At 39.0% G+C, this 72,089-nt stretch overlaps 2 long non-coding RNA genes across 3 annotated transcripts; both read left to right on the forward strand.

Moving 5' to 3' along the window:
- Positions 1–10,803: 10,803 nt before the first annotated feature.
- Positions 10,804–31,162, forward strand: LOC149804692 (uncharacterized). 2 transcript variants are annotated; one of them, XR_016414123.1, is made up of 3 exons: positions 10,804–10,917; positions 30,072–30,267; positions 31,024–31,162. It is a non-coding gene; the product is annotated as an uncharacterized LOC149804692 (long non-coding RNA). The 2 variants fall into 2 exon arrangements; XR_016414118.1 differs by lacking the exon at positions 10,804–10,917 and adding an exon at positions 29,085–29,243.
- A 19,258-nt stretch (positions 31,163–50,420) lies between these two features.
- On the forward strand, positions 50,421–51,884 carry LOC149804693 (uncharacterized). Its single transcript, XR_016414130.1, has 2 exons — positions 50,421–50,646; positions 51,753–51,884. It is a non-coding gene; the product is annotated as an uncharacterized LOC149804693 (long non-coding RNA).
- Positions 51,885–72,089: the final 20,205 nt, after the last annotated feature.

Consider the following 72,089-nt stretch of genomic DNA (forward strand, 5'->3'; position numbering starts at 1 on the left):
CGATTTATTCCCATGTTAATTCCCCTTGTACGTATAGTATCCCACGATTTATTCCCATGTTAATTCCCCTTGTACGTAAAGTGTCCCACGATTTTTCTCCATGTTAAATTTCCATTGTACGTAAAGTGTCCCAAGGGGGTCTGTAATGCTAATTTCCATTGTACGTAAAGTGTCCCCCTTCACTACTAACATAATTTATGAAAATATTGTATCTTTTGTATACTTTATGACATACATTAAATATAACAATTGTGTTTTATTGGCTTGAGGCCAATAAGTTATGTACATGTTATCCACAATGAGAAAAAGGCATGTACGAGTATAGAGCTATAAATAACTAAAGAATCCTGTTGCTATAATAGATTTAACACCGACGCTATGATAGATTTAACATCAACGTTATAATGGATTTAACGTCAAAATGTGCACCTTATGACGCCATATGATAAAGTTCCACCATTTAAGCCAACAGCTTTAGTAAACATGTTTATCCAACATTTCACGTTGTTCCCGATGGAAAATGCATACATAAATATACAGCACAACAATGATTTAGTGAAGAACACATTCCAGGTCTATAAACAAACAAACAAGTTATTTACAAAGAAATGTTAAACGATAAAAGCATGCACATCTACAAACTATTCATGTACTCTGACCTCGTTCCAAAATAAGAGCTGACCACAACTCGACATATGTTTCTATTTTTTAAGGTTATTCGAAGTGAAATATATTGCATGGTACTTGATAAGACAGCATATGTAAGTAACAGCTTATCAGCACACCATTTACTGTGTCACGTTTACTCATTATGAAGTGACTCTGTACTAATTGGTATCATACAATAGTGAATGTTTGTATGCCTCTATCCAACAATAGTATGTGCTACTCAGAAATACACGGACACACCCTACGGCTGCCTATACACTTCACTATTGGAATACATTTTAAAAAAGGCCCTATTATTTTTTATGGACTTGATATATTCATTAGTAATGTCCAGTGTTTACTACATTTACAGTGAGGGCTTTGTCACATTATTTATTCGGGCTAAAATTAATACAGACTTTAATCAACAAATGAACTTACTTAAGTGCAGATTTACTATCGTGATATCTGAAACGTTACTACTAACAGCAGATCTCGGCCTATAACGGAGTCAGTCCATAACTGAGTTGGACCAAAGCAAATTTGGTCCATATTCGGCACACACCAATTGGATTAATATATAAAGTTCAGCCCATTTCGTAGGTCTTGTACAAACGAACGTATTATTACAAGCCATGGTTCATGTCTAAACATTTCTACAGGCTTGAGTTAATTTCTTACGCATGGTTACCGTGATCAGAAATCTTGAATCGGCATAGGCGTTAGATCGCGCGACTTCCCATGTATTTGGTACAGCTTAGTTTTAAGAACAGAGGAACCCACGAGGGGGGACCGGGGCGTGTTCTAAATCCGTTTCAACGTGAACAGACAGCGAGAAGGACATTGTCAGCTAATTTTGATTGCATTTTGTCAAAGCGACACCCAGTAGGAATTGAGGTAGAGGGGTAAAGACAATATCGATCCGAATTATAACTTCTAACTAGGAAGCGAAAATTTAATCTGGTCTAGGAAGATTGCTGAGGAATATAGGGTTATTTCGAGAAAGCTACTCGCAATTTGGCGGTAAAACGTAAAGAGGAGATTCTAAGGAAAGACAAAGCTTCGTAAAGGAAGGTTTTTGGGGACAGACCTTCCAGTTCATTTGAGCCCCGAGTCTCTAAGAGGGGAGACAGAAGTGAGACTAGTAGAACAGTCGGAGACGACAAGTCTAGTCGGGGGAGAAAGTCAAGGACGAGGAGGAAGAAAAGGAGTCGAGGAGGAGAAAGTGGAGAAGGTAGAGGAATATAGAGAAGTCGAGGAGGAAAAGGAATTTGGGGAAAGTCGAGAGGGAGAGGAGAAGGAATAGGATGAATAGGATAGAAGAAAACACAGCTGAGTAGAATACAAGGACAGGTGGAAAGCTTTCTCACACTACTAATCAAATGATGCAATAGGCTATCACAGGGTTGAGCGGAAGGAAAGTACTTGGGAAATTCGAAGCACTTGACTATTGAATTGTTATTTGTTGAATTTAACTTTTTTGTATATTCAGCCATTTAACCGTCGACATTGCTGACTGAGGGCTCGGATCTTTACATCTATCTTTCACTAATTTAACTTCCAACCAAAATCGAGCCCTGGTGGGATTTCTATAACAATTTAAATATGATATTGGGAGCACCCCACTCCAACCATACACACCTACCACAGTGGGCCGATTCGTCTGGTATCTGAATTAGACATAAACATTATCTTTACGATCGTATTAGTGAACAGTTGTGAGATATTTTTCATCCCGTGTATTTGAAGTTTTATGATTTTTCAGCTTGTGTATGTTATATTTTGATATTTGCATGCTTGGTAGATGTCATTTATTTGCAGTAATTGTGAAGCAAGTATCGGGCAAAATATCTTACCTGAACGAAATTTGTTATTGTCAGCTGGTAAGTTTTGGGTTAGGAACGTTTAATACCTCTGAATTGCCTGGTCAGTCGAGACAGGGTATCACATACTGTCCATATCATCATAAAATGGCTTTAGCAAGACAGATGATTAAAGAATATTGCTCCATGGGCTAGGAAGGTCTAGGATAAGAAGGAGATCGCGTTGCAGCGTTCATAGAGGAGAGAATCAAAGAATGGAGGGCAGAAAAAGCCGCCGATTGAGAGCTGACCATGATAGAGAAACACAGAAAGAGCTGGAGTTGGCCAGGATAGCACCGACCGCAAAAGAAAGAGATCTCGCTCATGGTCTCGAAATGGAGAAATTATGGGTAGAAGCTAGAACCATCGATAAGGACGAATCCAGTACGAGTTCTGGAGGGAGCGTACGACCGAGTATCGACCATAGATGGTACATATAAGTATGCAACGGTTCAATGAAAAAGAGGAGTCCCCTTGACGATTTCCTCATGCAATTTGAGAAACTCGTGTGGGTTCATAAAATTCACGAGCAACATCAGGCGATTAACGTAACAGCCTTTTTGAAAAGTGCAGCTCGCGAAGTTTACCACAACTTAGTCACAGAAGAAGCTGACGACTACAACGCACTCAAGAAGGCCCATCTTTGCCATTATCGGCTGGCCGCTGAAACGTACCGTAAACCTTTTCGGGACTAGAGAAAGAAAAAAAAGGAAATGATAACCCACTCTAAATTCCACACCGGTGTTCGAGGGTTATTTGAGAAGTGGATAAAGATGGCAGAAGTCGAACGATCACACGACGAGCTACGCGATGTTATTCTCAAGGAACATGTCCTGTGTACTTACTGTCGCGTCGCGATTTGTATTCGTAAGAGAGAGAGAGAGAGAGAGAGAGAGAGAGAGAGAGATAAAGAGAGCGAGAGCGAGCACTGGATTCTTAAAGAGATCGCTTGCATGGTGTAGAGATACGAGCAGGCACGACGAGCTACGCGATGTTATTCTCAAGGAACATTTCCTGTATACTTACCGTCGCGTCGCGATTTGTATTCGTAAAAGAGAGAGAGAGAGAGAGAAAGAGAGAGCGAGAGCGAGCACCGGATTCTTAAAGAGATCGCTTGCATGGTGTAGAGATACGAGCAAACACACTCGAAGAGTCGAGGTTCCGAATGTACGGACCGATCCTGACTCACCGAGTCGCGCCGTGTGGTTGAGGGAGAGCTGGCTCTCCGTAACCGTCATGGCGACAGAAGGTCGGAGTGGACCTACAGGTATGGATGCCACCCATAGACCAGGACAGGTTTCATGCACGAAAACGGGCCTTGTAGGACGGCGATGGCCGCCGACATGCTACAACTGCAGGCGCCCAGGGCATTTTGCAAGTGACTGTCCCAAGGACAGAGAGACCCAGGTGAATAATCATTGTCAAAAATGAGTACCATTTCTTCAAAGTGAATCCAATCTCCGGTCTATAACACAGACCCAAACAGACCAGAAACGCTAAAATATCAACAGAGTAGGTTTAGCTGCTTCGTCTACATCTTTCTAGTAAAATAGTGGAAGAGGCTGAAATAACTGTTCGTACCTGACACATCAGTTTGGCCTACCAACGACCTTAATTCTTGCAACTGTGAAATCTCGGTGAGATTGCAATTTGGAGGTAAAAGAAGTATCCTTTACTCGTAACGACTTATATGTTTTGCATGGAGCTAAAATTAGTTTTAATCCTTTAATACGATCCAAAGTTACAAGAGTCATGTCTTTCCAGAGAAGTTTGTCCTCTTTATATTCTTCCATCTCATCTCATCACTGCTCCTAAAAAAGGTCCATCATCGATCCTAACAAAGTAGCAATCACTTTAAACAAAAGCATGGACAGAAATCCTCCAATTTGAACTATCATTTGTTTGTTTTGATTTACGGGTATATTCTTTTTCGCCATTTGACGAAGAGCATGCTGATGTTTTCATTGATGTTGGTCTGGAGGTCGCACTCGTTTCTGGTAGACAGTTTGATATACTTTTTCTTAATGTCGAATGAGAATCTGGTGATTTTGTAGTAAGTGTACGATACGAGTAGATCTGTCGTTTTCAAGTGAAAGTCCGGCTCTTTCTTAGAGTGTAAAGCTACTTTCGCGATGACTACTTGACTAGCACGACATTTGAATGCCAATCCTTTGACTTTGCATTTGGTATGCACATGACCCTGGCAGTCTCTGTATTGACATCCTTAATTTATCGGACCACTTACAAAACGTACAATAGTGCATTCTGTTTGTTTTTCCATCAACGATCTTTAAGGGTCCTCTTCAACATATTGTGATGATACGAGGGCGCAAGACGCGCATACGGCTGTTAGAATAAAAAGTATTAGAAAAGAAGTTCCAAGGCATCAAACAATTTTTCATGTTTATTAGCTGTCAAATGTGTTACAGTGATAATATTTCTTACCTCGTCCGAAAGTTGCGCAAACGCTTCACGTTTTTGTAATGTACCATGTTCAAATATTCATGAATGACTTTCACCTGGTTCCCTGTTTTCCTTTGGTCACCGCTAGTTGAAAGTACTGATTTGAATCTGCTAAGTGTGCAGTCTTGTGTAATATTTGACGCTGAGCCAACTGTCCCCACACAATATGTAACGTTACTTTGGCAAACGATCGTCTTCCTTTGTTTTTTGTCACGTGTCGAAAGAGATGTATTTTAAGGAGTGGTACCCTTCTTTGAATTTGTCTTTGACATAAAACTGGAGTCTGACACCAGGAAGGATAGCCGTTAGCTTTCTGTTTGGTTTAAAAATTTGTTGACGTACCTGTAAAGATCCTTCTTTGGAGTGGTTGTCCTTTCGGTATTTTTCGGTGTCCGGAAAGTGCTAATTGCGTACACATTTTAAAAGCGGAATCCATGATCCAGAGCATGAATTATTTTGACACTCACACACGTTCCTGTCAAAGCGCGTACTTTATCCTTGTGGAAACCAAGTTGATTTTTATTACATGTTTCAGCACACATGCTGCAGAAAGGCAATGATGTGATAGCACATGGTGATACGAGTTCGTCGGGGTAATACTTTGCATTTCATCAACCCTTCGTATTGACAAATGTGTTGTACGTCAATGTCTTATGCTAACCTTTCAGAGTGATCGGTATTGACATGAGGATAAGTGCACACCCCATGGATACAAGAAACATTCATTACTATAGCTGATTTTCTCTTCTTGAGATTCGTCCACATCATACAGTAAATTATTGCATTGGTTAGTCTCCCAAAAATTGTTGTGTGGATTCAAAAGGTTCGACATCTACCACCAGGGTCGTAGAAGCGAGTGTTAGGGAAAGATGGAATCAAAACGTGTTGATTGGTTTCGGTATTGAAATAGTGTGGAAAACTACCTCTTGCCGTTGTAAGCATTAGACTTACAGACATGGCTAAATAGCTCATATAATCTTGAAACTGTACTTGCCCCACTTACATGCAAATGAGTTTTACTCAAATTGTAGTGAATGTTGGAGATTCTGTTCGTTCCCCTGATAAATGTTTCAAAAGGAATTGTCAGTCCTGTCATGAGAAATTATGAGCCATGCCTGTATTATGTCTATGGCAGACCCAGCAACGTTGGATATCGTCTGTAGTGACTACAATCAACACTCCATTTAGCAAAACTGGGAAGAGATTTGGATACGCAACAGATCTTTTCGCGTCTTCCTGGTATCGTACTACAAAAGGGACAATGAAAAGATATGTTCTTCTACGCAGTTCTGATAAACACAATGAACAATGCACATACTAGTTAGGTGAATGCCTGTCTCTTGTGTAGATTCAAAGTAAAAAAGATAAAATCTTCTTGTTTCTTTTCGTTCCTGTCGTGTTATTCCTTTAAGTTTTCCTCGTGGTCCTTTGTTCTAAAAGTTCTAACTGTAACACTGATACTCGATGTCCACGATTTCGCCACAAAAATTAGATCTTGTGGTTCCGGTACAAACGTGTCCGTTTCGATTATTGGTTCAAAATAGATTTCTACAGGTAGAGCACAACCGCAATAATTCGCATGCACCGTCTGGCATTGTTGTGGTTATTTCATAAGATTTTTTCGTAGCAAGACGGACTGAACACGGTTCGTTTGCAAGGAAAGAAATGAATCGGTTAATTTCGTTCAGGAATACAAGGTCATTAAGCTTAAACTCATACCAACTTTCTTCACAATGAATGTCCGGAATAATAAATCGTTGGTAACATTTCTAGAAACATTAAATGTAACTACAAATTTCTGAGTTAATCGTATTAACATCGAAACGCTGTCGATGACGATAAAGGTGCATGCGTTTTCAATCTGGAAAATATGATTGTCGAAACAAGAGCGATCCACAAAACACTTGAGGGTAGACTTTCATCGCGAGTGGTCAACACGTCTAGATTCTCCATTTCAGGAAAGCCACACACGGTATGTTTGGATGAGCATGCTTGCTGCAAAGTGTTTTGCATCTGTCTTTCTTTCTCTCTGTACGAGTGTAGAATGCTCATTGCGAATTTCATCCACCCATAAAACTTTTCTGCGTGAACTACGTGTAATGGCCTTTTCATTTGTCATGTCATTGGACTGTTGTATGTGTTGAACTGTGCGGATTATTTCGAAAGGTGTTATTTCTTCTTTTAGTATGTGAACAAAAAAGAAGAAGAAAATGGATTTTCTGATGTGACATGAATGTTTTTTTTGTGATTCTTATTCTAAGAGAAGACACCAAATACAACGTAATTGTCTCTTTGTCTTGTTTTCTATTAATTTAAGATAATATACGTAAACATATTCACATATACTTGATTTGGAAAGCATTAAATAGTATCTATAATATAGAGGTGGTCCTGAAAACGAACTTTGGCCTTTCCTTTTTAATAACTAGAAACCCCATGAACTTGATGTCATCAGCGTTAACTGTCTTAGTCCTTTCCTAAGACCAAGTAATATTTCTCCTCGTGCTACTACTGCTGCGTTGTTGATTGTTTTAGTAGCTGCTGCTACTGCAGGCATCTAAGGTACATTAACTCCGCCAAAATATCTTGTAACAAACTCACCGTCTTGTTATCCTTATGTGGATGTCGATGAACGTTTTTCACTTGATCTTTTTTTAAATACATTTTCTAGCTATATGTATAACAGTTCTACCTGTCGTTGAACAAAAGCTTGTTCTTCCATTTGTAGTTGAAAAAATGAAATCCATTTCCTTCTGTTTCTTTCTGTAATGATCAACAAATGGCAATGACAAGAAATCAGTCAAACTAAAATTAAGTCATCATCTTCTAGAAGAAGAACACTGGCTACAGCTACAATAGTAGTTATTGCTCTATCTCTCAAAGTATACAATGTATCCAGAGCAGGCGTACCACAGTACATTGTATCCGTATTTTCAGTCAGGGTATTTTACTTGAATTGTTCGACAATTGTAAACCGTAGAAACTCTAGAGAGCATATTTATTGAAAGTGACGTCACGCATCTGCTCGCATATAACAGAGACCACACGTTCTAACTAAATTTTGTAACGCGCGTTTTGATTGGTGAAACATTTTAGTCTGATTTCAGGCTGTATACAGATGCGCATGGTTTCACCTATTCTAAAGACAACTCAACAAGATGTGGATGAGCTTTGAGTCATCAACCGTCGTTTCGGGCATGATCTTTAACCCAGATTACCCAATGTTTGTGAAGGCACCGTTGGTGATCACAGACATCACATACATAGTGATATGGAAAAGAAGAATTTATCTGGAGAGGCATGTGTATCTGCAGCGGCTACGAAACTGTCGCGAGAAGGTTTAGAAAAAGAACGAAGAGAGCAGTGAAGCGATGCAATTTATAATAACCGACTTTCGTTATCAAATCTCAACGACCCTTTTCAGAGCCACTCGTATCACAAAAAGAGAAATAATCATCATTTGCCAAAAGCTAAATTTCTCTATGTATATACTTGTGTATGTTTTGTATATCTGTATGTCTTCAGCAGAAACGAAAACTTAAAACCCCTTACCCCTTTTCCTGCGTTTTTATGTGTGTAGAGGTATAGTAATGTGTCTATAATCACTTCCTACCCATGTATGTGATAATGATATTACGCTTGTATGTTATTTATGAATGGGTTTCTATTTCATTCCCGTTCATTTACACCTAACCCTCTCTTATGCGATATATTTGTTTGCATGCGAGCATGGCGTGTGCGTATAAACACTCCTATCATTTTCATTGGATAGTAGGAGTGTGTGTAATCATAAATCGGTTGAAGGATAGTGTGTGAGTGTGTGTTGGTTGGGGGGTATTCGCTGGTAATCAAAACGTGGGCTCTTGATAGTCTGTGTGGTATTTTGGATTGTAATAAAAAGTGGACGCTGGATAGTGTATATGGTGTATGTTGGATTTTAACATTTCCAGTCCCGTTTATCTCCATAAAATTTGGACCTTTTATGTCCCAATAAACTCGGGATCCTTTGACGCTATGAAACATTTTGGCCCTAGAAAATTGTTCAGCCTATGACACCATCAACATCCTGAACCTGTGGAAACTTTTAAAATAAGATTTCTTGTATGACTCCAAAGTACTTCCCAAGTAAACCTATTTGCTAATGTTTATTGTCGTGAGGCCCCAAGTGACACTTATAACTACTAATGGTTAAGACTTTTAGTTGATTTTGTGAGTTGAACGCCATATTTTAGCACATGATAGGCTATACATGGCGTCCAGTATTTGTGGTGGAGGAAGAGACTGGAAAATGCTGGGAGGAACCAACAACCCACGGGAATCTCCTGCAAGGTTTTCTCGCATGCATATTAGCCGCGCGGAGACTCCAACTCATCCGGTCAGAGGTGAGATTCGTGATGGAGTTGTAAAATCGAGCACGTCAGGCCCCTCGACCGCCAGGGCTCAAAGCAATATTAGTAGAATCATTGTGAAAAACATGGAGAATATTTGACTGGATCAAGTGGATAACATAGGCATTAAAAACCACTATTTCTGCGAGTTGCGAATACACCAGTAGAAATACCTGAGGTTTTCACGCACTGGATGACAGAGCTCAGTGAAAAAATAATTCTTAACTTCACTTAAGGGAATTATCCAAATTATACCTATTGGATAATCCACTAATTCACGGGCTATCAAAAGTAAATAATCGTATGGTATGGAAGTTATGTTTTTATTCATACAGAATGACTACCACATTTTCAAGATATGCAAAGATTGGTGTCTGTTTGATTTGCTACAAAAGGGGAATGACATTTTCTCTCTCTACATTATTTTTATCTGTGATATCTGTGAATAGGACAAAAACGATGCACATAGTGATACAGCTCTATAGTCAATCAATTAAGTAACGGAAAAGAAGCAAAACTTTTAAGTTTTGTAAAACATAACAAATAATTTAATTATTAAAGTGATAAACGAAAAATTTGAGAGGAACTTAAACGAATGAAAACTCCTTATAATTTTCAATACCGGAAATGGCTTTCAAGAACCGTGTCAATAATTATTACAGTTCCAGAATAATATTATTGTTTAAATAATTAACATTTTCTATCATTACTGAACATTCCAAATATTTTTCCTCTCGAAACATATGACATTTGTAAGTACAACATAAAACACGTCTGCAGACTTACATCAGGAAGAACAAAAGGTGTGATTGACTTCAGAAATCAGAATAAAACTGAATGCTTAATTGTCTCCTAACATACACCGTATATTGCGACTGTACTTCGCAATAGACCCCATGTGACAGTATATAAAACCACATAATTATTTTTGAGATTTCCAAATCCCACAGTCACCATGAAACTATGCCATTGGCGCCAAATTAAGTCTTTTTATTACGATTACTATTGTTAATTGTCAACAGGTACGTAAACATCTGTATATAGATTCTATGCAATTTTCGTTTTTAAGAGTCAGTAAGCGTACAAGTTATAACAAAATATCTTATATACAGCTTACAAACGTGAATAAAATTGCGAAAATAAAATAAAAATCATGTACCAGGAATTACAAAAAATATAGATATACATAACAATAGAAAATTATTAACAGCTATACATTTTCTTTTGTGGTGTCCCAAATGTCTTAAATGTTCAGTACAATGATAAGCTCAAAGATTTAGCAGCTTAATCATTTTTCAGGACACACCTTTGGAAAATAGGAGCATACTTTTAAACGGGTTAAGCAATATACACGTCATAAAGATTTGCATGTCGTTCTAAATTTATGTAAAGTTCTCAAACATGACACATCGTCATGACACATGTCATGTTCACAACCTTATCTTGATCGTACAATGATATAGAAGTCATCATTCCTTTTCTGAACACGCTTGGTGACAGACGTATCAGTAGCAAAATGAAGCTGGCGATTGTTCTTGTCTTCGCAACCATTATTGGTAAATATTGCATTTTCACTGGTTTCACTCGGCATACACGTATATATTCTTTACACACACACACATATATCCTTTACAGAAATTATTTCTAGATAGTATAAGTTTTTATTGAAAGCTATTATGTGTTGCAATGGAAAATTTTCATATTAATAAATATTGTGATGAAGATTGAGAGTTAGGATTCCTTTCTGCTTGTAAGCGCAATAGTCTTGGTTTATTTGAAAGGATACAGCGGGTTAATGTGGCTTTATTTTAATCTCTTTATGACATCCTCTCTATGTTTATTCCCTTTGGAATTATCAGGAACATGATGATGTCAATAATGAGTTTCAATTCTTCAAGTCCACCATAAACTCCCCGCAAGGTGAATTTTTATCTTTCTCCAATTTAAAGGAGTTAAATTATTTTACTGTTTTATTATTGATACTTATATTGGGAAAAAGTCAAATCGTTTTAAATTTGCTAAACTCCTGAACTGTTAATATAGAAAGACATAAATATACAAAACTCTATCCAAATATACCAAACATATTCGTATCTTATCCTTTCAGTAGGAAAGCAAATGTAGTTACATTTGTAATGATCATATAAAAAAGTTCTATAGATGATGAAAGTAATAAAACGAATCATCATGACGAAGCCATTATTTTTAAACCATAGCTTATAGTTTGAAGATGATCAGTTTAAGTGAACGGTTGGCGTTTAGAGCTTGCTATTTCTATATTTTCCACAGATGTATAGTAATAGGAAAATATTTAACGATTGTATATATTTGTCATTCTTCACAAGAGAAGCTATAAGCACATATCACCTTTTTAAATTAATTACATGGTTACGTTTTATGTATTTGTTAATGATTTCCATTTCACAAGTGGGTACAATGGCCCAGACCGCTTGCACCACCGATGCTGATTGTACAACGTGCCAGGCTGACCAGGTTGGGACTTGTCATGGCAATACCTGCCACTGTCATCACGCTCATGAGTGTCACCATGCCAACGAATGCCACTGTCCTCACGGACAATCCGCAACATGCGATGCTAATCACTGTCACTGTCACTAAAAAATGTAATTGTTTTTCACCATTCTTAATCTGACAAATTGCTGCTTTGCACATACTTAATTTTGACACATACACTTAATATGTTTGTAGAAGAAATTAAATATACTTAAGTACCTATTAACTGTGTGGTGAGGTTAATATATTAGAACTGAAACTCGCAGTTGTAGCGGTCAAAATGGAATAAGATCTGAGAGTGTTCACCAAGACCTTCTGAAACTGTATGATCTTTTTCTCCACAAACTTTATCTGGAAGACCACTCGTAGTTGGTTACTAATCTCATAAAATTGTCTTCCTTACATACAACCGTAACAGAATTGAAAAAGGAAATAAACGTTGCTAAATATAACCTGTTAGATTTTGTTTTGAAATGTGCTCGATAACAGTTCGATTTTGTAAGATATTAGCATATCTGTAAAGTGGGAAAGAGCTAGCAGTAAACAATGAAACACAAGGACTTTTTAAAAAGACATTGATGAATCAATTTATTGACCTATTTTACTGATACTCTGCAAGGATTTTATGCCCCAGTATTTGCAGAAACAGAATAGTTCAACTTTACACAAATAAGTATATATATATATATATATATATATATATATATATATATATATATATATATATATATATATATATATATATATATATATATATAGTTCTGAAATTCATATACCGCTCCAGTGGCCTAGTGGTTAGAGCGGCTTTCCTCCGAAGAGGGAGGTCGTGGGTTCGAACTCCGGCCGAGTCATTCCAAAGACTTTAAAAAATGGTTAATGTTTATATATTACTTGTAAACATGTTAAGTTACTGTATTATGAAGCTGAAAAGTAACAACAACAAAATAACCAGAAGACTTTTACAAACATTCCTACATTGTCTTATCAAACAATAACTATGTCGGGATCTTGTTCATTTCATATTTGATATAAATACTAAACTCGAATGGTTTGCTAAGAATAACGTCTTGAACACGCCTTTTCCAAAAGGTCCAATAATTCCTAATAGCGAGTTAACAGCTGGCTATAAAATTGTCTATTTCTAACTTTTCAGGTTACCAGCTGGCAGAGGATTACAAGAAAACCCAAAGAGGGGACTCAGTACTTATCAAAGAAACTCGTGCGACATGAATACATAATTAAAGATCTTATTGTAAACGTTCTTGTAATAAAAAACGTTCTTTTACAAGTTCTATATTTTTTTATTGGCTATTATTTAGAAAGTTTACGAAACCAAATGTTATGCCATGTGAATATATTAAAACAAAATGTTATGCCATCTGAATATATTAAATTCAAGTGTTATGCCATGTGATAATATTAAATCAGAACTGCAGTAATTCATGACCGGAAAGAACACATCTGATTAAAATGAAGAAAGGCTTATAATAAGTACCGATGGCAGTTCATATTCTGGTGACTTAGATGTCCATGTCCAATTATTTTTAGTAACCTATTGGATTAAACATTGGATTTCGTGTTGTCAATTTTCTTAAATTTGAAAACTGTAATTTGATTTTATATGTTGAAAGGTAAAGCAACGTAATATTGCTTCATATTATTGGCCTTCAGATCTTCATTATGTCAGATATATCGACTTTAATCAGAATATAATAATAAGAACAATAATAACAACAAGTATAAGGAAGGTATTTTTTTCTGACACGAGTAAATAGTTAAACATAATTTATGAAAATATTGTATCTTTTGTATACTTTATGAGATATATAAATTTTAAAAAAATGTGTTTAAATAAATACACGATTTTCTGTGTCACGTTTATTCATTATGACTTTGCATGAAATGGACTTTGTATGAAATGGATTTATACAATAGTGAATGTTCGAATGTCTCTATCCAACAATAGTATGTGCTATTCTGAAATAAATGGACACGACCAACGGCAGCCTCCACGCTTCACTATTGGATTACATTTTTAAAAGTTCCTATTAGCAATATTTACTAACTTGTTGACATTCATTAGTAATATCAGTGTTTACTGCATTTACAGTGGGTTATTGTCACATTATTTACTCGGGCTAAAATTAATACAGACTTTAATCAACAAATGAACTTATTAAAGTGCAGATTTACTATCGTGATATCTGAAAAGTTACTACAAAACAGGAGATCTCGGCCCATGACGGAGTCGGCCCAATGTAGTTTCGGTGCACACTAATTGAAATAAGATATGTCTGAACATTGCCGCAGACACGAGTTAATCTCTTACGCAAGGTTACCGTGACCAGAGACGACCAGGCATAGTGAATCGGCACAGGAGTTAGATCGCGCGACTTCCCACCTATGTGTTAGATCTTAGTCCTAAGATTACAGGATCCCGTGAGGGGGACCAGGGCGTGTTCTAAATCCGTCTCCACGTGGACATACAACGAAAATGACATTGTCGGCTAAGTTTGATAGTACCGGGTCAAAGCGACACCATATTGGAATGGAGATAAAAGGTATGATAACAATTTCAGTCCGAATTATAACTTCTAACTAGCAAGCGAAATTTTAGAAAATACTGAGAAAAATTGGGCGATTTTTGTATCAGCCTTTTTGCAAGGTGCAGCTCGCGAAGTTTACCATAACTTAGCCGCAGAAGAAGCTGACGGCTACAACGCGCTCAAGAAGGTCCTTCTTTGCCATTATCGGCTGATCGCCGAAACATACCATAAACGTTCGGGACTCGACAAAATAGTCAACAAAACCTAGTCTCAATTCCACACATGTTCGAGGGTTATTTTCGAAGTGGTTAAAAATGGCAGAAGTCGAACTATCGTACGACAGGCTACTCGAGGTTATACTCAAGGAGCATGTCCTGAGTACTTACTATAACGAGGCGACAGTATTCCTAGCAGAGAGAGAGAGAGAGAGAGAACCGGACACTCAAATAGATCGTTTGCATGGCGGAGATTTACGATCAGGAACACTCGAAGAGTAGAGATTCCGAGTGGTAGTGACCGACTCCTACCCACTGAGTTGCGCCGTGTGGTTAAGGGAGAGCTGGCTGCCCGCAACCATCAGGGCGACATGAAGGTCGGAGGTGATGTACAGGTAAGGATGCCACCCATAGACCAGGACAGGCCACACCGAGGACAACCGGCCCTGCAGGACGGCGATGGTCGCCGACGTGCTACAACTGCCCGGGATATTTTGCAAGGAGTACGTTTAGCTGCTTTGTCTAAATCTTTCTAGTGACATAGTGGAAGAGGCTGCAATAACTGTTCGTACCTGACACATCAGTTCGGCCTAACAACGATCTTAATTCTTGTTACAACTGTGACATCTCGGTGAGATTACAATTAGGAGGTGAAAAAAGTATCCTATCTCGCAACAACTTACATCTCTTGCTTGGAACTAAAATTAGTTTAAATCCTTTAATACGGTCCAAAGGTATAAGTTTTTTCTTTCCAGAAACGTTTGCCCTCCCTATATTCTTCCAACTCATCTCATCACTGCCCTTAAAAGGGGTCCATCATCGACCCTAACAAAGTAGCAATCACTTTAAACAGAAGCATAGGCAGAAATCCTCCAATTTGAACTAGCTATTTTTTTGTTTTTGACTTACGCGTAAATTCTTTTTCACAATTTAACGAAGAAAATGCCGAGGTTTTCAATGATGTAGGTCTAAAAGGTCGCACTCGTTTCCCGTTACGGATCACTGCCATCTCACCTCTGTCTGCGTGGGTTCGAGTTTCGGATTCGACTAATGTGGGTATGTGAGAAAGCTTGCCAGTAGCTTCTCGTGGGTCGGTGTTTTTTTTTCCGGGGGTTTTCCGGGTTCTTCCTCCACCATTAATACTGGCCGCCATGCATAGCCTATCGTGTGCTGAAAAATGGCGTTAAACCCTACAACAACAAAAGCACTCGTTTCTGGTAGACAATTTGATGTACTTTATCTTAATGTCGAATCAGAATCTGGTGGTTTTGTAGTAAGTGTACGATTTCATTGGATCTGTTGTTTTCCCGTGAGAGTCCGGCTCTTTCCTCGACTGTAAATCTACTTTCATGATGACTACTTGACTAGCAGGACATTTAAATGCCAATCCTTTGACTCTTCACTTGCTATGCACATACCCCAATCCGTGTCTGTATTGGCATCCGTAATGTTTGGGACCACTTACAAAAAGTACAATAGTCTATCCTGGTTGTTTGCCCATCAACGATCTTTGATCTTTGAGGGTACGTTTCGACATCTTGGTGGTTGATTTGTCTTCAGTAGAAACGAAAACTTAAAACCCCTTACCGGTAGGTCGTAAAAATAATATTTATGTCTAATTCAGATCTCGGATGAAGCCGCCAACTGTGGTAGGTGTGTATGGTTGGGGTTTAGTGCTCCCAATATTCTATTCAAAATATTATGGAAGTCCCACCAATGTTCCATTTTGGATGGAAATTAAATTAGTGAAAGATAGATGTAAAGATCTGAGTCCCCAGACAGCAATGCCGACACTTAAATGGTTAAATATACAAATAAGTTAAATTCTTCGGATAACAATTTAATAACAATTAAGTGGTCAAATGCTCCTAATTTCCCACGCATTTCCACCTGTCCATGTATTCTACTCATCTGTATGTTCTTCCTTCCTATTCCTCATATTCCTTCTCCTCTTCCTCCCGACTTTCTCCAAATTCCTTCTCCTCCTCTACTCCTTTTCATCCTCCTTCTTTACACTCTCCCCGACTAGACTTGTCGACTCTGACTGCTCTGCTAGTCACACTTCCGTCTCCCCCTCTTAGAGACTCGGGACTCAACTGAACCCTATGCATGTCCCCTAATAGCTTTCTTTACGAAGCTCTGTCTTTCCTTAGAATCTCCTCTCAAAGTTTTACCGTCAAATTACGAGTGGCTCCCTCGGCGTAACCTTATATTGCTCAACAATCTTCCTAGATGAGGCTAAATTTTCGCTTGCTAGTTAGAAGTTATAATTCGAATCGGGTTTCTTTTGATCTTTGGACTAAGCTATAACACATAGATGGGACGTCCCGCGATCTAACACCTGTGCCGATTCAAGATGCCGTGTCTTCTCTCTGGTCGATGGTAACCTTGCGCAAACGATTAGCTCTAGCATGCAGCAATGTGTTTAGACAACAAAGCATGGCTTGTAATAATACCATAGTTTATACACGACTTACGAAATGTGCTAAGCAAACGTATTATATATATATATATATATATATATATATATATATATATATATATATATATATATATATATATATATATATATATATATATATATATATATATATATATATATATATTTATATATTTATATATATACATACATATACAGACATATATATATACATATAGATACATATAAATAAATATATATATATATATATATATATATATATATATATATATATATATATATATATATATATATATATATATATATATATATATATATATATATATATATATATATATCCAATTAGTGTGTGTCGAATCTACAATGGACCGACTTTGCTCTGGACCAACTCCGTTATGGACTGACTCCGTTATAGGCCGAGATCTCCTGTTTTGTAGTAACTTTTCAGATATAACGATAGTAAATCTGCACTTAAGTAAGTTCATTAAAGTCTGTATTCATTTTAGCCCGAATATATAATGTGAAAAAGCCCCCACTGTATATGCAGTAAACACTGGACATTACGAATGAATATCAACAAGTCAGTAAATATTGCTAATAGGGACTTAAATTTTTTTGATCCAATAGAGAAGTGTGGAGGCCGTCGTAGGGTGTGTCCAGTTATTTCTGAGTAGCACATACTATTTTTGAATAAGGCATTTGAACATTCACCACTGTATGGTACCAATTCGTACAAAGTCACTTCGTAATGAGTAAACGTGATACAGTGAATCGTGTGCTGATTCATTGTTTCTTATATGTGCTTTCTTATCTAGTACCATGCAATATATTTCACTTCGAATAACCTTAAAGAAATTGAAAAATCTTTCGAATTTGGCTTAGCTTTATTTTTCAAGAACGATGTCAGAGTACATGAATGGTTTGTAGATTTGTATGCTTTTATCGTTTTTACATTTCTTTGTAAATAAAATGTGTAGTTTATAGACCTGGCATTTGTTCCCTCCATAACTCATTGTTGTGTTGTATATTTATGTATGTATTTTCCATCGGGAACAACGTGAAATGTTGGATAAACATGTTTACTAAAGCTGTTGGCTTAAATGGTGGAACTTTATCATATGGCGTCATAAGGTGCACATTTTGACGTTAAATCCATTATAACGTTGATGTTAAATCTATCATAGCGTCGACGTTAAATCTATTTTAGAGACAGGATTCTTTAGTTATTTATTGCCCTTTACTCATACATGCCTTTTCCGCATCGTGGATAACTTGTACATAACTAATTGGTTTCAAGACAATAAAACAAAATTTCTATAATTAATGTTTCCCATAAACTTCCTAAAGTATTATTTAGTAGGAAGTATGTGAACAGCTGTGAGATATTTTGCATCCTGTGTATTTGAACGTTTATAATTTTTCATCTTGAATATACTATATCTTGATATTTTGATGCTGGGTAGATTTCATTTACTTGCAGTCATTGTGAAGCAAATATCGGGCAAAATATCTTACCTGAGCGAAATTAGTTACTGTCAACAGGTACGTATTATGTTCAGAACGTGAAACATCTGTGAATTGTTTAGTAAGTAGAGACAGGGTATCACTTACTGTTAGTATCATCATAAAATGGCTACAGAAAGACAGATGATTAAAGAGTATCGCGATATGGGCTCGGAAGATCTAGGGTAAGAGGAAGATCGCATATCAGCGTTCATAGATGAGAGAATCAAATAATGGATGGTCGAAAAAGCAGCAGAAAGAGAGGTGGCCAAGATAGCAGCGGACAGAGAGGCACAAAAAGAGCTGGTCAAGATAGCAGCGGACAAAGAAATACTGAAAAAGCTGCTGCTGACCAAGATAAGAGCGGACAGAGAGACACAGAGGGAGCTGGTGGTAGCCATAATATCAGCGACCACAAAAGAAAGCGAGCTCGCTCATGCCCTCGAAATGGAGAAATTAAGAGCAGAAGCTAGGACCACCGATAGGGACGACTTCAGTTCAAGTTCTGGAGGGAGCGTAAGACCGATTATCGACCACCGAATGATACAGATGATCTTCTGCCGTTCAATGACAAAGGAGTCCATTAACGATTTCATCTTGCAATTTGAGAAACTTGCGTGCGTTCCTAAAAATCCCGAGCAACATTGCGCGATTAACCATAACTTAGTCGCAGAAGAAGCTGCCGGTTACAACGCGCTCAAGAAGGCCCTTCTTGGTCATTATCAGCTAACCGCCGAAAAGTACCATAAACTTTTCTGGGACTTGGCAGAAAATGTAACGGAAATCTAATCTCAATTCCACACCCGTGTTTGAGGGTTATTTGAAAAGTGGATAAAGATGTCAAAAGTCGAACGGTCGTACGACGAGCTACGCGAGGAACATGTCCTGAGTACTTACCGTCTCGAGTGGACATTATTCCTAGCACAGAGAGAGAGAGAGAGAGAGAGAGAGAGAGAGAGAGAGAGAGAGAGAGAGAGCACCGCACTCTCAAAGATATTACCTGCATGGTGGAGAAATACGAACAGGCACACTCGAAGAGCTCAGATTCCGGGGAGTGCGTTCCAACCCCGACCCACTTCGTCGCGCCGTGAGGTTGATTGAGAGCTGACAATCCGTTACCGTCAGGGCAACAGGAAGGTCGTAGGGAATCTACAGACAAGGATGCCACCCATAGACTAGGACAGGCCTCACACGCAAAAACGGGCCTTGGAGTGCCGCGATGGACACCGACTTGCTATAACTGCACGAACCCGGGGAAGTTTGCAAGATTTGTCCCAAGGGCAGACAGACCCATGTGAATGCCCTCGCTTGGAAGGAGTGCGAATCGTACCGGCACTTGTCTAGTGGCAAGAAACAGTTTGGTTGTCGAGTTAGGTAAATAATCTTGTCAAAAATGAGCATCGTATCTTCAAAGTGAATCCAATCTACGGTCTATAACATACACCCAAACAGACCAGAAGCGCTTAAATATCAAAGGAGTAGGTTTAGCTGCTTCGTCTAAATCATTCTAGTGAAATAGTGGAAGAGGCTGAAATAATTGTTCGTACCTGACACATCAGGTTTGCCTACTAACGTATCTAAGTCTTGTTGTAACTGTGATATCTCGGTGAGATTACAATTAAGAGGTAAAAGAAGTATCCTTTACTCGTAACAACTTATATCTTTTGCATGGATCTAAAATGAGTGTTAATCCTTTCATACGGTCCAAAGGTGCAAGAGTCATGTCTTTCCAGAAAAGGGTTTTCTTTTTATTTTCCTCCAACTCATCTCATCATTCCTTCTAAAAGAGGTCCATCATCGATCCTAACAAAGTAGCAATCACTTTAAGCAAAAGCATGGGCAGAAATCCTTCAATTTGAACTAGCATTTTTTTTTTTTGATTTACGGGTATATTGGTTTTCGCCATTTGACAAAGAACTTGCTGATACTTTCACTGATGTTGGTCTGGACGTCGCACACGTTTCTGGTAGACAATTTGATATACTTTTTCTTAATGTCGAATGAGAATCTGGTAATTTTTTAGTAAGTGTACGATATGAGTGGACTCGTTTGTTTTCACGTGTTAATCCTGCTCTATCCCCGGCTCTAAAGCTATTTTCATGTTGACTACTTGACTATCACGACATTTGAATGCAAATCCTTTGACTTTGCCGGTCGTATGCACATGACCCTGTCAGTGTCTGTATTGGTATCCGTAATTTTTGGGACCACTTACAAAACGCACAATAGTGCATTCTGGCTGTTTGTCCATCAACGATATTTAAGGATCCTCGTCGACATCTTGGTGACTGAGGGCTTCAGATACGCATACGACTGTTGGTGTAAAAAGTATTAGATTAGAATTTCCAAGGCATCATGCAATATTTCATGGGTATTAGATGTCAATGCTACAATGATTATATTTCTAACCTCGTCCAAAGAGGGGGTGGGGGTGGATGCAGACGCTGTCACTTTTTCGTAATGTACCATTTTCATATATTCACAAACGATTTCCACGTGGTCTTACATTTTCCTTGTCGTGCTCTAGTTGAAATTACTAATTTGAATCAGCTAAGCGCTCCGTCTTCCGTAATATCGGACGCTGAGCCAATTGTCTCCACAAAATATTCAATGTAACTGTGGCAGACGATCATCTTCCTTTGTTCTTTGTCACCTGTCGAAAGAGATGCATTCTAAGGACTGCCACCGTTCCTTGAATTTGTCTTTGACAAAAAACTGGAGTCTGACACCAGGAAGGATAGACGCTATCTTTTTGGGGGGAAGTTTGTTGACGTATCCGGAAAAAATCCTTCCTTGGAGTAGTTGTCCTTTCGGTATTGTTCTGTGTCCGGAAAGTGCTAATTGCGTACTCATTTTGCAAGCGGAATCCATGAAATATTTTGACACTCACGCACGTTCCTGTCAAAGCGCGTACTTCGTCCTTGTTTCATCCAAGCTGATCTTGATTACATGTTTCAGCACACGTATGACAGAAATGAAACGTCAGTTTTCTCTGGCAATGATGTGGTAGCACAGGGTGATACGAGTTTGTCGGGGTAATACTTTGCATTTGATCAACCCTTCGTATGGACAAATGTGCTCCACGTCAATGTGTGATGCTAACATTTCAGGGTGATAGGTATTGACATGAGGATAATTGCACACCTCAGGGATAGAAAGAACACTCATTACTATAGCTGATTTGCGCTACTTGAGATTCGTCCACGTCGTATATTAAGTTATTGCATTGGTTAGTCCTCTAAAAAAATGTGTGGATTTAAAGGTTCGATATCCACCACATGGGTCGTAGCAGATAATGTCAGGAAGTAAGGGAATCAAAACATATCGATTGGTTTCAGTATTGAAATAGTGTGGAAAACTGCCTTTTGTCGTTGTAAGCATTAGACTTACTGACATGGCTAAATAACTCATATAATCTTGAAACTGTACTTGCCCCACCTACATGCAAATGAATTTGGCTCAAATTGTGGTGAATGTTGGATGTTCGTTGCTCTGATCAATGTTTCAAAAGGAATTGTCAGTCGTATCATAAGAAATTAAGAGTCACCCCTGTTATATGTCTATGGCAGACCCCGTAACGTTGGATATCGTCGGTGGTGTCTACACTTAGCACTCCATTTAGCAAAACTGGTAAGATATTTGGATACGCAAAAGATCTTTTCTTGTCCTTCTATTATCATAGTATAAGAGGGACAATGAAAAGATATGTTCTTCTACGCAGTTCTGATAAGCACGATGAACTACACAAATACTAGTTAGGTGAGTGCCTGTCTCCTGTGTAGATTCAAAATCAAAAAGATAAAATCCATTTTTTTGTTTGTTTTGTTCTTGTTGTGTTATTCCTTCCAGTTTGCCTCGTGTTCGTTTGTTTTATTAGTTCTAAGTGTAACACTGATGCTCGAAGTCCACGATCTGGCACAGAAATTAGATCTTGTGGCTCCTGTACAAACGTGTCCGTTTCGAATATTCGTTCAAATAAGATTTCCACAGGTGGAGCACATCCTCAATAATTCGAAAGCACTTACTGACATTGTTGTAGTTGCTTCACACCATGTTGTTTGTAGCAAGACGGACTGAACAAGGTTCGTTCGCTAGGAAAGCAATGAATTCGTTAATTTCGTTTAGGAATACAAGGTCATTAAGTTTAAACATTTTCTCCACAAAATAGTAAATCGTTGGTAACATTTCTCGAAATATTAATGTAGCTTTTAAAATTATATTATTAACATCGAAATGCTCTTGATTATAATACAATCCATCTGGAAAATATGATTCTCGAAACAAGATCCACAAACCTCTTGAAGGTAGACTTCCATCGCGAGTGCTCAACACATCTAGATTCGGCATTTCAGGAAAGCCACATACGGTATCTTTTGATGTGCCTGCTTGCTGCAAGGTGTTTCCTTATCTCATTTTTGGCTCTGTACGACTGTAGAATGATCACTGCGAATTTCATCCACCCATAACAGTTTTCTGCGTTAACTACCTCTAGGAGATGAAACGTGGGTCATGTGAAGATTTGCCTTTTCTTTTGTCATGTCATTGAACTGTTGGACGTGTTGAACCGTGCGGATCATTTAGGAAGGTGTTATGTCTTCTTTCAGTCTGTGAACAAAGAAAAAGAATAGATGAAGGAGAAAATGTCTTTTCTGATGTGATATGAAATATGTGATTCTTATTCTAAGAGAAGATACCAAAGAAAACGTCATCGTCTCTTTGTCTAGTTTTCTTTTCATTTAATTTAAAGTACTTAAACATATTCACACGTGCACACGTGCTATCAGAAGGGATTCAAAAAATTTAACTTGATTTGGCAAGCATTAAATAGTATACCGTTTCTGTGATACAGGTGTTGATCTGAAAACGAACGTTGGCCTTTTTTGTTTAATAACAAGAAACCACGTGAAGTTGATTCCATCAGCTTTACCTGTCTTAATCATTTTCCAGGGCGAAGTAATATTCCTCTTCGTGCTACTGCTGCTGCGTTCGTAATTGTTTTAGTAACTGCTGATGCTACTGCAGGCATCTAAGATACTTTAACTCCGCCAAAATATCTTGTAACAAACTCACGGTTTTATTATCCTTCTGTGGATATCGTACAAAGTCTTTCTCTTGTTTATTTTTTTTATAAAAAAGATACATTTTATCGCTTCATGTGTTACTCTTCTACCTGTCGTTGAACAAAACCTTGTTCTTCCTTTTATCGTTGAAAAATGATCTCCATTTCCTTCTGTTTCTTTCTGTAATCATCAACCAATGGCAATGACAAGAAATCAGTCAAATTTAAATTTAAGTTATCTTCTTCTAGAACAAGAACACTGGCTACAGCTACAATAGTAGTTATTGCTTTTTCTCACCCATGGGACAGATAAATCTAGCTGTTTTGCTAACCTTAATTTTCTTATCTCAGTCTAGTCAGCTCAGACCAATCGTCTCAATCATGGTGTCCTCGTGCTGCGGACTACTTTATCAAGGGACGCAACCATTGTTGTCTTATGCTTGGCTTGATGGAGTTATTTTCCGATCAAACAAACGCTAACACTTTGCGACATTTCACAAAATATTTTTTGAGAGGAGAGAAAAACTAACTAACAAAAAGAAGATTAGAAAGAAAACGATAAACATAAGACAAAAATAAAATGGACTACAATCTTGGAAACAACTTGACCCTTAAAGGAAGGAGACCAAAACCAGTAAATGTTTACCACCTACTGGGTGCCTATTCCATGTATATAATACGCTTTTTGGACGATGAAAGTTTCACAAATTATGCTAAACATGAACTAGTTATTTCAGAAAATTCACCAACGCATGAGTTAGAGGATCTTTCCTTTCTTGTTGATGACTTGGGAAACAAATGAAATAAATGTGTCTCTGAAACTGAACCAGTTATCGTCGAGAAAATAACAAAATCAAGTATTGGAAGTAAAAAATACTGAAACAGTCAAATAGAGCATATTTACAGAAGTGGACGAGCAATATGTCACAAATTTTGTTTTAGAGCATGAAAATGTGACTTCCAAACGCAGGACACTGGGACACATAAAACTACTAGAAGAATATCTTGAGAAAAACAATGAGACGCGCTATATACATGAAGTGTCGGCACCTGTCCAAAACAGGATTCTCTCAAGATTTTTCCTTTCATTTCGTCAAAATGATGGAAGTGAATACGAGCCGACAACATTGAGAGGTAAAAAAGGGCATACATACTGACTGATAACACACAATAGAATTTTAAAAAATAATGATTGAGCAAATAGAATGATACATAGCGCATCTGCTATACTTTCAATTTGTTAAAACATAAATGAATTTTTGAATGAATGCAAGAATGAATAACTAATCACCCAAAAATATTATGTAATGAACAAGAAGTTTATTCATAGGTAAATTACCTTATAAATTAAAGAACTTGACAGGTAAAGCAATTTAGGTCGTCCCCAACATGGATGACAAATGATAAAAAACAGAGAGAGAGAGAGAGAGAGAGAGAGAGAGAGAGAGAGATTTTACCCTAGGTACATGGCTTTTTATAATTAATTATTATTTATTATAGGTGTGATGGGAAGCTTAAAATGATATCTGAGACGAAACAGATACAATTGCAGCTTGGTTTATGGCCCTGACTTTTATCAAGCGTGAGAGGCATTAATAAGTAAACAAAAAGTCAAAAAAGTAGACAAAAAGATTTGAAGAAGAAAGGAAAAATAAACAAACCCAAAACTTATGATGCCGTAACAGATGATGACATAAAAAAAACTGTATGAATACTCGCTTTTGGGCCCCAGCACACCATCGAGTTTACTGAACACTTTATGGTTTAAGAATACTTTGCAGTTTGGGGAACGGAGAGGGGGAGAAGAACACAGAACCATAAGGTTGAGATATATATCTTTAAAGCAAGATTGTGAGCTTACACTAGAATATTTAGAGTTTAACGAGAGACAGACGAAGACGAAGACAAGGGAGGACATAAAAAACACAAGAGATGAAAAACCAAGGATAAACTTGTACGTTAAGCCTTTATTTCCAGATAGATGTCCGGTAACAATCTACAAATGTCTTATGAACAAACGTCCAAGTGATTTTTGTAACCCTGACCATCCATTTTGCCTTGCCCCTGCAACTTACGTGCATGCACCTGGGTCAAATGAGCAATGGTTTTTACGTGCACCAGTTGGTGCCCAAAAGCTTAACTCGCTAATGAAAAAAAGGGCTATGAAAGTAAACTGGCTTCTAAACTCTAGCGTGGGAAAATATCTACTACAGAAAACTTAGTAACAGCTAGAAATGTGTTATGTAAAGCATTCTTTTGTATTAATGCACCGCATGTAAACATTTGCCCGTGCACAAGTGAGAAGTTCTTTTTTACTTTAAAGGAAATTATTGAGTGAGAAAAAGAATCTACGTTGGGTTTTGCATCGAGACAAGACAATCACAGTCGCAGGGTTACATTATATGTCTCCCCCCCCCCCGACAAGCCTCGAGGGGAGACAATAATATGACCCCTTGACTGGGATTTCCTTGTCACGGTGCAAACCCCAACATAGATTCTATTAATCTCTCAAAGTATACGATGTATCCATAGCAGGCGTACCACAATGCATTGTATCCGTGTTTTTCAGCCAGGGTATTGTACTTGAATTGTTCGACAATGGTAGACTGTAGAAGCATATTTATTGAAAGTGACATCACGCGTCCGCTCGCATATGACAGAGAGACCACATGCTCTAACTAAATTTTGTAACGCGTGTTCTTTCTCTCAATCCGATTCCAGGCTGTATACAGATGCGCATGGTTTCACCTATTCTAATGACAACTCAGCAAGGTGTGGTCAACCTTGGAGTCATCAACCATCGTTTGGGGCATGATCTTAAACCCAGATTATCCATTGTTTGTGAAGGCACCGTTGGTGATCACATACATCACATACACAGCAATATGGAAAAGAATAATTTGTGGAGAATTTGTGGAGAGGCAAGAGAGTTTGAAGGGGCTCTGGAACTATTGTGAGAATGATTAGAAAAAGAACGAGGAGAGCAGTGAAGCGATGCAATATATAAGAACCGACTTTCGTTATCAAATCCCAACTACCCTTTTCAAAGCCACTCATATCACAAAAAGAGAGATAATCATCATTTGCCAAAGGTTTGTGTATGTATATACTTGTGTATGTTTTATATATCTCTATTCCTTCAGCACAAACGAAACCTTAAAATCCCTTACCCCTTCTCCTTCGTTTGTATATGAGCAGAGGTAGAGTAATGTATCTGTAAGCACTTGTACCCTTGTTTGTGATAATGATAGTACGCTAGTATGTTGTTTGAGAATGCGTTTCTGTTTCTTTCCCGTTATTTTACACCTACCCCTCTCTAATGTGATATATTTGTTTGTATGTAAGCATGGCATGTACGTATAAACACTCGTATCATTTTCATTAGATGGTAGGAGTATGTGTAATCATAAATCGGTTGATAGATAGTGGGGAGTGGGGCGTTGGATGGTAATCAAAACGTGGGTTCTTGATAGTCTGTGTAGTGTGTTGGATTGTAATAAAATGACGCTGGATAGTATATATGGTGTCTGTTGGATTTTAACATTACCATTCCCGTTTGTCTCCATAAAATCTCGACCATTTATGTCCCGATAAACACGCGATCCTTTGACGCTATGAAACATTTTGACCCTTGAAAACGTTTCACCTTATGATACCATCCCCATCATGAACCAATGGATACTTTTAAAATAAGATTTCTTGTATGACCCCAAAGTGCTTACCAAGGTAAACCTATTTGCTAATGTCAATTAGCGTTAGGCCCCATGTGGCACGTATAACTACTAAAGGTTAAGAATTATTGTTGATCTTGTGGGTTTAGTACATAGTGTCCAGTATATGTAGTGGAAGAAGAGTCTGAAATATTGCTGGGAAGAACCAGCAAGACAGGGGAATCTACTGCAAAGGTTTCTCGCATATATTTTGGCCGAGAGGTGAGATGTGTAATGGAGTTGTAAAATCGTGCATGTCAGGCCACTCGGCCGCCAGGGCTCAAAACAATTTTAGTAGAACCATTGTGAAAAACATGGAGGATATTTGATTGGATCGAGTGGATAACATATGTATTAAAAAGAAACCCACTATTTCTACGAGTTGCGAATCCACCAGTAGAAATACCAGAGGTTTTCACGCACTGGATGACTGAGCTCAGTGAAAAAATAATTCTGAACTTCACTTAAGGGAATTATCCAAATTATACCTATTAGATTATCCACTAATTCACGGGCTATCAAAAATAAATAATCGTATGGTATGGAAGTTATGTTTTTATTCATACAGAATGACTACCACATTTTCAAGATATGCAAAGATTGGTGTCTGTTTGATTTGCTACAAAAAAGGGGAATCACATTTTTCTCTCTGCATTAATTTTTGCTGTGATATCTGAGAATAGGAAAAAAAGATGTACATAGTCTTACAGCTCTATAGTCACAAAATAATGTAACGGAAAAGAAGGAAAAATTACAAATTTTGTAAAACATAACAAAAAATTTAATTATTAAAGTGATAAATGAAAGTTTTTAGAGGAACTTACAATATAGTGAAGTAAATCCAAATTAGTCCTAATAAAGGCTATGAAAGACCTAAGAGAATGAAAACTCCTTTTAATTTCCAAGACTGGACATGTATTTGTCCTTCAAGAACCTTGACGTTGTCAATAATTTATAACAGTTCCAGAACAATATAATTGTTTAAATAATGAGCATTTTCTATCATTACTGAACGGTTCAAGTGTTTTTCCTCTCGAAACATATGTAAGTACAACATAAAACACGTCTACAGACTTACATCAGGAACAAAAAAGGTGTGAATGACTCCAGAAATCGGAATCAAACTGAATGCGTACATACACCGTATATTGCGACTGTACTTCGCAATAGACACCATGTGATAGCATATAAAACCACATAATTATTCTCGAGACTTTCATATCCATTCAGTCACTGAGAAACTATGCCACTGGCGCCAGTTTAAGTCTTATCATTACGATTACTATTATTAATTGACCACACGTACGTAAACATCTGTGTGTAGATCCTATGCGATTTTCGGTTTTAAGAGTCAGGTCACGTACAAGTTATAACAAAAGATCTTATATAGAGTTTACAACCATGAATAAAAGTACGAAAATGAATTAAAAATCATGTACCAGGAATTACAATATATATATATATATATATATATATATATATATATATATATATATATATATATATATATATATATATATATATATATATATATATATATATAAAACAATAGAAAATTGTTTAACAGTTATATACAAATGTCTTAAATGTTCAGTTCAATGAAAAATTCAAAGATTTAGCAATTTAATCATTTTTGAGGACACACCTTTGGAAAATAGGTGCATACTTTTAAAGAGATTAAGCAATATACACGTGATAAATATGCGCATGTCGTTCTAAATGTATGCAAAGTTCTCAAATATGACACATCGTCATGACACATGTCATGTTCACAACCTTATCTTGGTCATACAATGATAAAGAAGTCATCATTCCTTTTCTGAACACGCTTGGTAATAGACGTATCAGTAGCAAAATGAAGCTGGCGATTATTCTCGTCTTCGCAACCATTATTGGTAAATATTGCATTTTCACCGGCTTCACTCGGCATGCACGCATATGTTCTTTACACACACATATATAACCTTTATAGAAATTATTTCTAGATGGATTCAGTTTTTATTGTCTTGCAATGGAAAATTTGAATATTGATATATATTTCTGATGAAGGTTTAGAGTTAGGATTCCTTTCTGCGTGTAAGTGCAATAGTCTTGGTTTATTTGAAAGGATACAGCGGGTTAATGTGGTTTATTTTAATCTCTTTATGACATCCTCTCTATGTTTATTCCCTTTGGAGTTATCAGGAACATGATGATGTCAATATTGAGTTTCAATTCTTCAAGTCCACTATAGTCTTCCCGCGAGGTGAATTTTTATCTTTCTCCAATTTAAAGCAGTTAAACTATTTTACTATTTTATTATTGATACTTAGATCGGGATAAAGAGGCAAATCGTTTTAAATTTGCTAAACTCCTGAACTTTATATTAAAAAAAATAAAGATACAAAACTCTATCCAAATATACGACGCACATATTCGTATCTTATCCTTTCAGTAGGATAGAAAATGTAGATAGATAATGAGAGCAATAAAACAATTCATAAAGACGAAGGCACTTTTTTAAAACCATAGCTTATAGTTTGAAGATGATCAGTTTAGGTAAAAGGTTGGTGTTTAGAGCTTGCTATTCCTATATTTTCCACAGATGTTTAGTAATAGGAAAATATTTTAACGATTGTATATATTTGTCATTCTTCATGAGAGAAGCTATAAGCACATATGATCTTTTGAAATTAATTAATGGTTATGTTTTATGTATTTGTTAATTATTTACATTACATAAGTGGGTACAATGGCCCAGACCGCTTGCAACACCGATGCTGAATGTACAACGTGCCAGGCTGACCAGGTTGGGGCTTGTCATGGCAATACCTGCCACTGTCATCACGCTCATGAGTGTCACCATGCCAACGAATGCCACTGTCCTCACGGACAATCCGCAACATGCGATGCTAATCACTGTCACTGTCACTAACACAGGTAATTGTTTTTTTCTTCTTTACCTGTCTTAACCTGACACATTGCTATATTGCACATACTTAATTTTGAGAAATACACTTAATATATTTTAGAAGAAATTAAATATACTTAAGTATCTATTAACTGTGTAGTGAGGTTAATATATTGGAATTGAAACTCGCAATTGTAGCGGTCAAAATGGAATAAATATAAAACCAACCTCTATAACAATTGAATATAATCCAGAAAATTAATTTATGAAATGTGCTCGGTAATCAGTTCGATTTTGTAAGACATGAACAGATATATAAAGTGGGAAAGAGGTAGCAGTAAACAATGAAATACCAGGATTTTTTTTAAAAACATGGATGAATCAATTTATTGACCTATTTTATGACGCTATTCAAGAATTTTATGCCCCAATATTTGCATCTGCCTCGGAAACGGGAGTTCGTGGGTTCGAACTCAGGCCGAGTCATACCAAAGACTTACAAAAATGGTTAATGTTTATATCTTACTTATAAATATGTATATTTACTATATTATGAAGTTAAAAAGTAACAACATCAAAATAACCAGCAGACTTACAAAAATTCATAATTTGTCATATCAAACAATAACTATGTCGGGATCTTGTTCATTTCATATTTGATATAAATACTAAACTCGAATGGTTTTCTAAGAATAACGTCTTGAACACACCTTTTCCAAAAGGCCAACACTTTCTAATAGGGAGTTAATAGCTTACTATAAAATTGTCTATTTCTAACTTTTCAGGTTACCAGCTGGTAGAGGATTACAAGAAAACCCAAAGGTGGGACTCAGTACTTATTAAAGAAACTCGTGCAACATGAATACAAACTTTAAGATCTTATTGTAAACATTCTTGTAATTAAAAACGTTCTTTTACCAGTTCTATATTTTTTCTTGGCTATTATTTAGAAAGTTTACGAAACCAAATGTTATACCATGAGTAGTATAGTGGGCTATAAGGGGACTATGGAAAATCCAATCAAAAAGGTCGCGGGCCTGTAAAGGGACAAGATTTATAGAGACAAGAGAAAATCCGGTCAAAAAGGTCGTGGGCTATTATAGGGACCTGGGAAAGTGGAGTCTGTATAGCGTCTGACGTCACGTTATGGAGATTGGTAACAATGTTGCAACAATGTAGGACGTCACAGTACTGAGTAAAGAGTGGGTGTGCTGGTGTGCACCGGACTGACCCAAATCAAGAATAAAGAGTGGGACTTAGATTTATAAAACACATACAACATACAGTCTCAAACACTTATACAACGAGGCAAGAAAGCAAAAAAAAAAAAAAAAAAAAAACACATTCAACATACAACATACAGTCACAAACGCTTATGTAACTGACAAAAAAAAAATTGAAGCAAGAAAGCAAATCTTTTCGAGGCAAATGAGTGGCCCTGAAAAGGGCCTTTGGGTTCTTCTTTTATTTTCTCCACTTCTTCCACCAGCTCCTGAGTTTCACAAATATTCCTTTCTTCTTCTTCTCTTCATCCTCTGGCATCCAGTCAGGATGGCCTATGGTTCTGAATTTCTCCTAGACTTTCATCCAGTTGTTGTTTAGTCTCTCAAACTCCTCCTTTTTCTTTATGTTTTCTCTTTCCTTTCTTTCCTTTGACCACCTTTTTTTATCTTCTTCACTTCTTCTGTCAACACATTTCTCATCAGTTCTTCTGCTTTCTCAAGTGTGTCCACTCCCCACCTTACGAAATGCCGCTCTGTGAAATTCAATATATCTCGTAAAAGAACACCTGACTTTCATTAAAATATCTAGGGCCTCCTTCAATGTTCCCACTCTCACATACTGAGGGTGAATGAAGCCTCTTAATTTCTTCACTTCTTCCTCTATCATGTCTTTCACATGGTCCATGGCTACTTCTAGGCCTGTTACTTGTTTTGTTACAAAGTCTTTTATAACTGGATACCTCCGTTCCTTCTCAAGCCTTTCCACTACATAGGCGGCATCCACTATCCAATACCAACTGTCCTTTAAGTTGTTAAATAAAACTGAGGCTACTGCCATCTTCTTCTTCGGTTATTCCGTAGAATGGCGCGAACGACGAACGCTTTGACTTTATATTTGTCGGGCATGGACGTGTAGGAAAACATCCCTTACATTCACTACACATATTATCTACTATCCACACATATGTGAGGAGCCAAAAAAACTAACCAAAATATAATATCCACACATGCGAAGAAGCAAAAAACAAACACAAATTTACTATCCACAAAACGCGAAGAAGCAAGAAACATAACTACAAATATACTATCCACACACCAGAAGGTGCCATAACTAACCACAAATATACTATCCTTAAACGCGAAGAAGCAAAAGAAAACCATAAATATACTATCTACACACAGAAAGGTGCCACAACTAACCACAAATATACTATCTACACAAGCGAAGAAGCAAAACAAAACACAAATATACTATCAACACACGCAAAGAAGCATAAAACATAACCAAAATATACTATCCAAACAAGCGAAGAAGCAAATCAAACCCAAATTATATTATTCACACACGCGAAGAAGCAAAATCAAACCAAAATTATACTATCCACACACACACGCGAAGAAGCAAAAGACAAAAAACCTAAATATACTATCCACACACGCGAAGAAGAAAAACATAACCGAAATATACTATCCACACACGAGGAGAAAAAACAAACATGATTATACATCCACACAGAAGGGAAGGTAAACAAACCACACACTCAACTATCCACACAAACGACCGCGAGCGCTTACAAACTCCAATAATCTACTATCTACACACACGTCCGTGAGCTCATATACACACAGACACACACACATAATAACAGCAGTAAAGGAGTGAGTGTTTATGATGACACTACTCCACATTCACACAAATTGGCAACTTGAATAGTCTCTTTTCAAGAGATCTGAGTAGCCCTAAGAAGGGCTGTTTTTCTTGAACTTCAGATGCACTTGATGATGACATTTCCCAGGACGAGCATCACAGACACAACGGTGATTAAAGTCATTTTCCCAATTTATTTTTGTCTTTGGAAGCGCAGATGGGCTTGAGTGGCTTCATTATCCCAGTTCTCCGTCTGATGGATAGTGAAGCTTTGTTCTTGTCTCCTTTGTCTATTTTTCATCCGTGGATGTTGTAGCCGCTGAGGCTCCCACTCTTGTCTTTGCCTATCCAATTCCACTGGTCTTGGTGTTGGTAGCGGCTGTGGTGCTTGTCACTGGGGCGGCGACCTCACCATAGGCTTGATCTGACCTGTCTGCTTTATGATCAGGTGAGGAAAGATTGGCCTTTTCTTTTCCTCTTCTACTTTCTTTTTCTTCTCGTCTTCTTCTTCTTCTTTTTCTATTCTTTCTCTTTCTTCAAAGGCTTCCATGGTCAGCTCGTCTAGGAGCCGACTGACATATTCCAGGTGCATCTAAAGTTCGATCAGTTTTTCGAGTCTGCTGCTCATTCTTCAATGTTGTTGAATCAACGGCGGGTAGTCAGATTGACGAGCGTTACCTTTATATTTGTAAAGTGGTTATAGACATCTATTTTTTCTAACTGACTAACATACCATTGGCAATTGAATTAGTATCTCTTTTCTAGAGTATTGGGTAGCCCTGAAAAGGGCTGTTTTTGTTGTGGACGAGGAGCTATGGCAATCTTTTATGGTCTACGATTGCGTCCCCGTCTGGCGGCAGGCTTTCCCACAGGATAGGGTCTGCTTCTTTGGAAAGAGAAGAACTCTTTGGTGTCTACGCGGCAGTCGACAAAACCTCTATCTGGTTCCTGCTGTTGCTGCTTATGTTTTCTCTGTTGTTTCTGAAGTCTGTACTTCTCCGTCCATTCTTCTTTCTCCTTCGTGATTTCCTCTCCGAAGAGCTCTTCTATCAGGTCTTCTGTTACTTTTAACATTCTGACATTCTCTATCTCTGTAGGATTCGGTATCAGACTTTGCCTGACCCGATGTAAATTCACATAAGATTCGTTCAGCTTGGCTAGTCTTGAGCACATCTTCATAGGAGGATGAGTCAACAATAAATGGTCAGACTGGAGACTTCCTCGCTTTATATTGCTCAGGCGCGGACGCGATAGAAAACATCCCTACACTGTTTTAGAGTCTGAACCCTAAAATAGTTTGATCTGAGGGATAGAGAGAAGTCAAAGAGCATGACTCATGATACAAATGGCAATCAAATGACACCCGCATTTTTTTTCAAAACACATTTTTATTCAAATAACTCACAACTAACAATTAACAAATTTTTAAATTGACAATTCAATAAACAACAAACATGTTTTCTATTTTGGACAAGGTTGACAACGTTGTGAACTGAAGTTAGACTTCCACATTTGGAAGTCACTGAGCCAAAGATGTACACTACGTTTCCTAGTTAACGACAAAAGATAACCATAACGGTCACACAACCATTGGTCTACTTTCTCATCGTTTCTACAGGAGTGACGATCAAAATAAGTCACTAAATGTTCTAAAGAATATTTAAGACTGCGTTGTTGAAGAAAATACATACAATATTGTCCACACACCATGGAATATGTGCCTTGTAATTTCACATTATTGAATTGTGTTGTCTGAGCATTTCTTCTCATAAAGTCGATGATATCGTCCTCCAAAGGGGTTAATCCATACGAATCAAAATACTCCACACAACCATCACGGGGAAAGTAGACGGCTACTCAGTGGGTTCCTGGGAGATTACTGTCATCCGTGTTAATGACATAAGCTTCATGGTCTTGAGCACACACGACAGGATTCCAAGAAGCAGTGTACGAACTTTGGTTCAAAAGGTAATAACGTTCCCAGGTATCCATTTATGTGTTCTTTTTCTTCACAGGTAATGATAAGTGATCAATTCAATCCTGACTTTCTCTTTGAATTTGTCTGACAAGTAACCATTTCTTCGTTTTGTCTCTGCACTCTGAGCCAAGAGAGCTTCGATGCGATAGATCCCTAGAGTCATTAATGGAGGAAAGGAATATTTACGCAAGCCTTTATACCACTGATGAAACACGGCTTCTTCCGAGATGAGACTCCAAGCGTCGCCCAGATACTCGTCCAATATTTCTTCTTGACTCAGCATCAGACATGCATCTTGTTGAATTTGACTGGGCTGTTCGTTTTGACATCCATGGCAATCTTTCTTGATCAATTCCGTATTTTTTTCTGCCAAGTGTTTGGCAAAACAGGAGACTAAATGTTGCTTTTGTTCTGACCATCTGCACTTCATCACTATGTCCTTTTCGTCTTTGTCTTGGGGGCCTGCTTCCACGGTCTCCTCCCATTCCATGTCCAAAGATTCTCCAGTATGCAAGGAGGGATAACAGTCTTCCATTGCTTCTAATCGTCTAGAATGACTTCTCCCAACTGTTGATTACTATCGTATTGTCGAATTCGTCATACATGATGATGTTCACCGTATGGAGTAGAGCTTCTACAAGCTGAAGTTCCACACGCAGTTGACCAGATTGTATAGGGTGGAAATGTCCCTCGTCACTGCCCTGGTCTGGAGTGAAATCAAAAGTCCACAAAGTGTAACCTCCTGCATAATCATCGTACGAAATGCTGTGACTGGTGTTGGTCCCTAACTGTCCCGTGGCTTCGTACAGGGACATGTACGACCTCAAGTAATTCTTCTGGGTAAAGTTAGGTTCGAAAGGTCTGGTACACAAGATCTTGCCAACGCGACTGACTTCGATTTTGGACACTATATAGTGCTTAAACTGGAATGGATTTTGATCGTGGGCTCCGTTGAGTGCTGCATTGCCCAAGATGCCAACGATTAAACGTTTGGGTAACTGTCCTTGGAACACATGATCTTCGATCTTGGATCGGAGTCCAGAGACACTGGTGAAAGTTGTCACTTCCACACGTCGTATCGGATACTTGGCGGTCGTTCTGCTCAAAGTATGACTGATGTCGTTTATTGCTTTAGGTAGCACTTTCACACGACGCACGTAGAGCCTGACTTCTTGGATGATGGTTTTGTATTCGTTAGCATGGGCCATCAAATGGAATGCCGTACTGCAACGATTTAGTCTCAGGTGGATATCCACACGGCTCAGCAAATACTTCTCTTGTCCAAATGCAAACAATCCATCAGTTCTAAACTTCGTCCTTGCAGGATTTTCTTCTACGGTCGTTAAAGCCTACATTGTGAGGATCGTCATCTGCTTTCTGGGCTGTCTCGTTAAACGTGTTCTCACCTTCTGTGTCAGCTTTCGATACCACGCAAACATCCATATGAGTATTCTTGGTCTCTTTTCCGTACGTTAAGAGATTTTCAAGGTACGCTCGCTAAGGGTAAATATCCATGCTGCTGCTGACGAGTTTGTTATTCAAATCCACTTCACTAAACATAGAATGCATGAAATTGTTGACAAGAGCTACTCTAGCATCGACTCCTGGAGCAGTGTCGACCGTTTTGATCACTTTGACTTTCAGGTACAAGTAACTGCTATTCAAATCGATGTAATTTTCGGGTTTCCTTTGATTTCAAACTCAATGGGAGCTGAATCCGTCAAAGAGGAAACGGGATGAAATTCGACCCATTGGGATTCTTGCATTGTCATCATGGTGGGTGGCATGGAAACAGATCCAGTTCCGACTTGGAACAGGCAAAAGACTTTCGGTGCATCATTTCTGTTTCTCTTTTTTTGACTAATCAAAAACGTCTAAGTCTCGAGCAGTTCTTCTTTTCTTAGTCTTTCTAGCTTTATGAGTATGAAGTCTTCTGAAGGGTTGTTTTCTTCGTCGTCTCTTTCTGCCTTGTCCTTGCTGTGACACCAGGGAAGTAGGAATGCTTGAATCAGCAGGGCTCAGGGCATTTATAGGCGTTTCTCGTCGTCCTAAACTGTCTTTGTCCGTTTGCAGCAAGACATTTTTGCCTGCTCTCAAGAATGCCTTTTTAGGGCCTTGTTTGTCGATGACGAAATTCTTTGCCTTGCGTCAACGTGGCATCTTTCAAAGCGTGCAATTCTCTTGTCACCATCGGTTTCAAAACAGGAGCCACCGACCAAAAGTCTGATTTCAAAATATCTCCTAAGCTGTGTCCTCGCTGTCGAGCGACGCCTCGGTACACTGGATACAATTCGTTAGAGAATCGTTTTCGAAAATATTGCTGTTCATCTTCGGGTTGAAATTCAGAGCCATTTTTGTGTCTCCACCTAAAATGTCAAACAAGTCACGATTAAAACTGATGGACAACGTGTCGGTATCCTGAAATGTTATCAGTAGGCGACGAGCCACTTTATGGTACTCAATCTTAACACTTCTTTTGACTCTGTTCAGGGCTTTGCCAAAGGCTAACTCGAATGTTTCCGCAATGGTGTCCACCAAATGTTCACCACTAAAATAATAGCCTGGTAGAATTTTCAATGTGCAGATGCTGAAGGATGGATTGTTTGTTGGCCTTGTGTCACCTGAAAACACAATTTTATTCATTTCTTCTTGCAATTGGACGTTCAGGATTTCGACCTGGAAAGTACATTGATGTTTTTGATCGGTGTAGGGTGAATGATTTCCACCAAAGCCACTTCCCAATGGGCTTCGTGATCTAATTGGATGGTCTGAGGTAATTTGGCCATGTAACAACACAAATTGTTATTGGGAAACACCTCCATGGAACTGTCACTGGGTAAGGTTAAGTAAAAGTGGTTGTTGATATTCATAATTCCATAGTTCTGTGGCTGTCCGAGGGGTCACTGGAGGTCAGAGGAGTATCTCCGCTCAAAATATTGTTGTTGTTGGAGTTGTGACTGACACTGGACGCAAGATTCCCGTTGTTGCCGATCGAGGAGTATTTCAGGGAAGGATTGAGAAGAAGGTAACCGATGCAAACTCAAATTGGCGATGGCCGCACCGATGACACAATATGCCACGAAGATTTGGCGAAATAAGACGATTTGCGTTTTAGGCATACGTTCTCCACACACCAAACACAACGGTTGCTTTTGTAGATCTTGCAGAGAAGAACTGGGCGAAGGAGTGGTCGCTATAGTGGTAGCGGTAGCTGAGGCTGTGTGGAAAGGCATGATGGTCACTTCTTTTTATAGTCGAAGACTTGCGAATCGTCGATCCAAGTATCAAAACTGGGAGGATATCCTTTCCAACACACTTTGACTTCTTTGACACGTCGTTTTCCCACTTTACGGGTTCTGCGTTTTTTGTGACACGTTGTAACTCGGGCAAGTAAAATATTCCTTTTAACACTTTCCCGTTCATGTCTTCCAATTTATAGACGGCAGTGACACGAAACAATTCGGTGGTCCAGTTGGCTAAGTAACCTTTGTCGAAAGTGCGTTTGGTTTTGCCAATGCGGACCCAATCTCCTACTGCTAACGCTCCACTTTTCTTGGGGACAGCCACCGTCGGGGATGTACCAAATAGGCGTTCAGAAACGGTCACTTCGTTGTCGACAGTCACTTCTTGGGGGGCACGTCCGATGCTTCGATGGTAAGATTGGTTGTACCCTTGAACCAGGTACAGTAAGACGTCGATGTACTTGAGAGTGTGGTGATGCGTACAATATTCCCACATGCGTTCTTTCAAGGTACGTTGAAAACGTTCCACGATGCTGGCTTTGGTTTCGGGATTCTCGGTGGTGAAAAATGAATGTCACGTTCCTTTAATTCTTTTTGGAAAGCTTGGTTCAGGAAATCGGCGCCTTTGTCAGCTTGGCATCGAAGAGGGTGACGACCGCTTTGTTTCAACACCAGTTGGAGGGCATGCAGTAACTCACTGCTCGATTTGGAAGTCAATCGCACAATACAGGCAAATTTTGAAAAGACATCGATGACACAAAGCAAATATTTGTAGCTACGATTGTAGGTGAGCAAATGAGAGACATCAACTAAATCGGTCTGCCATTCATGAACGATGTCCTCCACTCGAGTGCGACGTCTGGAAAATTTTCGTCGAATATATTTGTGTAAAGTGTAGGTGGTTTGGTCTTTTAACCTCGTTGTACTTGTGGTAAACGGAGATTTTTTCAGTCGAGTTTTGGCAGCACGATATAATTTCTGAATTCCTTTGTAATCTGAAGGATGGGATGGATGGTAGTAAATGTTGGCTAGCACCTTCTCCATTTTTGTTAATAAGTCACCCACTATACGCTGATGCTACTTTGGACAGGGCGAAAGGGTGGTTATGAAACGGATTTAAGTGTCTGATGGGCTACATGAGTAGAAGTCAAAGATAATGGTGGAGATGGTGGCAATGGAATGGTTTTGGTCTTCTTTTCTTTTTTCACTTCTAGTTTCCCTTCTTTCTTTTTCACTTCTGTCGAAGGAGAAGTGGACATCATCTTTTAAACCAAAGGTTTCGTTTCTTCTCGTTGGGGTGTGGGGTAAGGGGTCAACAAGGACGCTGCAATCTTATTAGGAATGGGAGCTGCTGACGGTGTTTGAAAAATTTCTCGTACAACTTCTTCCTCAGGCTTTCGTCGAGTTACGTCTCTTATGACCACTGGGTGGGTGGGTAATGGACTTTTCACCAAGGCCTTAAAATCTTTCATAGTGGGTACAGCTGTTTCGTCTAAGGCTTTCTGGTGGAAGAGTTGTAGTCGTTGCAAGAGTTGACCATACTTTTGCGATTTATCTGTTTCGGACATATCGTGACGATCCATCAATGACTGCAATTGGTGTTGCAATTGGGACATCTCAGTCGAATTTGGATGGGGAGGCTAATGCGTGGTCCGTTGTTCTTGCCAACGATGGTATTCCATCCATCATTTATAAGGCACTAAAGCTAGTTTTCGTCCTTCCACTCGATTTCAAGGGCCACGTCTGAGATATTTGAACTTCAGAGGTCCCTTTTATCTTGCTCCCACAAGTCCTCCCAGCATGGTTCCCAAGACTCCTTTCAGCACAGCAAGGATCCTAACAACAGAGGTAAACTTCTTCCGCGTTGTACCAACATCTTCTTCTTTTGACGAACGGGGATTTTCTTTGAACCATTTGACGAAGAACGTGACGATGTTAGGCTAAGCATTGTTTCTGGTGTTTAGACAAAGGTACAGTGCCTTTTAAGACTTTCTAACAACATTCGCACACGGTATCGATGACATCTTTGGAAGAAGTTTGAATGAAGGTTTTCTCGCATGGGTGGAGAAGCTTTGGACAGGACAGACATCATGCCCCCATGTTTGACTAAACGAGGAGGTATTCCTTTCCTTTTCTTTCCTTTGGGTTTAGAAGAAGGATGTTTTCTGAGGGGTGACATCTTTAGCTTTTCAGGAGCACAAAAACACTGATACCCATGCTTTGTCTCAGGCCCTTTTTTATACCGGAACGCGTCGCCACCGATTGTCTTCACGTCGTATCAACTTGATGACAGGCATCACGCGTCATGGAGGGGTACGCAACGGACTAAATCGAGACAGTTTTTGCTTGGATAAATCCTCTAAATTCTGTAACATGCCCGATCTCCCTTGGACTTTGATTTTTGGAGTACGTACTTTGTGAGCAGCTGACACTGCAGCTAAAGAGGAGGAGAGTGTCACCGTGAAGTTTTCGGAGAGGCGGATTTTCATTGTTTCATCAACTGAGGAAGAACGGGTGTCAAATTGGGTTGGGCAGGTATCACCAGCAACAGAGAAGTGGAAGAACCTGAGGCTACCGTAGACGCGGTCGCCGTCGTTGCAGGTCGTGGTTTGCGAATGTAAGGTTGCGTCCTGGCCGAAGTGTCCCTCTTGCGGGTTTTTTGTGGGCTTTTCTTTTTCTGTGGGACTTTTCTTTTTCTGTGGGCTTTTCGTTTTCTGGTCTTGACACCGTTGCTCTTTTTCTTCTTTGAGTTTCGTTTGGCTTTTTTGGGAGTGGCTTTTTTACTTGGGGAGTACTTTTGGAGCATTAGGATCCCATCTTAAGAGGGAGCGAATGATGACACCTCCTAGAGAACCGCTCCTTCCAGGTTTCAAAATGATTTTCTTTTTGGTTTGAGTGTCGATCAGTTTCATGAGGAATCTGAATGATGCCTTGCAGTAATTGACGTGCTATCACCGTAAACCATCGTAAGACTTCTTTGACACGAGCACGTATTTTTACAAGGCACGAATCAGTTTGACGGGAAGATGAGACTGAAGGGACGTCAGGTTGACGGTGCGTGAGACAGGTCCAAATTGTCCTAGGTTTTTATAGATTCTTTTAAGTCAACGACGGAGACATGTACAGGACAGGCCCTCCATCTTGACACCAGTGGTGAAACAAATTGGTACGAAATCGCAAATAATCGGGGGTAGTTGATTTCAAATCGACGAGTAAATATGCGTGTGGGGTTAGAGTGGCATCGTCGTACTCATGAGTTAGCCAAGGTGTTCCTAACTTCTCGGCTAAGACTTGCACTTGCGATTTATCTTTAGGGCTTTTAAACAAGACCACGTAATGAGCATTCAGAGTGATGGTGCGATGGGCTTTACTTTGTTGAAACAAATTCTGAGTAATGTAAATGACACTGGCATTAAGATGATGCCCTTTGCGCGTAAAACACAGTTTAATTTCTTCTTCGTCTTTTCCTAACATGTCATCGAAAATGACCAGATGGGTTAGACTGGGGTTAGACACGATTCCGTCGTCTTCGCTAGGAATGCTTTCCACAAACACGATGGAATCGCCTTGACCTTCTTGCAAGAGACTGTACGCCGATTGCCACTCTTTGTAACACGACACGAGGTGGACGATCGATCAAATGATGTTCATGTTTCATCAAACGTTTGACCAATTCGGTTTTGCCTGAAGCACTATACGCAGCAATTAACATTTTAAAGGCATGGCGAAGATACGAGGCCTCCCAACTAGCACTATCTAAGTGTCCATCGATGACTTTGAAAGTGAAGGAAGAGGGAGCACAGACAGCAGAGGTAGCCATAGTGCAAGGAATGTCACTTTTGACACGAAGACAGACAAGACAAGAGCTTTTATACTTTTTCAGGACACGTTTATTGATTTTTCAAAAATAAACACGAAAGACAAAAATACATAAGAGCCAAATGCTTAAGTACAACGATAAAATACACATCAAAACGATCAAAGTAGAATATAAACGAGTGGCTGTACACCATGTTTTTGGTAACCAAGATGTCCTAGGGACAGTGTGTAATGTTCTTACAAGCTCATCATGGGGTAATGTCACACAGGTGTCCTAACAGACTGGTCTTTCGGGAATGTCCATGACAGTCCTGTCCTGAAGGGAGTGGTTGTCCTCGGTGACGGGTTCTTCTAGCACTGTCACTAACACGGGTTTTAAAGTGACTTTTTTACTTGGACGTTTGAATCGAGCATAATGGGGCACATCTTTTGTCCAAGCCTCAAAACCCCAATTTGTCCAGTCACCTACATCTGTTCATTGAGGGTGTAAGTCACAAGCTACACACACATCGTCATACACATCTTCGGTACCTAAAAGTTGACGAATCTTTTTTCCCCGTAGAGGTCGAGAAGTATCCAGATGAAAACGCAAGGCTTTGAGCAGAATGAGTCTCTCGTGGACATTTGAAGAAAGCACTTTCATGTTTTATTTGGCGGTAAATACTGTTCGTAAAGAGTCCAGAAAAAATCGGCTTGTAAACGAAATCCTTGAAAACAAGTCACCAAGACACAGACCATACGTCGACCCCTATTGAATGGACACAGTTCTAGTAATAAGTGTTGGTAATCTTCCACTGTTTGAATAGTGCCATTGATTTCTAAAGGCAAATTTCGATCACGTAAAAGATTTGGGTAATCCACTAACTCTTCCTCTCGTACTCTTTGTAGTATGGTCAACATGTAACAAGTAGGATAAGTAGACACCAAAGTCTTCTTGTCCATTCCAGTTGAACAATGTCTGACCATTGGAACGTTTTCAAATGAATCAGTCCTCTTATAGCATTCAGGTACCAGTGGTTTAAACTCCGGTGACGTAACGGATGCAATTGTTCTTTGCGTTTCACTTGAATTTTGACCAGTTCTCGGTAAATGCGTTCTCTCAGCTCCACAGGCAAGCCACGAATGTTCTCTTCTAAGGTATCAATAAGTTAAGTCAGCTAAGATTATTTTATTTCAAATCTTCTCTTAGAGCGAAAGTAATGAATATAGTAAGTAATTTCTGATCACTGCCATTCAGGGTAACGGTCAAGAATGTCAATAAATTCTTCTGATGTAAACGGTCTAAAGCAGAATAATAGGGTGAACGCACGCTTGATCCAGAAAAATCTAATCCGTTTGCTGACTTCTTTCACTTTCCTCTTGTGAATTTCTCGACACAAAAGTTTTACAGTCCCTGCCAAACTTCCTTGTAGATCTTCTCTTGCAGTTCGTTTGGTAATGCTTGAATATTAATTTTTAAATGGGATTTACATACTGGTCTCGGTGGTATCCAACGTTTGACTCCTAGCCAGTCTGGTTTCTTAAACGACATGGTATGTCACTTCAATAACTCGGTCCCACTAAAGGTAGGTAGTGACAATTCGGAGACCACTGAGCATGTTCCAGGTATGCAGACTCTTTCTTTTTCCACTGGTGTACTGACACACCGCAATTGAAGCATCTGACTTTATCCCTTCGCCCAAGTAGAAAATCCGACTCTGGCTAATTCTTCGAGGATAGGTCCTCCCAGTATTTAGTCCATGTTCCTTGGAAAGTTTGAAGACCATTTTCAAAGTCGCAGTATTCAGGCAAATGCACAGCGAACGAATATTCGTCTTTCACAGGTTCGTTTCGATGAGGGCAGCGTGACATCGACAGAAGTTTGCTCAGTTTTGGATGACATCCGTAGGGTGGTAGACGCATAGTCTCACGTGAAGGTAAACATTGACAATGAAAATCAGTAGAGTCTACGATAACGAGTGGCATCGCTTTCGCGACCATCAGGTTTCACACGCACAAGATCACTTTCCATGTTTTTTGCAGTGGTAGTAGTAGTAGTGATAACAAAGTTCCGATGATGCTTTAGTGCATAGCTCTCAATGCAAGGCACAGCATCGCACTCTACTTGAGAATCACCGAACTTGAATAATGTCTGTTTTAAAGGATTCATCTTTCTCACTTGGTTTTGGTAGTTACAATGAACTATAGATCTTGCACGTTGTCCCTTTTTATATCAGCCGTAATGAAGTCTCGAGTTTGTGCATCCTTCCTCTTTTTGTCTTGTTTTGGAAGTCTTCCTATTTTTTCTTCCTGGACAACGGTACTACCTTCTCTAAGGCACCATCATAAATGTACTGCAGTGTGATAGGTGGAAAGGCTACAGAAAGGTAAGGACAGTGTGGAGACCATCGAGTATGTTCCAGAATAGCTGAATCTTTATACATACACTGATCCATTTGCAACTTGAGGAAAAGAAGATGACCTATGCGATGCCCTCTATGTTAACAAAATAATGTTAACATAAACCCAAAGGCCCTTTTCAGGGTCACTCATTTGCCTCGAAAAAATTTGCTTTCTTGCCTCAATTTTTTTATAAATCAGTTGTATAAGTGTTTGAGACTGTATGTTGTATGTGTTTTATAAATCTAAGTCCCACTCTTTATTCTCGATTGAGGTCAGTCCGGTGCACACCTGCATATCCACTCTTTACTCAGTAATGTGACGTCCTACATTGTTGCAACATTGTTACCAATCTCCATAACGTGACGTCAGACTATATATAGGTTATAGACTCCACTTTCCCTTGTCCCTATACAGCCCAAGATCTTTCCCTTGTTCCTATAAATTTTGTCCCTATACAGGCCCGCGACCGTTTTGACTGGATTTTCCATAGTCCCCCTATAGCCCCACTATACTACTACCATGTGAATATATTAAGACCAAATTGTATGCCATCTGAATATATTAAATCCAAGTGTTATGCGATGTGATAATATTAAATCAGAACTGCAATAATTGATGACCGGAAAGAACACATTGGCGGGACTGTTTGTTCACTACTCATCATCATCATCATCATCATCATCATCCGATTAAAATGAAGAAGTACTTATAATAAGTACCGATGACAGTTCATATTCTCGTGACTTAGAATTACAGGTCCAATTGTTTTTAGTAACCTATTGGATAAAACATTCGTGTTGTTAATTTTCTTAAATTTGAAACCTGTAATTTATTTGATAAATTGAAAGTTAGAGCAATGTAATATTGCTCATATTAACGGCCTTTAGACCTTCCTTATGTTAGATATATCGACTTTAATCAGACAGTAATAATAAGAACGATAAAAACAACAATTATAAGGAAGTTCTTTTATTTCTGACACGTGTGAATAGTTAAACATAATTTACGAAAATATTTTATCTTTTGTGTGTGTATATATACATATATATATATATATATATATATATATATATATATATATATATATATATATATATATATATATATATATATATATATATATATATATATATAATTCCTAAGTCGTGTATAAACTAAGGTATTATTACAAGCCATGGTTTCATGTCTGAACATTGTCGATTGTCGAAGCTAGAGTTAATTTCTTACGCAAGGTAGCGGTGACCAGAGAGACGACCAGGCATCGTGCATCGGCACAGGAGTTATATCACGCGACTTCCCACCTTCATTTTAGTCCTAAGATCAGAGGAGCCCATGGTGGTGGACCAGGGCGTGTTCTAAACCCGTCTCCACGTGGGCATACAACGTAAAGGACATTGTCTGCTAAGTTTGATTGTACCGGGTCAAAGAGACACATAATCAGAATTGAGATAGAGGGTGTGATAACAATTTCAATCCAAATTATAATTTCTAACTAGCAAGCGAACATTTAGGAATTCCCGAGCAAAATTGGGCGATTCAGGTATCAGCCATTTTGCAAGGTGCAGCTCGCGAAGTTTACCATAACTTACTCGCAGAAGAAGCTGGCGGCTACAACGTGCTCAAGAAGGCCCTTCTTTGCCATTATCAACTGATCGCCGAAACGTACCGTAAACTTTCGGGACTCGACAAAAAAGGCAACGGCGGAAACCCACTCTCAATTGCACACAGATGTTCGAGGGTTATTTGCGAAGTGGTTAAAGATGGCAGAAGTCGAACGATCGTACAACGCACTACGGGAGGTGATACTCAGTGAGCATGTCCTGCGTACTTACTATCACGAGTTGACCGTATTCCTAGCAGAGAGAGAGAGAGAGAGAGAGAGAGAGGGCAAAGAGATCGCTTGCATGGCGGAGAGATACGAGCAGAAACACTCGAAGAGTAGAGATTCCGGGGGTAGGGACCGACTCCGACCCACTGAGTTGCTCCGTGTGGTTGAGGGAGAGCTGACTGTCCATAACCGTTACGGCGACATGAAGGTCAGAGGGGATCTACAAGTAAGGATGCCAGTCATAGACCAGGACAGGCCTCACCGAGGACAACCGACCCTGCAGGACGGCGATGCCCGCCGACGTGCTACAAGTGCAAGCGCCCAGGGCATTTTGCAGGATGTAGGTATAGCTGCTTTGTCTAAATCTTTCATGTGAAATAGTGGAAAAGGCTGCAATAACTGTTCGTACCTGACGCATCAGTTCGGCCTAACAACGATCGTAATTCTTGTTATAACTGTGACATCTGTGTGAGATTACAATTAGGAGGCAAAAGAAGTATCCTTTGCTCATAACAACTTATATCTTTTGCATGGAACTAAAATTTGTTTTAATCCTTTAATACGGTCCAAAGGTATAAAAGTCTTTTCTTTCCAGAAAGGTTTAGCCTTTTCATATTCTTCCAACTCATCTCATCACTGCTCCTAAAAGAGGTCCATCATCGATCCTAACAAAGTAGCCATCATATTAAACAAAAGCATGGCCAGAAATCCTCAAATTTGAACTAACAATTTTTTTGTTTTGACTTGATGTTATAAATGGTGTCTGTTGGATTTTCACATTACCATTCCCGTTTATCTCCATCAATTTGGACCTTGTATGTCCCAATAAACTCGCTATCCTTTGACGCTATGAAACATTTTCACCCTAATACCATCCCCATCCTAAACCTATGGATACTTTTAAAATAAGATTTCTTGTATAAGTTGTATTGCCCCAAAGTACTTCCCAAGATAAACATATTTGCTAATGTTACTTGGCGTTAGGCCACAAGTGGCACTTATAGCTGCTAATGGATAATAATTTTTGTTGCTCTTGTGGGTTTAACGCCATATGTTTGTACATGATAGACTAGACATAGCGGCCAGTTTATATGAGGAAGAGCCCGGAATATTGCTGGGAAGAACCAACAACCCAGGGGAATCTACTGCAAAGTTTTCTCGCATATATATTGGCCGCGCGGAGACTGGAACTCACGCAGTCAGAGGTAAGATTTCCGATGGAGCTGTAAAATCGAGTACGTCAGGCCACTCGGCTGCCACGGTTCAAAACAATTATAGTAGAATCATTGTGAAAAACATGGAGGATATTTGACTGGATCGAGTGGATAACATATGTATTAAAAAGAAACCCACCATTTCTACTAGTTGCGAATCCACCAGTATAAATACCTGAGGTTTTCACGCATAGGATGAAATATATCTGTAAATCACTCGGAGCAAGCATATTTTCTTTTCTTTTTTAATTTTTATGCTCACAAGCATTGGCTAGAAATATGTATAACTGATCGAATTATCAGATCTCATACGGTATCAAGCGCAATTGTGACAGTTGTTTGCAGTTTATTTTCTGCTCTTGTTTGTATTTTCCCATTGAAAATATCAGTGATAAGACAAGTTTCTGTCCTATTTCAAAAGAAACCAAACAAAACAAACTGATTAAAAAGAAACAAAAACTAAGCATTATATGAAATTTAAATCGAGTAGTGTGAGATAGCTTTCCACTTGTCCTTCTATTCTACTCATCTGTGGGATCTTCTCTCCTGGCAGGTTGCTATAAGTACCATTAGACCAAGCAAGTGATAAACTGGCGGATCAAATTGCTTGCTGGACTGAGCACAGTAAAAAAAAAATAATTCGTAACATCACTTAAAGGAATTATCAAAATGATACTTATCGGATAATCCACTAATTTACGGACTATCAAAAATAAATAATCGTATGCTATGGAAGTTATGTTTTTATTCATACAGAATGACTACCACATTTTCAAGATATGCAAAGATTGGTGTCTGTTTGATTTGCTACAAAAGGGGAATGACATTTTTGCTCTCTATATTATTTTTAGCTGTGATATCTGAGAATAGGAAAAAAAAGATGTACATAGTGATACAGCTCTATAGTCACACAATTAAGTAATGGAAAAGAAGTCAAAATACAAGTTTTGTAAAACATAACAAACAATTTAATTATTAAAGTGATAAATGAAAAATTTGAGAGGAACTTACAATAGAGTGAACTAAATCCAAATTAGTCCTAATAAAGGCCTATGAAAGACCTAAACCAATGAAAACTCCTTTAATTTTCAATACTGGAAATGTATTTGTCTTTCAAGAACCGTGACCTTGTCAATAATTTATAACAGTTCCAGAATAATATTATTGTTTAAAATATTAGCATTTCTATCATTACTGAACAGTCCAAATGTTTTTTCTCTCGAAACATTTGTAAGTACAACATAAAACATGTCTGCAGACTTACATCAGGAACACAAAAGGTGTGAATGACTCCAGAAATCGGAATCAAACTGAATGCTTAATTTTCTTCTTACATACACCATATATTGCGACTGTACATCGCAGTAGACCCCATGTGACAGTATATAAAACAACAAAATTATCCTCGAGACTTCCATATCCCATCAGTCACTGAGAAGTTATGCCGTAAGCGCCAATTTAATTTTTTTTATTACGATTACTATTATTAATTGTCAACAGGTACGTAAACATCTGTGTATAGATCCTATGCAATTTTCGTTTTTAAGAGTCAGGTCACGTGCCGGTTACAATAAAAGATCTTATATAAAGTTTACAACCATGAATAAAAGTACGAAATGAACAAAAATCTTGTACCAGGGATTACAGAAAATATCGATATACATAACAATAGAAAATTATCAACAGCTATACATTTTCTTTTGCTGCGTATCAAATGTCTTACATGTTCAGTTCAATGAAAACCTCAAAGATTTAGCAACTTAATCATTTTTGAGGACACACTTTTGGAAAATAGGTGCAGCCTTTAAAAGAGGATAATCAATATATACGTCATAAATATTTGCATGTCGTTCTAAATGTATGCAAATTTATCAAATATGACACATTGTCATGACACGTGTCATGTTCACAACCTTATCTTGGTCATGCAATGATACAGAAGTCATCATTCCTTTTCTGGACACGCTTGGCAACAGACGTATCAGTAGCAAAATGAAGCTGGCGATTGTTCTCGTCTTCACAACCATTATTGGTAAATATTGTATTTTCACCGGTTTTATTCGGCATACGCGTATATATTCTTTACACGCAAACATATATTCGTTATAGAAATTATTTCTTGACGGATTCAGTTTTTATTGAAAGTTATTATGTGTTGCAATGGAAAATTTGCATATTGATAAATATTTGTGATGAAGGTTTAGAGATAGGATTCCTTTCTGCGTGTAAGCGCAATAGTCTTGGTTTATTTGAAAGGATACAGCGGGTTAATGTGGCTTTATTTTAATCTCTTTATAACATCCTCTCTATGTTTATTCCCTTTGGAATTATCAGGAACATGATGATGTCAATATTGAGTTTCAATTCTTCAAGTCCACCATAGTCTTCCCGCGAGGTGAATTTTTATCTTTCTCCAATTTAAAGCAGTTAAACTATTTTGCTATTTTATTATTGATACTTAGATCGGGATAAAGAGGCAAATCCTGAACTTTATACCCAAAACAGAAAAATACAAAACTGTATCTATACGACGCACATATTCGTATCTTATCCTTTAAGTAGGAAAGAAAATGTAGTTGCGTTTGTAATGATCATATCAAAAATTTCGATAGATGATGAGAGTAATAAAATGAGTCATCAAGACGAAGGCATTTTTTAAACCATAGCTTATAGTTAGAAGATGATCATTTTAGGTGAAAGGTTGGCGTTTAGAGCTTGCTATTTCTATATTTTCCACAGATGTATAGTAATAGGAAAATATTTAACGATTGTATATATTTGTCATTCTTAATGAGAAAAGCTATAAGTACATATCATCTTTTAAAATTAATTACATGGCTACGTTTTATGTATTTGCTAATTATTTCCATTACGTAAGTGGGTACAATGGCCCAGACCACTTGCAACACCGATGCTGAATGTACAACGTGCCAGGCTGACCAGGTTGGGACTTGTCATGGCAACACCTGCCACTGTCATCACGCTCATGAGTGTCACCATGTCAATGAATGCCACTGTCCTCACGGACAAACACCAACATGCTATGCTAATCACTGTCACTGTCACTAACACATGTAATTGTTATTTTCTTCTTTACCTGTCTTAACCTGACACATTGCTATATTGCACATACTTTATTTTGACAAATACACTTAATATATTTTAGAAGAAATTAAATATACTTAAGGATCTATTAACTGTGTAGTGAGGTTAATATATTGGAATTGAAACTCGCAATTGTAGCGGTGAAAATGGAATAAATATATAGCCAACTTCTGTAACAACTGAATACAATCTAGAAAATTAATTTATGAAAGATATTATTATTGAACATTTATGGTATATTTGATGGAGCAATGAACAAGCAAAAACCATTACGACACTGTATTAGAATAAAATACACACACTCATAAGATCTGAGAGTGTTTACCAAGACCTCTTTAAACGGTATGATCTTTTTCTCCACAAACTTTATCTGGAAGACCACTCGTAGTTGGTGACTAATCTTATAGACTTAAGACTTCCTTTCATACAACTGAAACAGAATTGAAAAATGATGTAATCTTTGCTAAATATAATCTGTTCGATTTTGTTTTGAGATGTGCTCGATAATCAGTTCGATTTTGTAAGATATTAACAAATATATGAATTGGAAAAGAAGTAGCAGTAAACATTGAAACATCATGTGTTGTTTAAAGCCTTGGGTGAATCAATTTATTGACCTAAATTACTGATACTATTCAAGGATTTTATGCCCCAATATTTGCCGAAATAGAAAAGTTTAACCTACCACAAATACACAAATAGGTATATATATATATATATATATATATATATATATATATATATATATATATATATATATATATATATAGCTACAATCCCGCAACTCATAACATCCTCAATATGTTTATATATTACCTACACACATGGTTAGTTACTGTATTATAAAGTTAAAAAGTAACAACAACAAAATAACCAGGTGACTTAAAAAAATATCTACATTATCTTATCAAACAATAATTATGCCGCGATCTTGTTCATTTCATATTTGATATAAATACTAAACTCGTATGGTTTTCTAAGAATAACATCTGAACACGCCTTTTCCAAAGGATCCAACAATTTATAATATGGAGTTAACAGTTGACTATAAAATTGTCTATTTCTAACTTTTCAGGTTACCAGCTGGTAGAGGAATACAAGGAAACCCAAGGTGGGACTCAGTACTTATTAAATAACTCGTGCAACATGAATACATACTTTAAGATCTTATTGTAAACATTCTTGCAATTAAAAACGTTCTTTTACATGTTCTCTGTTTTATCTTGGCTATTATTTAGAAAGTTTATGAAACCAAATATTATACCATGTGAATATATTAAAACCAAATGTTATGCATTTTGAATATATTAAAACCAAGTGTAATGCCATGTGATAATATTAAATCAGAACTGCACTAATTCATGACCGGAAAGAACACAATGGCGGGACTGTTGATTCAATTCTACCCATCATTATCATATCATTATCATCATCATCAATCCGATTAAAATAAAGAAATAATAAGTACCGATGACAGTTCATATTCTGGTGACTAAGAATTCCAGGTCCAATTATTTTTAGTAACCTATTGGATAACACATTGGATTTCGTGTTGTCAATTTTCTTAAATTTGAAAACTGTAAGTTGATTGATAAAAGGTAAGGCAATATAATATTGCTTCATATTAATGACCTTTAGACCTTCCTTATGTCAGATATATCGATTTTAATCAGACGGTAATAAATAAGAACGATAAAAACAACAATTATAAGGGAGTTCTTTTATTTCTGACACGAGTGAATAGTTAAACATAATTTATGAAAATATTTTATCTTTTGTATACTTTATGGGAAACATTAATTATACAAATTTTGTTTTATTGTCTTGAGACCAATTAGTTCTGTACATGTTATCAACGATGAGAACATGGCATGTACTAGTAAAGGGCAAAATAACTAAAGAATCCTGTCTCAAAAATAGATTTAACGTCGACTCTATGACGGATTTACCATCAACGTTATAATTGATATATCGTCAAAATGTGCATCTTATGACGCCATATGATAACGTTTCACCATTTAAGCCAAGGGATTCACTAAACATGCTTATCCAACATTTCACGTTGTTCCCGATGAAAAATACATACATAAATATACAGTACAACAATGATTTAGTGAGGGAACAAATGCCAAGCAGCAGAGGGGGCGAATCGGACATTTTGTCCAATCGTTATTTTGCTTAATTATTACTTTCTGCACTCAACGATCTAGTGTCGTCGGCGCCTGGTAAAAAAAAAACGACGTCGGTCCATCCTACACGATGGTGACGTCATTTGGTTTAATTAACACCTTCTGCGCGTTGTTCCCCAGCGTCGTCAGCGTCCGGTAAGCACATCGACGACCGCGTCGATGTCATCGCCCCCTCTGCTGCTAAGTGGTTATTTACAATGAAAGTCTTTATGATCTTACAAACAGAGTGATCACTAACTCCTCCTCCTGTAAATCAATTAGGTTATTTGACTGATCGGTAAGTCTAAAATTAATTCTCGTTAAAAACCGATCATGGCATCGCATATAAACCGGATTAATCGGACTCTCAACGATTAAAAATCCCGGAGGGGCTGTTGGTGAAAATGAATAAAGGATATATCCCTGTTGAGCTTGATTTGATTGATTGGTATCTACCTGGTAACTCCCTTCGATAACATCGCACACTAGATTGATTGCTATCACCGATGCGATATTTACGTTGTACGGGGCAATATGCCTACCATCATCTCCGTTATCGTGTCTGAGGATATAAGTTGATGAACTGAGAGAATCATTAAGAGACTTTCTTAGTTCTGGCGCGTTGTATCCTGGAAACCTAAAATCGGGTAAATCGGCTTCTGCGATATTATACTCGGTTAGGAATTTTTGTTTATCATCAGTTCTGTTAACGGATATTATCCCGACGATTCGTTCATTGATATATTCCATGTCTGATATAAGTTGATTTAACACCTCAACGTGTTTTCGTGCTTTTGTTTTCCGTAGTTGTTCTAGTTGCAATCGGTAATTACGATTAATCTCGGCAAACGCATCAGTGATATCATTTAAATTAAATATAGACTCGACGAGCAATTCAGGAGTTTTCTTATGCGTAAAATGCCATTGCATGGTATTCCTGTTTTGAAATATAAACACGCCGTATGGGAACGCGTTTTTCATAATAGACAAATTATCCCGATAACTGGGATTAATCTCATGATACGATTGCGCATTCGTGTAAGATTCCGGCAGACTTTCATGAGGTGGATTCTTAGGCCAACCTAGTATGGTTCTTATTGAACTGTTATAGATATCAACCATATACCCCGGTGTGCTTATTTCAATCGTCGACGATAACGTCGGTTCATGAACCGTAATAGCGATTTTTGATTCCTTTCCTGTGATCGATTTTATCCTGCGTTGAAATTCTTTATTGATTTGTTCTATTTGGTATGACCCAGTTGGTATTGTAACCTCCTCCCAGTCTGGGATCCCATCGGGTTTATTTGTCCGTGCAAAAACCAGCGAGTTATTAGGTTGTTGTCCGTTAAATGCATCCGCTCGGATATTAGGCCAACTGTGATATACTCGCAATTTTGCCAGCGCTATTTCCTTTACTGGAACCGGTGATGGAAAGTTTACACTGAATTCGGGTTTCGTTGATGTTATCGATATCATACTTGTTTGTACCGGAGTGGTGTTCTCCGCGATCCGCTGAAGTAATTGAGACCCTTCGGGGTTCAGCGACATTATTATTATTCGTTGTCTTTAGTGTCTAATTTCAACAACCAGGTGGTTCCGGCTTCCAGTTGAAAATCCTCGATTTTTGACATCGCGGAGCTATACAACTGGACCATCGTGGAGAATTCAACATCGGATACGAACAAATTATCAATCGATAACGAGATCAACCCGGATAATTTCGAGTATGCGTCGGATACTATTTGATGTTTTACTGTATACTCGTTGAGTTTTTTCTGAAAACACGATGATATCTTCCTAGTGATTGCGTTGGCGACTCCAGCAACTGTTGTCATCGCGGAGACAGCGATTGGAACAGCGATCGGGGTTATCGTGGTCACCGTGGATAAAATAACACCGGCGCCAGCTACTATACCCGACACCGAGTACACGACCGCGTCGATGGCGGTTATTTTACGACGGTATTTTTTTATTTTTACACGGTATTGTTCGGAAAGCGTTTTCAAGTTTGCGGAAAATTCTTTTGCGGTATCGAATCGATATTGATGTGACGTCGGTGATACCTCTGATTCAATTTCCTTGGTGGTCATTTTTATTTTAAAAGAGCTAGTGTTTTTAATTACTTAGATTCGCTACAAATTCCACATACCATGTAATGTTTGCCCCGGCTAGATTTCTATCAACGGCATAAATTGTAAACAGTTCAGTTGCGTTCTTGTCTATAATTGTTGATATTGTATTGTTAAACCCGGATGAACTCGACGATAATATATTAAACTGCATCATTGAAACCAGTGTCAATCGATAAATGCCCTTAACAGTTGCGGTGATATTTACTGTATTCTGTGTAGGAGTCCAATCGAATGATCCATGCCGAATTGTGTATACTGTGTTGATGATGTTCTCATGAGGGGTTTTTATTTTTTCGAATTGCTCTGCTACTCTCGGTAGCCCGTCTTTAATCGCTTCAACATCAGTTCTGATTATTCCTACTTCCTGCCAATGCGCGTCTATATTATTCTTGTTCGCTGCAACATTAGTTTTGATTGTTTCTATTTCCCGTGTATTCTCGGTCATACTTTTTTTGTTTGCTGCAACATCAAGTTTGATTGTTCCTATTTCATATGTATGCACGTCTATACCTTTTTTGTTCGCTGCAACATCAGTTTTGATTAATCCTATTCCCCGCCAATACGCGTCTATATTTTTTTTGTTCGCTTCAATATCAGTTTTGATTGTTCCTATTTCCTGTGTATGCGTGTCCATATTATTTATGATCGTTGTAACATCAGTTTTGATTGTTTCTATTTTCCGTCCATGCGAGTCTACATTATTTATGATCGTTGCAACATTAGCGCCGATTATTTCTATTTCCCGTTCATGCGCGTCTACACTCCTTTTGTTCGTTGCAACATCAGTTTTGATTGTTTCTATTTCCTGTCCATACGCAGTGATATCATTTATAGTTATTGTGATTTCATCCGGTTTGGCATTTTTTTTACCAAGGAATTTATCAAAGTTGTCATCGATCCTGTTAACATTTTTTCGTAACGAGGTAAATTGGCCCGACAGCGTCGTAAACTCCAAAATAGTATTTTTTATTGTTGCAAGATTCGGTTCGGTTACCGTCGGGGTTCCAAAAAAACTAGCGGTAGTGAGTTGTATATCGGTGACAGATTTTTTCACCTCGGCGACAGATTTTTTCACCTCGGTGGCAGATTTTTTCACATGCGCGTCAAGTTCGATCACGGATTCATTCAACCTTATAGTACCGTCTCGGATTAATTCTATTATTCTCTCTATCTCCACTATATGTTTACCCGGTCTGAGTCGTCCGTCGCTGGTATACAGCGCGATAGTGTTCTCGGCGGCATCACGCTGTCGTATTAAAACGTCATTCAGTGACACATTACCGGATTTCAATTTACCCTGGCGGTCTTGAAATACAACTATTTCGCCCGGGTCAACACTTGTTAGATTCAACATATCAGCGATTTCATCCTCAATTAGTTTTTTTATGTCGGCGGCGGTCGTTTCCGTGGATTCTTTCAGCGCCGAAACCGGTCGCCCCCAGATATCAATCATTATTATTGTAAATGTTATTCTCTAAAATCCGTTGAGCTTCTACGACCCCACTAGTGTATTCGTTTACAACCACATGAGGTGGTTTCCGCGATGATGAAATCGCCGCGAGTACGTTCAATACCTCACGGCCACATATCGGTGGGTCGCTTAAACGCTGTGTTGGCAGCGTGGAATAAAAAACCCGGGCTGAACACGCCCGGGCTGAACACGCCCGGACATACCGCATGAACTCTTTCGGCGGAGCTAACCCGTATGAATCAAAATAGACGATTGCACGCGGATCAATCGCGTACGCAACCCAATGAGTTCCCGCTCCGGAGGACCCATCGAGGTTAATTATACCGGTTTCAATATTCCTTGGTACCGCCGGTAATTGATCCCTCATAAAAACACCCCTGAAGTTTTTTATCGCTAGCGCGTTTGCGGCGTCTATTAAATCAAAATTAGACATTGGAGTCATAGACTCAGGAGTCATTGACTCCCGAGTCAATAAACGGTTCCCGGTAGTCTTAGACCCTTTCCCGAGTACCATGAATACGGGGTTCCCGGTAGTCTTAGACCCTTTCCGGCCACGGGTCGTTTTTTTTTTGTAGCCTTTCCCGGTTGCCTTCTTCAATGCCATCCCCGCCGCGGTACCAACGGCTCCTAACGCCGCCGCCTTAGCCACTGCTGGTGCGGCCGCGGCAATCAATGCCGGAATCGCAGCTAACAGCGGAAATATCCCACCGGTCTTTTCCATGTTTTTAATTGCTGCGGCTGAAAAATCTATTTGAACACCCTTTTTATTCTTCATCGCATTATTGAAATGTTTTATTTGACGCGCCGTCAACGATATCTTATGATTACCACCCGCCATCTGCAACGGCAGAGCGTTATTGTGGTTCCGCATTGTTTAGCCGACTTTGATCGTAATTTCTTGACTTGACCATCAGTCAACTCTACACTGACGACACTATACGACATTTATTGTAAACGCGTTTTGTGCTTTCAATTACATGTTTTCCACTGGCGCATCAACGATTCTCATTCGTCCACCAACACCTTCTAGCAGCATTGATTTATCGCTGAGAATGACAGCAACCGCTCTATAATTAACACCACCCGGGGCTATACGAGCTCGGAAGTGTATATCAACGACGGATTGTCTCGTTAAATCAAGATGTTCCAACGAAAAGTACTAAATCGGATACAGGTTTTTAAAATCAAGTTGTGATATTTGCAAACCAGTGTCGACGTTTTGATCACGACCCATATATGACAGCAATCGATGATACACACGTGCGACATGGTTGTCACCGTAATTAAGCTGTATATCCTCGGATGGTTCCTGTTGTCCGTTTATTCTCAGCGAAACCTCCATGACTCCTAATCGATCAAATATCATATGGCTGCGTTCTTGATTACCCAATCGTTCCCTATTCTGTAGCGCTATGAATATATGACGCGGGGCTGAAACACCCTGTTTTGATGCTAGGTGCCATGTAAACGTATCGGCGACGTTATCCTCTTTAGCATCAGTTGTTACCGCTAGCCAACTCAACAACGATTTCCCTCCCTGTTCCATAAATGCTAACAGTCGTGCTTCCGTGGTAACTGATGGAGTCAGCACCGGCATCCACAATGCCATTTTAGTTAAAATGACTTTACCGGCAGCGACGCCAGCAGCATGCCATATTGCATTGTTATCATCGCCCCTTCGCGTCAGCGCGATTGTATGCTTAGCCCCATAGACAACTTTTCTAACATTTCTGCAGAATCCAAATATGTGATGGAGTGGAATCGCGCATGAAAACTTTCGGCGTGGTCCTTGCAACATTCCTATTCGTGTTGCAAACCCTAGATTAAAATTATCGTTAGTACTTTTTATGATATTGAACTCAGCACCCGGTCTTGTTCTGCGGTCTGGGTTGGCTGCTTCAGCTTGATTAGGAACTGAAGTATCTTTTTCCACCAGCACGTTAATGTACTGAATATGATCAGCGTTATCGGTGGAGTCCTTTGCGAACATTATAGATGGGCCCGCCGATCTTGTATAATCATCCGAGTATCTCGCCAACCCAATTATCGTCGTTGCAACATCAACCTCGCGTTCTATTGATTCAATTTCTCGCCCGTCAATAAGATATCTGGCGCTCTCAAATAACGCCATGATACCGTTGTTGACAAAGCCAACTCGAACACGATGGTCATCTGCGTATGGTGCATTATCGGCGGCATTTGTCACGAGTTCTCCCTCGATTTCGATAAACGCTTCACACGGCAAAAAATATTTACTGGTATCTTGGACTTGAAGTTCAATTCGCGATCGTAGGTCAGGTTGCGCTGCATAATAAGAATAATATTGATAATCACGGACAGAATCATCCCTGCGTACTGGGGCGTCCATATCAAACGCGGGATCAGCGGTACGCGCAAACATTCTATTATTTATCATGTTGATGTTTTCAATTGCGATTTTTTCGTCGTAAATTCTTTGAATTTAAACCACTCCCCGCTATCGCGTTCATGAGCGCGTTGGTTGCCGCATCGGCGGATGGCGAAGTCGCCAACGACGGAGTCGTCGCCAACGACTCTAATTTTTCTTCCACGGCGTTATTTATTACTTTACTGACATTTGCAGGCATCACTGTCGTTGATGGCATTACCGGTGGTTTCTGTTTTTTTCTCTTGGATTTCACCAACGACATTAGTTTGTTCCGCGCGGCTGAAAGCGCCTTTCCGGCAACATCTCCAATGGCACTAATACCCTTATCACGAATAACATCAATAGCCTTCATTCCTAATTGTTTGGCTAACGGCGCCACTTTTGGAGCCATTCTTGTAAATAACCCTGCAATGGTGCTACCGAGACCATCTCCATAGTACGCGCGGTAAACAGGCAATCGCGAGTTTACCACGTAGACGAGTACTGGTTTATCATGGTTGTAGTGTATGATCATCCTTATTAAAAACACCAGTTTTCCAATTAATCATCCACGAGTTGGTCTATGAGCGTTCGATATGCATTAATGTCCATAATACCGCCTGCAAATAAACGCTTGCAAATATCAGCGGCCTCATTGATTATTTCCGTAGAGTTATTTCCGGCTCGTTTTCCTCCGATTAGTACTTCCAGCCGTGATATATCACTGAGAACACTATTAGGGCAGGTAACGCCGTAGGATTCTTTACCAACAGAGTATCCTTTTCCTTTTTTTGGTGTTCTACTCTTAACTTTCTCGAGGAATTCATCGTAATCGGGATCACCACGATGTGGTAATGCATCTTTATGTTTACTCGCTAAATACACTATTCTTGCCCAGTTCTCCGTCGAGGTTATTTTTTTCTTGTAACCTTCATTGATATACTCATCTCGAATGCTCTTAGTTGATGTTGTAGCAACAAAATTAACTAATTCTTCATCGTCGTCGATGTCTCTAATTTGATCTATTGCGGACTTTTTAAGAACATTGCGGGGTATATTTCCCTCTTTCTTTTTTTCTTCCGGTGTTTCTTTTTCTGGTATTTCTTCCGGTATTTCTTCTTCTGGTTCTTTCGCAGTAGCACCTAGTTCTTCTTCATCGGCCATTGTAACATAGGGTTCTTGTGGTTCGGTTATAGCGAGTGGTGGTGGCCTCCGTGTTGTAGCAGCCGCTATTTTTGCAGGGAGTGTTTCTAAAGACCTTTTTGTTTGTTTTGTCTCCGCCGCTATCTTTTCAAGCGCATCGAGGACGGGTACAGTTGCCGTCGTAACATCCTTAGTCGCTTTAGTTACCGGGGCAAATAACTGTTCACTTCCAACAGCAAAATCAGTTTGCATTTGTTGTCGCGTTTGAAGTTTCTCTCTCACTCTGTCTCGTAACGGTATAAACTTTCTAAGCGCTGCTAGTCGCTCTCTGGCTAGCCGAGTAGTAAGTGATTCACCTACCATTATTGCAAATTACTCCGCAAATTTCTAATTTTCCGCCGAGTGTACCATCGGGGGCTCCACGGAGTTTTCGTCTATAATCCTTCTAATGTTTTTGATCTTACTAGAAATCTCCCGGCGTCGTTCATAAACACGCCCAAGTTTTTTTCGTATTATTTCAACGGCAGTAAATAGTCCAATGAATGCATTTGCGTCATTGTGGTACAAGTTTTCATTAACTTAAATGTTGTAATCGTTTTATAAAAAAGTACTCGCGGGCCAGGGTAAAACGCCCTCGTTTCGACTGTTCGTTAATAATCTCATAATCGGATAATATTTTTTCACTGTCGAGACCATCAGATAATTCAATTCCTTGATTTTTTAATTTTGAAATCTCAGTTAATATATTATTGATGTCTTCGATATTCATTATTCTTATAAACATCTTATTTCTAATATCAAAAATTTTAATAAAATTTAAGTTAAAATTTAATAAAAATTATATGGACAGTACAATGCCGTAAATCTCCACTCGAGTGTTGTGGCAGATTACAGGCATACATGGACAGTACAATGCCGTAGATCTCCACTCGAGTGTTGTGGCAGATTGCAGGCATACATGGACAGTACAATGCCGTAGATCTCCACTCGAGTGTTGTGGCAGATTGCAGGCATATACATATACTTAATTAAGGACATTCACATCTTGGAACCCCAAAGCATACATCTCCGGGAGGGAGGCCTAGGGTGACAAACGTCATCGTAGACCGCCCAGAAGATATGCTTGGGGGACATCACTACATGTACTTAATTAAGGATGAATATATTTACAATGAAATGATTGATGGATGATGGGACGACACAAGACAGCACAAACATAAAACGACGGGGCGGAACTCTACGGCCAATTCAACCAATCAAAAGCAACCCAATTAAATTAACCCGGTTGCATGATTGTGAACAAAGGACAACCACACGCCCGGGTCAAGAGCGTGGGTTAGTTTTGATTAGTTGAATTGGCTTTCGAAAGCCCCAGGCTTATAACGAGTCATCTTATATATAAAGTGACTAATACAGCGGCGTCAGTCACAAGGTGTGTGTTAATTTGAATTCCCTTGAATCGTTAAATCCTTAAATACTTATTGATGGTGTTTCACGGCATTTAAATGAAACCAAATATTTGAATAAAACATTAAAAAAAAGAATACAGCTGTTAGATAATAGTGTGTATTTCATTAGTTTTCATCGTAAAATGATTAATTAATCGCAACATTAATTGGACTTCAAGGGACATAACTCTTGTCATGCGACGCTATCACAAACGAGTTATCTCCCTTTGATGTTATATATGAAAATCGAATTCTGTGTCCGGTCTTTTTTGAGATCGCTGTTTGATATATTCGTTCTGCAACAAATTGTATTGAGGCGATACAAATGTCAAAATATTTTCCTGCCTCATTCATCGACTGAAATATTTTTTCCTCGTGAGTTGTTGTATCAAATGACTTTACGGGTTTTGCTTTCTTTGAGTATTTACCAGTTTGGCCTTTTTTACTATTTTCACTCTGAGAGATGGCTTGCAGATTACACAGTCTGTTATTTTGATAATTAGAATCAATGTGATCAATAACGAGACTATCTTTGATCAATCCGTGGAAACATTCATAGATGATTCTGTGACAGAGATATTTTTTCCATCCAGCAGTAAACATTAAATACCCGTGATTGTTTTTCCATCCAACCGGCTTCTTCAGTCTGCGGTTTCTAACAATACCGTCGCGAGATTCCTCGTAATTGACGAGCAGGGGGTGCGGCTGAAATTCTTGGTCCATTTGTATAATAATACTACTTGTCTAATTTATTATTTGGTTTAATTATGAATCTTTCAACGTAGTCTTGGGGGGTTTTGATGACGAAGTCGGCGGTGGGGTCAATGACGGCGTTTTTAATTCGCTTGTCATAATAGCGTTTTAGTTCCCTGTATCGCTTTTCGCCACAATTAATACACAACTGCGATTTTCCTCTTACACCAACGTGACAAACCAAGCACGGGAGGGGGCCAAGAGAACCATTACGAACGCTTTGTAAATGATACCCGCAGAATTCACCTCTACATGATTTATTGCACGGGGTTATCGACCCAATCATCAACCATTTGCATTTATTCATTATACTATATTCTTTCATTTAAATACTTGTTTTAATTATATGGATGAGTTTGAGAGATTAGCAGTAATTAAGCCCTGGAAAAATATTAAGTTCAATCTCGATAGAGTCCTCAAGGACACACCAAAAGCGTTAATAAACGATAAAACCATGTTGAATAAAATACGCGATTGTATCAATGAATTCAAACGTGATGGTGCATCTCATAGTTGGTCAACATTTCGAATTGATGGTGTTGTTGATGCTACCATGAACGACAACCGCGCAGCAATGATAATATCACAACTTGACGGTAAAAGGTATTTCTTCAGAGTAAAATTCATTGTCCGGGTGGAATCAGGCGATTGGATCATACGTGATAAATTTGAACCAGTTTTCAGCGACAAGAAAACAGTCACTGTCAGCCGCGACTCCAAGCCGGGGTTGTTAACCGGAATTGACAGACCATACTATGAACGAGCGTATCCTGAAACAGCAGTTGTTTATGGAATATACCCGTTAAATAAGAAACCTGATATCGGAAAACTGAAACCGATGAAACAGTCAACTGGGATAAATTGTGTAGCAGAACGAATAATAGAGCATTTTACAAATGCATGTCGAGGAAACAAATTGACTGATTTACGACGTAGCAAAATCAACCAGTGGGAACTAACCGTAAAAGAGCGTGGAGCAACCATCAGCGACATAGCGAGATTAGAAACATCGCTGAGATTTCCAATAACCGTTACAACGATAACCGGTGAAGTATTATACGAATCAAAGTATAAATCGAAGGGAGCCCCAATCAAAATTATTGATCATAACGAACACGCATGAACGCCCGCGATCACAATATTTCCACGGGATAGAACAGTAAAGTATATACCCGAAGAATTCCTGGGAGAACAATTCTCCAAGGACGGTTTTCTCGCGGAGAGGAAACTATTTGATGCTATTGCCTACTTGTGTAAAAACGACCCTGTATCAGTGTGGTTACTTCGCAGCGCTGAAAACGATGCGGATACCTTTGATCAGTTTGTAAGACCAAACGGCGAATTATATCGCACTGAAGCATTTCACAACAGGATGAAAAAAACCGCCATAGAATTTGAGGAGCATGATGAACAACTGCTAACAAATTGTTTTACGATTCCATCGGTTGTAGCTCATGTTGCAGCAAGGAAAAATGCGTGGAGACCAACGCGCAAGGAATTTCTGCCGGATGTACAATCCAGTTGTTTGGAGTATTATCACGGTGGATTATGGAACACTGAATACAACCGCGACGCTATGATCTCGGTTGATATGGTTGCCTGTTATCCAGCGAGTTTTCTCGGGTATGGATCCGCCGCCGAGTACTTTAGACGATTTGGACACCCCAGTCATGAAATGACTCGTGTTGCTATTAATGGACCACTGCCTGATTTTGATTTAACCGGATTCGCTCGCATAGTATCATTTGAATTCGCGGCAGGACTCCATCGCTGTTGCTATATTTGGATCGGTAGACACATGGCTGAAAAGAAGTGGCTGCCAATAGCGCTGCTACGGTATATGATTGATTGTAGCATGCTAGTTTCGTTGATTGTCAGTGACGCGATTATATCATACCGGGCACAGACTGAAGTCTGGTTACCAGAACCGGAGCGTCTAGATAGCATAATTGACGAGTCCAGAAAAAACATTGATGCCGACGAGGAATATATCATCGAATGGTCCAGGAGGATATTTAACCAACGAAACCGCGAGGCAAAAGATCTCGGTAGAAGAATAATCGGTAAGTTCACACAAGGTGGAAAAAACTGCGACTACAAACGATATTGCTCACGGCTGATTATAGATGACGCAGAATATGATTTCGTAATCAAGGACGCAGTGGCAAAAAATAGATACGTGAACTGCAAAACAGCTTTCTTGTCCAATGGAACGAGGTTGGGTACAGTTGTTACCTATAGCGATGGAGACAGCCCGGCGTATCCACATTTGAGGGCGTCTATGCTGGGTTATGCCGCTATCAATTTATTCTCGATGATAAATAGATTCCCCGATACCGCGGTTAGAGTAGCCGTTGATTCGTTTTATGTTGACGTAGCGTATAAGGGAAACGTAGCCGAGTTTACTAGTCCGGACGAGAGTTGGGGTACATGGAGAATTAAAAATGAAATACGACGCGATTATTCCCCGTCAGCAGATGTCACCGTTGAGAACAACTACTTACGCGGTGATAAATTGTCAGAATGGTCTAATGGACCATCGTGTTCTGATCCAATTTGTAGACACAAGACGGTTTATTTAAGCGGCTGTGGCGGGTCAGGAAAGACGACTCGGGCAATTGAATTATTTCGAACGCGGGCAAGTATAATCGTGCTTACACCGACCCATAGACTAGCGCGAGAGATAAAACAACGAAATGTTGACGCCGTTACTTATCACAGCTTTTTTCGATACAGCGGCGGTGAGTGGACTCCTGATCGAATGGGTGAAAAATTTATTCCCGACATTATCATCTGGGATGAGATATGTACTGTTTCGTTAGATACTTTACAAATGTTTCTTGAGTGGTTGTTGCGCGCGAATACAGCGGTAATCATGTGTGGGGACCATGGCCAACCACCACCATTTGTCGGCGAGGGTCCACATGATTGGTTGAGCGGGTTCGTGGACTATTATGAAGAAACCGATACTGATTACCGAGCACTTGATGAACAACTGCGCGAGGTTAAAAAACTAATCAGATTACAGCCGGATAGAGTTCAATGTGAAATAATTCGCGAGGTGATTCCGGAAACGCCGTTGAATGAATTCTGGGAAACATGGAGACCAAACGATTTGATTGTAGCGAGTAGAAAGACAGTCAGAGACACACTTCAGCGGAAGTTGTTTACGTTGCATAAGGAAAAGTTTCCAACGCGTCCAGTGCCGTTATGTTATAGACCCGCGGACACACGGCGGCAGAACATTGAAGTTGAAATCCCGGGCCCGACAGCGTCGGGGACAAAAAAACAAATTCTCGTGCTGAATGATATTGTGCTCGTTGATATCAGCGTCGTCGAGGACGCGCTACGTGCTGATAAATCCCCGTGGACGCTAGGATACGCAACAACAATACATTCCTCGCAGGGACAAACCATCACGGACACAATTGTTTGGATAGTTGATAATCGCATCGAATGGTCGAATCTAGTCTATCTTGCAGTGTCCAGAGTACGAAGGATAAATCAGCTTCGAAGAATTGTTATTGACGAAGCCACCGACGAAGCCGGCGACAAAGTCACCATCGATGCAAGCGTCATTGATAGAAAACTCTCGGGTTACCGCCAACAGGATAAAAAAAAACAGCGGCGTTTTGATATTGATGCCGAATTAATAATCTCGCTACGACAACAACAGAATAATCACTGCGCGAGTTGCAATTGTATAATGAGTTGGCGTTATTCGGATAAAGACACTCGCCAATTTACCGTGGATAGGATCGATAACAGTCTCGGTCATGTCAAAAACAATGTGAGGTTGACCTGTCTTGAGTGCAATAGACGCAACGGCGCTAGTTAAGACCACGTGGGGGCAATTGAGTATCGTTAGGTATCACTTGTAGTTGCTCGCGTGTAAATCCGCGCTGAGGAGCAGTTGAATCCAGTCTATAGATCGGTGGTCTACCAGTTGATCGTGTTATCGTTGATATGTTATGTGTGGTAACACTCCAAATAGGATCAGTAGCTCTTTTTTTACCGCCTTCAAGCTCTCCTGGTTCATATAGATATCTCACGGTAACATCGCCGAGAATCGGCTTGGAAACGCTATTTATTTTTGATTTTCCGGGTATATACTCGTATTTAATCGCGTCGCTGGGTTTCATGTTGATTGCTCGGGTAATCTCGTTATTTAACGCTGCAATTACACCTGGCAACCTTTTAACCCATTCACGAGATCGTTTTTCTTGGATGAATTCCTTCGCGTATTGATATCCAAATAACCGTTCAGCAAGAGTCCGATTGAATCGTTCAACAATTGCCTGATCACGATGTAGCGCAGTATGACCTCGTCGTATCGCGACGCTATGATGTTTCAGCGTTGATAAAACAGCGCCGCGAAATTCACTACCGGGATCAACTTGTAATAGATTTGGCCAGCGCAGAGGACCTCTTCGATAAATTCTTTCAAACGCAGCGGCTACTTCAGTTGCCGACTTTGTTTTTAACGGCTCCGCTTGTTTGTATCGACTCGCAACATCAACTACGGTTAGCGCGTATTTGTAACCGTTGTCATGCGGCAAAAATAGTATATCAGCCTGATGAACTTCATTAGGTACGCTGACATCAAAGCGCGAGAAGTTGATTTGTTTAGGCGGTGGTAGATAGATTTGCCATATAGCCTGTTTGGATAACCAATTAGCCGCAGTGGTCTTTGTTACCTTTGCAGCGCTTGCAAGCTTACCAATTGCGGCCTTCCCCTTCCAGTATCCTCTCGGAGAATAATAGATGGATTCCATGTTGTTATTATAAACGCTAGCGTTTTCAATTACCAGCGCGAGAAGCTCCGCTTCCAATCATTAATTTACCTTTCATAGCCGATTTTACCAACCATGAGGCCAATTTTTCTTTGACGGATTTATCAGGAATAGCATTTAATGCGTGAATTAATTTTACATCCGCGATATGACGCTGTTGCAGATCGCTACTTTTGTAAGCAACATCATGAGCATGACACGCCTTATCGATAGCGTTTATTGGATACTCACCGGGTTTGGGCTGATTTTGATCATCGAGTCTAATATCTAATCGTGTTCCGGGGCCACAGTAGTTATATCCTGGGAGGTGTTTTTCTCCTGGATACTTTGCCCACGGTGTTCCGGGGAGTTTTGCCAATTTGGCTGCGATGTCACCTCCTCGCTTTTTTTTAAAACATCTCCGGGTCTAATAGAAATAAATCTAAATTTCTTTGTACCGCATTGTACACACTTGCCAGTAAGGGCCGATCTGTTATTTCTTGTTGTAGCGGTTGTCATATCATTTGTGCCAGTACGTACTCTACACTTCACACAATATAGATCCATAATTTATGTATAGAGATATGAATATAATTGATTTTTCGGCGACTAAAACAAGAGAACCAGTTAAGCATGTTGCAGCGTTACCAAACTCGATCCGGATGATTATCATCGGACCATCTGGATCCGGCAAGACGCAATTGTTACTCAATTTAATAATGAGATGGATGAAGTGGGATAAGTTGTATTTGGTTGCTCCTAGCGTAGATGATCAACGATGCTACGAGGTGTTGAAAGATTTCAACGAGAATGCATCAGCGATCGCTAAAAAAAAATGTTATTGAGTTTATTACAGATATCAATGATGCACCGGGTATTGATGATATTGATGGCGACGTTAACAATCTAGTCGTGTACGATGATGTTATGTTAGATAATCAAAAAAACCCAGCTAGGATATTTTCCAGAGGCAGGCATAAAAACACTGACGTGATATATGTCACTCAACGATACACTCAGATTCCAAAAGTAATTAGAGACAACTGTAATATTCTTGCTGTGTTCAACGGCGTTGATACACACACGCTACGAAATATTTGGCAGACATGGTGCGGCGGTGACATGGACTTTAATGTTTTTCGAAACTTTTTTAGTCATGCTCAGTCGACCCCACATGGATTCGTAACGATAAATTTACATGATCCTCGGACACGATATTGTATCGGACTTGACCAAATATTCGGTTAGTTGTAAATAATTTTCATTGTAAATAACCACTTAGCAGCAGAGGGGGCGATGACATCGACGCGGTCGTCGATGTGCTTACCGGACGCTGACGACGCTGGGGATCGACGCGCAGAAGGTGTTAATTAAACCAAATGACGATTGGACGATCCCCCAACGACGTCGTCGTTTTTTTTTTACCAGGCGCTGACGACACTAGATCGTTGAGTTGCAGAAAGTAATAATTAAGCAAAATAACGATTGGACAAAATGTCCGATTCGCCCCCTCTGCTGCTTGCCAGTTCTATAAAATACACATTTTATTTACAGAGAAATGTAAAAACGATAAAAGCATACAAATCTACAAACCGTTCATGTACTCAGACATCGTTCTTGAAAAAAAAAAGCGAAGCCCAGCTCGACAGATCTTTCTATTTCTTTAAGGTTCTTCGAAGTGAAATATATTGCATGGTACTTGATAAGACAGTATATATAAGAAACAGTGAATTAGCACACGATTTACTGTGTCACGTTTACTCATTATGAATTGACACACTGAATCAATTGTGATTGCTCGAATGCCTTATTAAAAAAAGTATGTGCTTCTCAGAAATAAATGGACACAACTAACGGCAGCCTCCACACTTCACTATTGGATTACATTTTTAAAAGTCCCTATTAGCAATATTTACTGACTTGTTGACATTCATTAGTAATGTCCAGTGTTTACTGCATTTACAGCGGGGGCTTTGTCACATTATTTTTTCGGGCTAAAATGAATACAGACACGAATCAACAAATGAACTTACTTAAGTGCAGATTTACTATCGTGATATCTCCAACGTTACTACAAACAGGAAATCTCAGCCCATAATGGAGTCAGGTCATAACAAAGTCATCCCAATGTAGATTCGGCACACACAAATTGAATTAACACACACACACACACACACACACACACACACACACACACACATATATATATATATATATATATATATATATATATATATATATATATATATATATATATATATATATATATATATATATATATATATATATATATATATATATATATATATATATATATATATATATATATATATATATATATATATATATATATATATATATATATATATATATATATATATATATATATATATATATAACGTTTGCACAGCCCAGTTAATATGTCGTGTATAAACTAAGGTATTATTACAAACCATACTTTGAGGCCCGGGCCTGTTCTAAATCCGTCTCCGCGTGAACAGACAGCGAGAAGGACATTGTCCGCTAAGTTTGATTCGATCGGGTCAAAGCGACATCACATTATCGGAATTGAGATAGAGGGTGTGGTAACAATTTCGATTCGAATTATAACTTCTCACTAGCAAGCGAAATTTAGTCTCGTCTGGGAAGATTGTTGAGCAATATAAGGTTACTCCGAGGGAGCCAGTCGTAATTTGACGGTAAAACTTAGAGAGTTGATTCTAAGGAAAGACAAAGCTTCGTCAAGGAAGCTTTTGGGGGACAGAACATTGGGTTCAGTTGAGTCCCGAGTCTCTAAGAGGGTGGACGGAAGTGAGACTAGCAGATCAGTCAGAGTCAACAAGTCTAGTCGGGGCACAGAGTCAAGGAGGAGTAGGAAAAGGAGTCGAGGAGGAGAAAGTGGAGAAGGAGGAGGAGTATAGAGAAGTAGAAGAGAAGAAGAAATTTGGAGAAAGTCGGGAGGAAGAGGAGAAAGAATATGAGGAATAGGAGAGAAGACCATATAGATTAGTAGAATACAAGGACGTGGAAATACGTGGGAAATTCGGAGCACTTGACTACTTCATTGTTATTAAATTGTTATTCGCTGTATTGGGAGCACTACACCCGAATCATACACACCTATCACAGTTGGCGGCTTCGTCCGAGATATGAATTAGACAATAAATATTATCATTATGACCTAAAGTATTATTTAGTAGAAAGTATTAGTGAACAAATGTAAGATATTTTCCATCCTGTGTATTTGAATGTTTATGATTTTTCAACTTGTATATGGTATACTTTTATATTTCCATGCTTGGTAGATTTCAGTTACTTGCTGTCATTGTGAAGCAAATATCGAGCAAAATATCTTACCTGAGCGATGTTAGTTATTGTCAACAGGTAAGTATTATGTTCGGAACGTGTAACATATGTGGATTGTTTAGTAAGTGGAGACAGAGTATCACTTACTGTTAATATCATCATCAAATGGTAACAGAAAGACAGATGATTAAAGACTATCGCGACATGGGCTCGGAAGATCTAGGGTAAGAGGGAAATCAACGTATCAGCGTTCATAGAGGAGAGAATCAAAGAATGGACGGTCGAAAAAGCAGCAGAACGAGAGCTGACCAAGATAGCAGCGGACAGAGAGGCATAAAAAGAGATAGCCAAGATAGCAGCGGGCAAAGAAACACAGAAAAAGTTGGTGCTGGCCAAGATAAGAGCGGACAGAGAGACACAGAGAGGGAGCTGGCGCTGGCCAGGAGATCATCGACCGCAAAAGAAAGAGAGCTCGCTCATGCCCTCGAAATGGAGAAATTAAGAGTAGAAGCTAGGACCACCGATAGGGAAGACTCCAGTTCGAGTTCTGGAGGGAGCGTAAGACCGAATGATACATATAATCTGCCGCGATTCAGTGAGAAAGGAGTCCATTGGCGATTTCATCGTGCAATTTGAGAAACTCGCGTGTGTTCATAAAATTCCCGAACAACATTGGGCGATTAACGTATCAGCCTTTTTGCAAGGTGCAGCTCGCGTGGTTTACCATAACTTAGCCGCAGAAGAAGCTGACGGTTACAACGCACTCAAGAAGGCCCTTTTTGGTAATTATCGGCTGACCGCCGAAAGGTACCATAAACGTTTCAGGGACTCGCAAAAAAGGTAACGGAAATCCACTCTCAATTCCACACCCGTGTTTGAGGGTTATTTGAGAGTGGATAAAGATGTTGGAAGTCGAACGATCGTACGACGGGCTACGCGAGTTTATACCCAAGGAACACAAGGAACACTGAGTACGTACCGTCTCGAGTTGACAGTATTCCTAGCAGAGAGAGAGAGAGAGAGAGAGAGAGAGAGCACCGGATTCTCAATGAGATTGCCTGCATGGCGGAGAGATACAAGTAGGCACACTCAAAGAGCGGAGATCCTGGCGGGTACGGACCGACCCGACACACTTCATCCTGCCGTGTGGTTGATTGAGAGCTGGCAATTCGTTAACGTCAGGGCGACAGGAAGGTCGTAGGGAATCTACAGATAAGGATGTCAAAAATAGACCAGGAGAGGCTTCACAAAAAAATGAGCCTTGCTGGACGGCGATGGCCACCGACATGCTATAACTGCAAGTGCAAGGGGATTTTTGCAAGATATGTCAAAGGGCAGGCAGACCCATGTGATTGTCGTCGCTTGGATGGAGTGCGAGTCGTACAGGCACTTGTCCAATGGCACAAAACAGTTTGGTTGTCGAGTTAGGTAAATAATCTTGTCAAAAATGAGTATGTTTCTTCAAAGTGAATCCAATCTCCCGTCTATAACACAGACCCAAACAGACCAGAAGCGCTGAAATATCAAAAGAGTAGGTTTAGCTGCTTGGTCTAAATCTTTCTAGTGAAATAGTAGAAGCGGCTGAAATAATTGTTCGGACCTGACACATCAGTTTGGCATACTAACATTCCTAATTCTTGTTGTAACTGAAATTTCGGTGAGATTACAATTAGGAGGTAAAAGAAGTTCCTTTACTCGTAACAACTTAAAACTTTTGCATGGAACTAACATGAGTGTTAATATTTTCATACGGTCCAAAGGTACAAGAGTCATGTCTTTCCAGAAAAGGATTTTCTTTCTATTTTCCTCCAATTCATCTCATCGCTCCTT

Source organism: Sinohyriopsis cumingii, chromosome 2 (genome assembly GCF_028554795.1).
Source record: "Sinohyriopsis cumingii isolate HCF-2022 chromosome 2, ASM2855479v2, whole genome shotgun sequence".
NCBI classification, from domain to species: Eukaryota; Metazoa; Mollusca; class Bivalvia; order Unionida; family Unionidae; genus Sinohyriopsis; species Sinohyriopsis cumingii.